Source organism: Taudactylus pleione, unplaced genomic scaffold, assembly GCF_031769625.1.
Source record: "Taudactylus pleione unplaced genomic scaffold, aTauple2 ptg000134l, whole genome shotgun sequence".
In the NCBI taxonomy this organism is placed as follows: Eukaryota; Metazoa; Chordata; class Amphibia; order Anura; family Myobatrachidae; genus Taudactylus; species Taudactylus pleione.
Genome location: NW_028284536.1, coordinates 757,314 through 829,402, shown reverse-complemented (window position 1 = coordinate 829,402; position 72,089 = coordinate 757,314).

Sequence of the window (72,089 nt, the reverse complement as noted above, 5' to 3'; positions counted from 1 at the left end):
CCAGGCTGGGGTAATATGCCTTGGGGGCTACTGGCTTACCATGTCCGTCCCTCCAGAGCCCAGAGGACTCTGGCCCACATCCCTTGGACTTCCAAATGGATTTTTCCTGAATTGAACACAAATTTTGCATCTCAATAAATTTCAGCATATCAATGGTTTGGAATTACATAATTGTTTCAATTGGAGAAGACATTTTTAACCCTGCTGCCCATTTTGCAGCTTCATCAGCTCTGTTGTTGCCCAGTGACACTGGGTCATCCTCACATGTGTGGGCTTTGCATTTAATTACTGCCATTGCTTTGGGAAGTTGGATTGCTTCTAAGAGGTATTTTATGTGTCGGGAATGTGCAACTGGTGTGCCTGATGCTGTCATAAAATTTTGCAGACGCCATAGAGCCCCAAAATCGTGCACCACCCCGAACGCGTACCTCGAGTCAGTGAAAATGTTAGCAGTTCACATGCTCTAGTCAGTGCTACTAACTCTGCCACCTGGGCTGAGTGAGGAGGACCGAGAGGTTTAGCTTCCATGATGTCTGTGTCATTTACAACAGCATAACCTGTACATAATTTACCTGTGTCTGTTTGTCTATGACAACTCCAATCCGTATAGAAAGTTACATCCACATTCTCTAAAGGTGTGTCATGTATGTCAGGTCTAGCAGTAAAGGTCTGATTCAGATATGTCATACAATCATGAGTATCATCATGTCTGCCGAACTCACCTCCCTCCAGCAACTCCTCTCCTTCCACCCTTTGTACATCATGTTGTACATATGGTAGGTATGTTGCTGGATTCAGCATACTGCAACGTTTGACAGTAATATTTGCAGGAGTGATTAGAGCTAGTTCCCATTTGGAGAACCTAGCCGAGGAGACGTGTCTGGTTTGAGCTGAGTTCAACAGAGCAGATACAGCATGGGGAGTGTAGACAATCATATCATGGCCCAATACTACGTCCTCACTTTTACTCACCAATAAAGTGGTAGCTGCTACACTTCTCAAACAGGTGGGGAGTGATCTTGCTACCGTGTCCAATTGGGCACTGTAGTATGCTACGGGCCTACTGGCATCACCATGTTTTTGTGTAAGGACACCTGCAGCACAACCATCGGCTTCCGTACAATATAAATCAAAAGGTTTTTTAAAATCGGGTATTCCCAATGCAGGAGCTTTTGTCAGACTATCCTTAAGATTAAGAAAAGCTTGTTCTGATTCCTCTGTGTGTATGACACGATTGGGCTTTGAGGAAGAGACTAATTGCTTTAAAGGTAAGGCCAGAATAGAAAAACCTGGGATCCACATTCGGCAATATCCACACATTCCCAAGGTACGAATTTGCTGTTGATTCTGCGGCAGTGTCATGTTTTGTATGGCCTGGATTCTATCATTTGTAAGATGTCGTAACCCCTGGGTTAGGCAGTGTCCCAAATTTTTTACTCTGGATTGGCACGGCTGTAACTTGTCCTTAGCCACCTTGTGTCCTGTATGCGAGAGATGAAGTAATAAAAGTTTAGTATCATTCACACATGACATAAACGAGTCAGAACATAGCAATAAATCATCCACATATTGAATTAGAACCAATCCATTGGCAGGTTGAAAAGCTTGTAAATAGTCATGCAATGCCTGGGAGAAGATACTGGGGCTGTCTATGAAACCTTGGGGCAATCGTGTCCATGTATATTGCACACCTCTGTATGTGAATGCGAATAGGTACTGACTGTCAGGGTGGAGAGGCACAGAGAAGAAAGCAGAATAGAGGTCAATGACAGTGAAATGGGTTGCATTTGGTGGGATCTGCATCAGGATGACAGCTGGATTTGGCACTACAGGGAATTGGCTCTCTACTACCTTATTAACACCTCTAAGGTCTTGCACCAGTCTATAACCCCTCCCACCACTCTTCTTTACTGGAAAAATGGGACTGTTGGCTACACTAGCTGTACGAACTAAAATTCCCTGTTGCAATAATCGCTCAATTATTGGAAACACCCCTAATTCTACTTCCTGTTTTAGTGGGTACTGGGGAATTTTTGGAGCTTGCCTACCGCTTTTAAGTTTACCATTACTGGGCTTACATTTGCCATTAATATAGTGTCCTGTCCATCTTTAGTCCAAAAGGAATCTGGAATTTGGGACAACATTTCATCTACTTGTGATGGATTTTCTTTTAAAACTGTAGAGTGATACATTATCCTTTGAGGAGTGTCTAACATATCCCGCACCTCGTATACCATTCTCTCTGGGATATCTAAATATACACCATCAGGGGTGCAATATATAACACATCCCATTTTACATTTCAAGTCTCTGCCAAGCAGGTTAGTAGGAGCCACGGCAGCCAGGAGAAAAGAATGTCTGGTATGCAACGGCCCAATGCTAACCTCTGCGGACTTTGTTAAAGGATAACGTTCCACTTTACCTGTTACACCCATTGTTGGTATTATCTCATTGGTCACCTGTAAATTAACAGGAGATTTCATCACTGACTTGGTCGCCCCTGTGTCTACAAGAAAAGGATATTCAGTACCAGCTACATCAACCGTCAAGACCGGTGCTTCTCTAGTACTTTCCGTTAACCTGACTATCTGTAGACTACAGGTATGACCTGACCCCTAGCGTTGGCTACCATTCTCCAATAATGCAATTACGGCTACAATTCGAGCTGGTGCTTGCTGGACATATTCTGGCCTCTGTGCATATCTCTTAGGGGGTATCCAGGTCTCCCCTCATGTGGGGTCAATACTCTTTTTACTGTACAGTTTCTACTTAAATGTCCTGTTTGTTTACAATTAAAACATGTCCGTGATTCAGGTGAAAGCATGTGTTGTTGTGAAGTTTGAGAAGAGGGTAAAGGTGGTGGATATGGGTAAGGATAGGGAGGGTAAGGGTATTGTGGGGGATAACAAGTAGGTGGATAGCATGGGACCTGTGGTTGCATTGAGTTAGTGGGATAGAGTTGTGTTTGTTGTTGAGTGGGGTTAGTGAGAGCACATACTTGTTCTGACATGAGTGTGTGTGCAAGTGCAAGCGTGTCTGTTGGCTGTGATGTTACCGTCATACCCTCCAGAGCTTGTATACTGACAGCCATTAATTTTTCGCTATGGATCTCCCTCTTTTTTGAGATGTTTTTGTCATGTTCTATGGCAGACTCTATGAGGTTATCTATTGTAAGTCCCCTCCAGCCAGGCTGTGAGGTCTGAACCCGAGTTTTTAAATTCTCTTTTAAACCGTCCATCAATATCGTGACTATCATTCCCCTGTGGTGAATGCTATCTTTAATATCTTCTTTCCCAGTGTACTGGGTGATAGCCTGCAGAGCCCGGTCGCAATATTCTTCTGCAGTTTTGCTCTCCTTTTGTTTGATTGTGAAGATTTTGTTCCAGTTAACTACTACTGGAAAATATACACCCAATTGAGTCAAAATGCGGGAAATGTTACCTTGGTTCACTTGGTCTGTTAAGGGAACGTCGCCATCCAATACACATTCCATGATAAATTTTGTCACATCGGTATTGCGTGGTAGACAGGCCCTTAACACCACATGCCAATCTTTATTAGTGGGCTCATGAGAACTACCCAAATTTCTCAAAAATCTTTGACATTTGGCTAGTTCCTTATTGGGATTGGGGAAATCATTTATGATGGAATTTAGTTCTGCTCTTGTCCATGGACAATGCATTGCCACTTCCCTCGTGGGCATTACACCATTTGCATCCGCATTTCCATTCGGAACAGTTATTGTCCGAATGGGATGCAGACCAGCAGCGTTGCTACCTCTGACCTGGTTACCTGGCTGGGGGTTTAATCTGCTGCTGCTACGTATGGTATTAACAACTTCCTCTATGGGTGCAGAGTGTGTTAACACTGCCCTTGCTGTTACCGATGGAGATGGCGGCACCACCCGTGCTTGTGGTGATGCAGCATCTATCATTTGCACAGCATGGGAAATCGCAGACATTACAATAGACTCATCATCCACATCATAAACATTTTCTTTATGGTTACTTAAGAGGGGGTACAAATTGCTTGTTACATTTTTATGGGTATTTTTGGTAACTGTACTTGCACCTCCATCCACATAAGGTGGGGGAGGTGAGCGTGAACTGCTGGCAATACTCTCCACGATGCTACCTTGCCGCACGTGCGCACCAATTTACGGCTCGCTCGTATTGCAACTTAGCATCGTGGATGTATTTTCTGGCAATGTGCTCGCAATGCTAGTTTGCGTCGTTTGCACATTTTTAAGCCAAGCATCCCCTTCATGCTGCCATAGTTTTAAACATTCAAAATACTTAATATTTTTCTCTCGGGATTGCACCATACTGATGTGATCGTGGACATTGTCTAGCACATTTTTGTCAAAACTACCAATTCTGGGAAATGGTCTAACACTCTTCCTCGTCATATTAAACTATAAATCACAATACCTTATTGCATAAGTACCGTACTTGGTATGCATGATACGAAGGGCCGATCCAATCGGCGCCTCCATTAGCAGCACATCATTGCCTAACATCTCTACTGTTTGCATGGCTCCCATTCTGAGACAACTCCTACGCTTTTCAATAAAAATTTAAACTGGTGAAAGACAATCAAGATACTTTCACTTACCTGTGGATGATTTAAGTCGGCGGCGCCCACACACCTGGATAAGATTTAGTAAGGCAACTTCCACACCTGGATAAGATTTGAAAATGGCAACTTCAACACCCGGATAAGATTTAGTAAGGAAACTTCCAGGCCTATGAGTGTTTATATGTTGGCTACTCTCACGCACCTCTATACAACAAAGACAACATGTACACCTGCTACTGTGTATAGAACGGTAAAGCTGCTTACCGAGCGGCTAGGCTAACCCTTGCACTTAGCCCTTAAGGACCATACAATACCCTTAACTTTGTTCAACAAGTATTCACTGTTACACACTTTTTTCCTGCGCAGAAAAATACACGTTTAAACCAGATATTGGTAATAGAATAAAATGTTTTTAAACCTCAATGGCTTTGTTCAAACACGTGGCAACAGAACCGGAAGTGCGTATACGCTATTGTGCGACCAGCCGCATACACAATAATGCGACTACCACACAACCGTATAATGACTTTTTAACTGTGTATGCAAAAATGCGTTTCAGCCGCGAACGCAATACTGCGGCACCCCTCTAAACACAAGGTTCTATCAACAGAGGAAAACAAACTTTTTCCTCTCTTGTCCCTGGATTCTAGTCAGCTTCCTTAATTCACACTGAGACGGATAGCGATCTTTCAGCACAAAGCGTTTGCAGGCAAACCCTGCATGTGGCCACTCCACCCTTTGCTGAAATATCGATGACCGTATGTACCGTGTGAGCAGGTAATTGACTTCTTTATGAGCCCCCAACTAACAAAACTGGATCAGAACCTATATATACCCCTGCCTATACCTTCTAAAATCCTTCCTATAAACCTCTAAGAATAACGCTAATTTGCGTACGCAGTCTGACCGCAAAAAAAGACAGGAGTGGAATCTGTGGTTCCAAAGCACAAGTATTATTCAGGTAAAAGTTCAGTCAGTTACACGCAATTGATACATACACAATTTAGGCGTAAAAGGAAGTAATACAGACCCAAGTACAGTATACATACGCAGTGCTTCCGGACACAGAGATAGGCATCAGTAAGAGACCCTCAGTCATACAGCATTCAGCACGAAGACTAAAAAAACAGTATTCGGGCACACATATTTATCCCCCCCAGACTAAAACAGGACAATGGGGAAGTTTCTTGCTGATGTCATTGGTTCCCAGAGGAGAAGCATATGTTACAGCACATTTAACAGGCTGGTTCAAATATACTCTCCCTGCCTCTAACAGCTGGGGATCTTTCTAGTAACGCCCTCTGTAACATTCTAACATTTAAACATTTTGTTGCTTGTAAGTTCTGCGATCCATAACTTGAGTTTGCATGATGCGATCTCTCCACCGATAACACCGGAATGCTGTAAAAAGCGTACGCATCAGAACAAAACCAAACACAACTTGCTTATCATGTATAATACCTTAGTTATCAAATACCTTTATTTCTCAGCATTTAAACTAACTAAACCAACCTAAATCATACATTTTGATGCTTATTGAACCTTATGTGTGAATATGAAATGTGTGGGTATTCACGGTTTGATATAAGGACGCTAGTTAACTTGGGGCAGATGCGTGCGCATAAAGCTAATTTTACAGCGGTTTCATACAAAGTGCTATGCATTCGCTATTATGCGACTAGTTAACAGCGCTCTTGTGAGTATTATTGTGTGTATGAAAAATTATGAAAGATGCGATCGCATGGTGCTAATAGTATTATCGCCACATGTACTAAAATGTGAGTTTACCTAAATTGGCACTTAGGCTGCCATTCGCAAAATGGCATCTTGCGATCTCATTTCTAAAATAGAGTCTTGCGGCCATTCGCAAGATGGCGTCGCTGCGATTAAATTTTAAACTGAACTTGTCTCAGCCAATTATTCAGCTTCGACAGTAGCCACGACCTTTGAATATTGTGCATATGGTCAGTCTATAGCAGTACACATACTACACCAAGACTTTGAAGTTCTTGCGCATGTGCTCAAAACTCGTGAGGATGCTGTATTTTTGGCGGGAAATGGCAGATGCATGCGTGAAAATCCAATTGCTATAACTAGGGTTCAAGTGCAAGGTTTCTCTATTGCTAATCTCCTGAAGAAGTTCCCAAAGAATGTAGTGGAACGAAACACATTGGGAGTTCCGGCTGTCACCTCTTCTACTTAATGGATAAGCTGATTATTTTGGGGGTCTTTATTTTTATTTATTTTTTCTAAAGTGTGTGGTTATCATAATACCATATGATTGGAGGCTGTTTCTTTTTATCACACTACATATTTATGTACCTCTAGAATGAGGAAACCATCTGTTGGACTTGCAGTATTGTACCCGATTATGATCTGCCTAATGTTGGTACGAGCATTACAATTTCTTTGAAAATTCACAATTGTTGCGGGTCACAAAAAAACGTGTTGTGTGCTGCATTACACTAACAGTGGTGTACAAAACAAACTCTTTCTTTAAAGAATTTTTTTTATTGGTAATTTTTCACCTTTTCTCCTGCTTGATATATAGATATAGTGACACAGTCAGGTTAGGAGACCCTCTCCTTGTGTATATGGACTCCCTCTTTACACACACAGCAACCGTAGGAACAGGATACAAGTCTCGGGTTCTCATACAAACTGGTCGGCGCCAGTCTTTATTGTGCCAAATGAATATAAACATAAAAAAACTTAAACATAAGTTGTAGCCCGGCTGGGCACTAGCTACACAGCAGTTTCCCTCTCTATAATAATGGTAGGGCCTATTGCCCTCATCATCAACAAAACATGGGCACTGTACTTACAAGGAAAGTAACCAAGTGTCTTGGAACAGGCTAGTCTGCCTGCTCTCCCAAGTGTGAGACATTCAGCCACAAACAAACCCAGCTTATATTAGCCATTTTCAGCTGTAAGTCCTAATGAGCCTGTTACCAGGCTGAAAGGCCCAAAACCTGGAGTGGCCTGTGGATGGAGCCCTCCCTCTCCTCACATCCACACCCCCAGGACCCAAACCAGCTTTTCTCTAAAGCCAACATTTTGAGTCTGTTTTTCCCAAACAGACTTCTCCTGGGGGTTTCAGAACACATATGACAGGAACCTAGGACATACATAGAAGCTATTCCACACTTCTCCAATGCTTCTTTCACATATCCCCCCCCTTTGTTTCAACCTGTGGGGTATAACAACTGCAGCCTCCAAACAATGGACACGTGACAAAGCATCTGCATTGGCCAGCTGGCTTCCTGGCCTGTGTTCTACTGTAACTTTAAAGGTTTGTGATGCCAAGAACCATCTTGTTATTCTTGCATTACTGTCCTTGTTTACTGATATCCACTTCAGAGGGGTATGGTAAGTGATCAATCTAAACTTTCTCCCCACCAAGTAGTACCTGAGAGTCTCTAATGCCCACTTTATGGCCAATGCTTCTTTCTCGACAGTAGCATAGTTTCTTTCATGTACATTTAATTTCCGGCTTAAGAAGAAAATCAGGTGTCCTTCACCCTCTTTTCTTTGGGACAGGACTGCTCCGATGCCTACATCTGATGCATCGGTTTGTACAACAAACTCTCTGTCAAAATCAGGGGACATCAGAACTGGTTGGGTACACAATGCTATTATTAACTCCTGGAAAGCCTTCTCTGCTTCAGGACCCCATTCCACCATGACTTTCTCTTTGCTTTTGGTAAGGTCAGTCAGTGGGACTGCAATGGTGGCAAAATTGGGTATAAACCTTTTATAATACCCAGTGATCCCTAAGAAGACTCTCACCTGCTTTTTATTCAGGGGTTGTGGCCAGTTTTGGATTGCCTCAATCTTATTGAGCTGTGGCTTTATCAAACCTCTGCCAGTGGTGTACCCAAGATATTTTACTTCTTCCATCCCCAAACAACACTTTTTTGGTTTGGCTGTCAAACCTGCCTTATAGATGGACTCCAACTATAACTTGTTGTTTGGGCAAGTGAGACTGCCAATCAGGACTATGAATGACCACATCATCCAGATAAGCAGCAGCATACTGTCTATGGGGCATTAGAATCCTATCCATCATTCTTTGAAAGGTAGCAGGTGCCCCATGTAGCCCAAAGGGCAACATCTTGTATTGAAACAACCCCTCTGGTGCAGAAAAAGCTGTCTTTTCTTTGGCATTCACAGTTAACGGCACTTGCCAATACCCTTTGGTTAAGTCAAGAGAAGTTAAATATATGGCTGTCCCCAGCCTTTCAATTAGTTCGTCCACCCTAGACATAGGGTAGGCATCGAACTTTGACACACTGTTCAATTTCTGGAAGTCATTGCAGAATCGCACACTCCCATCGGGTTTTGGAATGAGCACAATGGGACTTGACCACTCACTATGCGATTCTTCAATTACACCCTACTCTAATATTTTTTTAATTTCCTTCGACACTGATTCTCTTTGGGCTTCTGGTAACCTATAGGGTTTTAGGTTAACCTTAACCCCTGGTTCAGTGATTATGTAATGTTTGATGACCGTGGTTTTCCCTGGTAGGTCAGAAAATAGCATCCTATTTCTGATCAGAAATTCCTTAAGTTCCTGCTGTTGACTGGCTGACAGGGTTTTTGCCACTGTCACTTCAGGTACCATGGACCTTGGGTTTACTGGAGGGTCTCAGACGGCTGATGGTGCTGCTCTATCCTTCCAGGGTTTTATAAAATTTACATGGTATATCTGTTCTGGCTTTCTTTTCCCCAGCTGGTAAACTTTATAATTGACCTGCGCCACTTTTTCTAAAATTTCAAAGGGTCCTTGCCATTTAGCCAGAAGTTTACTTTCTACTGTGGGAACCAACACCAACACTCTGTCCCCAGGAGCAAAGTTGTGTAAGCAAGCATTGCAGTTGTATACCCTCTACTGTGCCTTTTGGGCCTGTTCCAAGTGCTATCTTACTAATGGCACCACAACAGCAATTCTTTCTTGCATTTGAGAAACATGCTCAATAACTGATTTATACTGACTGGACTGCCCCTCCCATGTCTCTTTGGCCATGTCAAGTAACCACCTTGGATATCTCCCGTACAACAAATCAAAAGGGCAAAACCCTGTGGAGGATTGGGGAACCTCTCTTATGGCCAACAGCAAATAAGGTACCAAGTAATCCCAATCTCTACCATCTTTGTCCACTACTTTCCTTAGCAACTGTTTCAAAGTTTTATTAAACCTCTCCACTAACCCATCGGTCTGGGGATGGTACACAGAAGTTCTTCATTGATCAATTTTAAACAGACATCATAACTCCCTCATGATTTTTTACATAAATGGGGTACCTTGGTCAGTCACGATATCCTTAGGTATTCCCAATCTGCTAAAGACATGGACTAATTCTCTAGCAATGGTCTTGGTTGACATATTGCATAATGGTATCGCTTATGGGTACCTGGTAGTGTAATCCATTATCACCACAATATATTGATGGTCCTGGGCAGATTTCATTAATGGCCCAACCAAATCCATAGCTATTCTTTCAAACGGAACCTCAATAATGGGTAACAAAACAAAGGGAACTTTGGAAATGTGGCCTTGGAGCATGATACTGATATTCATGGCAGGAAGCACAATAGTCAGACACCTCTTTATGGACCCTGGTCCAAAAAAAACTTAGCACAATTCACTCAGTAGTTTTATCTACCCCTAGGTGGCCTGCCATTAAATGACCATGGGCCAGATCTAATACTGTTTTTCTGTAGGCTTTGGGAACTATTAATTGTTTCACAAAATTGTCCCCCATCTTAGTCACCTGATACAACAAATCCTGACATACTGCCATGTGAGGATATGACAAAGGACTATCAGGGTCTATGACATTCTCCCTGGCTTTTACCGGAGTAGGGTCATTCAACTGCTCCACGGCAAAGACCTTTCTCCTGACTTCAAGATCAGGCACACCACTTGGTGAGCCACCATCACCCTCTGCATTCTCTAGTTTGTCAATCATACTAGAAAAAGGGAACATCTCTGACTCTGCTACTATGTCAGTAACCCTCTCAAATGAGTCAGGGTGATTTTCCTCTGTGCAAAATAAGCTTTCCCACAACTTCCAGAAGTGAGCGAATCATACATCATACATTAAGCCCTGTACCAAACCCACAGAGACTATCGCAGAAACACATGGTGTTTCTATGTTCACTTCTGCAGCAACAAAATACCGGGTATCCCCATGTATGCAGGTTACACCAACAGTTTTCCCCTTACACTTCAAGGGGTTCACCAATTCAGCTTTCATAAGTGTAACCAGGCTACCAGAATCAAACAGAGCATCTACTTGGTTGCCTTCTACAGTGAGTATACACATGTGCTTATCTGTCTCAACCTGCCGGTCAGCAGTACAGGCTGGTTGTGCAAAGAAAGACATCCTGCGGTTGACATGAGCAGTATCACATTGCATAGGTTGAGAGGTAAGTGAACAATTAGCCGTAATATTGCCAAAACCACCACATAAAAAAACACTGAATCAAACTATTATTTTTTCTGTATGGGGTAGGAACCTTCCTGGCCTCGCTGGCCTGTCTCCAGGTTCCACACCCCCAGTCTTGAGTAAACTCCACCACCCAGCACCCTTCTCCCCTGGAACAGTCTTACCAGTGTCAATGAGAGTTCGCCGATGTGCCATCGGGGCTCCGTGGGGCAGAATCATTAGCTTCTCAGCTGCCACATACCTCTCCACCAGTTAAACTAGCTGGTCTGCGGACTTAGGGTCTGCATGGCTCACTCACTTGCGCAGAGATGCAGGTAGCGATCACAGATACCGGTCCATCACAACTCTTTCCACGATCTGTGGTCTTGTCAGGCATCTCGGGCTGCATCCATTTTGTGGTTAGATGTAGGATCTGTGAGCATGGAGGTTTTTCCATATGGAACTCCCAGCGGTGGACTCGTTGGGTCCGAACAATGAGGTGACTCCCATGTGGGTTAGGATCTCCCATTTTAACTTTGCATAGTCCTTGGCATCATCCATGCATAAATCATAGTAGGCCTTTTGTGGCTATCCAGACAGGAAAGGTGCCACAAGACTTGCCTACTGCTCTTTAGGCCACTTCTCTCTTTTGGCAGTTCTTTCAAAGGCCGTAAGGTACACCTCCACATCATCACTCTGGGTCATCTGTTGCAGAAAGTGACTGGCCCATATGGTGTGAGTGTTAGTTAGAAGAGCAGAGGAATCATCTCCAGACCGGAATAGAAGCTGTTGTACCACCTCTTTTATGGCCTGGCTGTTTTCCGCTATGGCCTGGCGGGTTTCCTCAATGGTGACTTGTTGTTGCCTCTGGGCTGCCTCCAAGGCCAATAGTTGCAACTGGGTGGATTCTTGCTGAGCCTTGGTAGCTTTTTGCTGAATTTTGTTTGTTTCCTGCTGAGTTGCCGTAGCTTGGAACAAGGCTTTAACAATGTCCTCCATTTTGTCCTGGGGTGTAGGTTGGAAGCAATATCTGGCTTCCCTAAGCATGGATGCCACCTCTATGGACTTCAAAGGACACAACTTTATAACCACACTGGTGTCTGTCCCTTTAAATTTTAAACAAAAATGTTTCCTTGCTGCAATTTCAGTGTGTGATTGCCTGCATTCTCCACCAAATGTGGCACAGTCAGCGTAGGGGTCCCTCTCCTGGGGTAGATGGACTCCCTCTTTATACGCACAGCAGCTGTAGAAACAGGATACAAGTCTGGGGTTCTCGTACAAACTGGTCGTGCCAGTCTATATTGTGTCAAATGAATATAAACATAAACAAAACATAAGCATAAGTCCTAGCCCGGCCGGGCACTAGCTACACGGCAGATTCCCTCTCTATAGTAATGGTAGGGCCTATTGCCCTCACCATCAACAAAACATGGGCACAGTATTTACAAGTAAAGCAACCAAGTGTCTCTGAGCAGGCTAGTCTTCCTGCTCTCCCAGGTGTGAGACACTAAGGCACAAACAAACCCAGCTTATATTAGCCATTTCCAGCTGCAAGCCCTAAAGAGCCTGTTACCAGGCTGAGAGGCCAAAACCTGGAGTGGCCTGTAGATGGAGCCCTCCCTCTCCTCACATCCACACCCCGATGACCCAAACCGGCTTTTCTCTAAAGCCGACATTTCTAGTCTGTCTTTCCCAAAGAGACTTCCCCTGAGGGTTTCAGAACACACATGACAGGAACCTAGGACATACATAGAAGCCATTCCACACTTCTCCAGTGCTTCTATCACAATATATATATATATATATATATATATATATATATATATAAAACATAAAAACTTTTGCTATCGGAGCTAACAATAATATACTGCATGGGATTTTGTCATGATTTGATCACAGCTTTTTAGCCTGCAGCCCAGCATCAAGGGAACCCATTATTCTGCAGGTCCCTAACACTAGCATATATCCCCAGCATATCATTACATTGCAGTTAAATGTACTCACCTCCTAGATACAGAGGGGCACATCTATACAGGGGCTGGCTGTTAGCCACACCCAACTATATATATATATATATATAGAGAGAGAGAGATATGTAGGTATTACACTGTTTTCTTCCTTTCTCCTGCTTACCCATATAGCCCTATATGAAGACTTCTAGAGATTCATACAGAGAAAGTGGAAACCTTTAAAATGTGCAATGTACTTGTCACTAAAGTTTTTGTATCTATAATTGAATTATTTTTTGCACTGAAGGCGCTCACTCCACCACTTTTTCACAATTTTTGTTGATGATCTTTGAATATATAATTTCCCTGAAAGAACTTTTGCAGCCATCTCAAAGATTAGAGGGAGAGCAGCACATGTTTGATTTATTTTCTTTTGACACTATATGGTTAGTTGCGCCACTTACAATCTTGTATACATTTCTATATAAATATGATTTTAAATACTACATGCTGTGTCAGCTGTTACAAGGAGATATGAGTGAGTGTGGTTTTCAGAAAACCAAACCCTCATGAATTTTACACATCCGACCAGATCCTTGTCCTGGCTCTGTTCTTCCTGCCTGACTCAGGGTCTCATTCAGACCTGCTCACGAGCACTGTACACTCGCAAGTGGATCGATGTTACTCAAATGCGCCTCCGTCGTGCACCTGCGCGAGACCCGGCGAGCGACGGGGAAGCTGTCGCTCGTGGTCTCACACAAAAGGGGGCGTGCTGTCGATGGTGATTTACAGCACGCCCCCTTTGGTGGGCATGCTGGGGGCGTGGCTGCCCAGATGAAGTCGTTCCCATGGCAATACCTACCGTCTGAGCCAAAAGCACTCCCACTGACATCATTTGTGATGTCAGTGGGGCCGGCCCCAGACAGTAAGCATTCCAATGGGAACGCCTCCATCTGGGCAGCCACGCCCCCGGCACGCCCACCAAAGGGGGCGTGCTGTCATTCAACATTGACAGCACGCCCCCTTTGTAGCGAGACCCATAGCGATGGCTTGCGATGGCTTGCCCATCGCTATGCGAGTATCGCGCATGCGCACGACGGAGCCGTCTCCCTCGTGCGCATGCGCACTTGGCCAACATCGACCCGCTTGCGAGCGCTCAGCACTCTTGAGCGGGTCTGAATCAGGCCCTTTGTCTGTAATTGGAAAAAGGGTTATTTCCTCCAAATTTCAAAAAGAGGATTTTCATCAAAATGAACTACAAATTCCATGAGGAAAATCATTACCGGCAATTACATTAAAGTACAGAGACTACTGTAATGGTGGATTTCAGTGGGGATGAATTGATATTGTGTGAAAGTGATGTAAACATTGATGAGCATTAGGATGCCAATGGCATCTTTCCACTTTAGAGATCATTGACATCACAGTTAGCTTAGCTGTCTTAAGTTCATCATTAACAACACTGTAAGATGCCTTAAATCCACCAGTAACAGCACTGATAGCTGCCTTAAGCCTATTTTACAAACACTGTTAGGTGCCTTAAACTCATTGGTAGCTTGTGTTATGGGAGACCAACTAACCAAGCACTTAAGCCACAAAAGTGGCAGTCCATGTTGCTGAAGTTCTGGGTTTATTAAACTGTGCACGTCCTTTTTAACAACTTAACTGAATATCTTTTTAAAAAACTTGTTAAAAATTTTGGGTTTTTTATGTGTGAATTAGGTAAAAAACATATATTTCAATTTATACAAAATGACCACTAAAAAAATATATAATTTTTTATATGTGTAAAAAAAATATTTTCTCAAACATCAGATCACCACCATCGGAACATTGTGACCATTGTGAATTTCTTTTCACAGTGGCTCCAGCCAAAAATACACATTAGGGGCTGAGGGGGGGCTAATTTACTTTTCCCCAGATGCTGCTAATCTCTGCAGCTGCTGGGTGGGGTGTCCTGCTGTGTGGACTAAACAGTAGTGATCTGCAGCACAGCAGACACTTGGGAGGTTCCAGGGAAGCAGAGGGACCAGAAGGTCTCTCTAAGAGCAGCAGCAGACTGTGTATCTGTCTGGTCACATTGTTTGTGACCAAGCCAGATAGCAGACAGCCTGGTGTGGACGCAAATGATGTGGCCATGCCAGCACAAGGTGAGCATACAACATAAGGGTGGTTGGGAGGGCCCTAGGACAAATCCATCTTACAATGCTTTACTTTTTGTTATGAGTTGTTTAAGGGCCATTGGTGATGGTCTATTTTACAGAGAGTGAGCTGAAGCGCCAGCTGGTTGAGTGCAGACTTTAAGAGGCAAAATACTGTATTTGCTCCAATTAATCAAAAGGCGAGAACACAGTCCAAACATATCTACCCTGCTCAGCAAATTTTGCAAAGAGTCATCAACATCAGCCAAAAACAGAAACATATAATCTGTGTACAAAGTTATGGTATCCACCATAGCCCCAAATTGGTCTATAATCTTTACTTATTTGCAATACATTTTTAATTAGAAATAATGTGGTGCCTCACACATCTTAAATTTAATTAATCAACTTCTCAATCAATCGATGTCTAATGCTCTACTTAAATGTGTGTGAGTTGGAAAGTTGATAGTTCAAAAACCCTGCTGCAGTTCAGGTCTGCCACTTGATTGCACCTTCAAGCTGCGGCTACTCTTCTGGTCAACAGTCCTGAGAGTGGATGATCATCATTGGCACTTTTGGCCTTAGATTGGTTACAGCTACATGCCAAGCACATGGTGTAACTGAGACAGAAACACCAGAGGGGAAAGGGGTAGGGATGACAATGGCCAGAAAGTCCCCTTGATGGACACATATTTTAATTAATTAATTAAAATCAATCATTTTGGTATTCCTTATTAGGTTAAGGGTGGGCTGTATTTTTTGGGAGGATTGGTGGGTTTTGGAATATTTGCAGCTCTGCAGTTCAGCTATTGATTTACTTGGCTTCATTAACCTTTTCAGAATCCTAGGCTTTTAAAGACTTTTTATTTTTTGGTTAGAATATGTTGCAAATCAGTAAAAGAATAGAGCAATAATAACCAATAAAAATGTTGGTCTATGGAAAAAAAAACATCCCCAATGCCCCAATGATAAATTTAAAGTTTCATAATTAAACAACTAAATTAAATTAACTTATGAATCAATCTTTCCTTCATTTACCTGCCTTCCGATACAAACATACTCCACCTCCCTCTGGCCTCTGATCTAGTAATTGATTTAAAAAAACATTCTTGGTTTCAACTTTATATGGCATCATGCAGTTAGTAAACTGCCATTCTGTCTGCCACTGCAGTGCCACTCTCTTCCCCAGATGTTCCATGTTTGAAGTTGAACTGCCATGTGTTTGTGCCACCACTGCTGTCACTTAGAGTAGTTAGCCAGCTAGCTATGTGCAAACAATTGGCCTTAACTGGATAAAAAACATAATTGTAATCATTGAGGTGATCAAGAGGCTAATAATACTGTAGGAACAAAATATATGCCCAAATTGTGTGATTTTAGCTGTTTTTATAAAAAAAACAAAAAACAAATACAGAACCAAAACCCTGGGGTCAGTGTACATATCCAGTTACAAGGGGTGGGTGGATGTTTGACCACTATGTTCAGCAGTCTAATTAACAAAACAGGTGTTTCATTGTAGTGATCACAGTTTTAGACAGACAAACTGCCTTTGGGTGTGAAAAATGTAGCCAGACAAAAATGAAAATATCAGATATATAAGGTGAATTTGGGTTTTACCCATGAAGATGGAATTTAAACTCCATTTATATGAAGCTGTGGGCTTTTCCTTTTACAGGAGAACACACAGAAAGAGGTATATGGTAACCCTGAGGTGTATAACAGAGTAGGCACAATTGCCAAAGGTACAGCTGAGTACACAAAGTGTGGGGTTTTGGTAGCATACCACAAGATACAGGGAAGTGATGGCACTGTTTGTACAGCATGTATCATGCAACAAGGTACATAGAGGGGTTGGTACTGGTTGAGCAGTGTGTAGTGCATAATTAGGTAGATGGAAGTGGTAACACTGCTCGTACTAAGGCACTTCAGAAGCATTGATTATTCCAAGGCAACAGAATGAGAACATTTAGAGCAAAAGTCCTGACCACTGGTCTATATCCACCTTACTATATACTTACTGTAGATGTATAAGTTCCAGGGAAAATTTCTTCATGATTATTACTCAGCCTCTACCAAAGAGTGTTGTGATGACTAATAGTGGTGATATTTATCAATCTGTGCCTTTTTCTCTGCATTCAGAAAGGGTGACCAAGTGATAACAGTAGTATAACTCTTTTTTCTCTAAATTAATTCAATGCAATCCCTTTAAAAATCATTGCTGGGAACTGTATATGTTTCATTAAAAATGTTTTCTTTGTACAAAATACATTAAGAATCAAAGTAGTTATGTGTCACATATTTCCAACATAATATAGCTAGTGACAGCCTCATAATTATTAGCTGTATTTCTGGATATACAGGTACTGATGCTGAGGTCAGAGCAAAGCAAAAAAGCAGGTAATTTTGTATCTGGAAAAAGCAAGGGATACTGTGAGGATACGGGGTTCTCTCAATCACCCAGACACCGAGCAGATGAAACCAACGTGATGGTTTATTTTTCCACAGCACACAGCAACAGATAATATGTCAGGACAAGAGGTAAATACAGCAGACAGGCAATAAACAGGTAGCAGTCCAGACAGAGGCAGTCCCAGTAGAGTATAACGTCCCAGAACAATTCCATGAAACAGCTAGAGACCCTCAGTCCCCACAGTAGAAACTATCACTGATCACACATGCAGTGAATAGGGCATAAGTCCACTCAATCATTTCCAGGACCCCACACATAGAAACTATCAGAGATCACACAGCAGTGATAGTCCCTGGGTCCAACCAAGCATTTCCAGGACCCCACACATAGAAACTATCAGAGATCACACAGCAGTGATAGTCCCTAGGTCCAACCAAGAATTTTTAGGATCCCATACAGTAGAAGCTAATCACAGAACACACAGCAGTGAACAGCGTATAGGTCCTTGCAGAATTTCCAAAGTATAAATCAACATAGAACTGGTGATGCATTCCACTAGCACCTTGGCAGAGCGAGGTCTCTAAGCCAAAGTCAGCAACTAACAAGTGGAGTTGCCTTCGGTGACCTCTTTTGAAACCTTCCAATTTCCCACAATATTGAGACCACCCACCCACCGTGTCCTGATTGGTGCGCATCCCTTATTTCCTACCTCCCCCAGATATTACTTCCCTGATGAATACCTGCTGGGTTGGTTCAGTTCAGTCTACCAGATTCAAGTGAGACACAAAACAGGCAAAAGGAAGGAGGAGTAAATCCTGAGCATCCCCTGGGGAGGTGGGAATTAACTTAGGGGGCCTTTTATTCTGGGAGGTGTTACCTTGCTCTAGTAGTTATGAATAACACAGACATATGGACCAGACTAACATCAAGGGCTAGACAGTATTAAACATTACATTTCCTGCCATTCTTACTGTAAATAGTATACCTGATAATGGAAATGTGTGTCCAGAGAATGATCACACATACACTAGGATACGGGAAGGGGAACACAAAAAGGCTAAAAAGTTAATTAATCACTGCAAGGAATGGAATGCTGCAAATACATTTTTACCACAAATCTCATTTTGTTACAGATGCAAATACATTTATTGTTTTAGCATGCAGGGTAAATACTGGCTGCTTTTGCAAGTAGCCCACACATGCTGGATAGTATCACTGTTCATTGTAATTTAGATCTGTGCTAGGAAATGCCCCTCCCAAACTGAACTCTCTCTGTACATGTTCCATCTCCCCCACCAGCAGGGCAGCATGGTTTTATGAAGGTGCAGGGTTGCTGGTAATTTTATACTTTGTTCCCACCCCAGAATCAGCCCAACTGTATCAACTTTGTAACCATGCTGCAAGGTACAAATAATTGAACCACCCAGTTTAGTTACAGAATATCTCACCGGAAATAAAAAGCTCAACAAAGCATGGTAATAAATACGTGTGTACATATCAACCGGGTGCCTGACAGATATAATCAAAATCTTTTCCCATATTCAACACATTTCAAGCAAAGTCTTGTAGAGACGAGGTTCTGGCAGTAACTGTCAGCAGGAAATAACTATACCCATTCATTTCTTTCTAGGGATCATGGAATTAATATTTAGCAGAAATGAGTTCTACTGTAGTAGCCAATTTGTTTTCAATTGTCTGGTTGTGTGACGAGGTCCAATGTGACCCCAATGCTCTTATGTTGCTGATTGAAAAATAATTGTTCTTTATCAACCAGATAATTTGCAGATAAAATACAGGATAAATTACTTCTAATCTGCATTCAACTCATGTAAGCAAGATGATCACTCTCTTTAGGAAATTGCATATTTACTTTAATGTAGTTGCTCCATCAAATATTGGCAATAACCTAATTTATTTTATGACAGATGTAGGATGGATAAAGAGCACAAGGTTTCCCTACACCAATCACCAAAACCTAGGATAGCAGTGTGGGAACATCTGACTGTGGCCTTTGCCTTCAATGATACTGTAATGGATTTTACTAAAGAACTTAGGGCTCGATTCAGACCCTCTCGCTAGATGCGTATGCAAATTCAGCAAGGCAGGCGGTTGCACGGCATTAGCACACCCACTATGTCATAGCGTGCGATCGCATTGTGTATGTAGATGCCCACCAGCCTGTCTTAAGATGCCCACTTGCGCACGTCATCTCCAGGAAGTGTATGCAACCTTCGCTACCATCGGATGCGATCGCAGCACTTGTGGTTGATCATACCCTGCCGCAAGCACTGAGAGCGCTTCAGTGTAGATTTCAGCCAAATGACGTGTACTATGACGGTGCCTCTTAATTATGCATGCCTGCGTTCACACCTCCTCTCCCCCCCTTTCTAGTGGCCAGCCCCTGTCACCACCCACAAATGGCTTCTCCTGTCACTCATTCAGCCATGCTGTCTATGCGCTGCAAGCAAACGCTTCCCAATTGCTCACACTGGTTCATGAATGCGCAGTGCGATGCGTATGCATGCGCAGAAAGCAAACAATCAGCTGACTGTGTGCGACCGCTTCCTAGCGAGCTGGTCTGATCCCTGACTCTGATTCTGATTTTGCAGGGATGGGAAGATGTGTAAGCGAATCTTTGGCTGAGTGGAGGAACGTGAAAGGAGCAGGAGATGTGGGAAAATGTAACAAGTGCAATATTATAGGCAACAGACCTTTTGTATCAAAAGGGTTAGGAAAGCCACAAGGAGAAAGAAGCCAGTGTGGTCTGGGAAAGAGGTAGAGAGTATTGTGAAAGCAAAAAAGATGGCCTTTAGGAAATACAAGCAGATGCAAAGTAATGAGGACAAAGAGGTGTATCTAGTAAAACAGAAGGAGGCTAAGAAAGTAATCAGATCTGCAAAGGCAAAAGCTGAGGAGTAAATGTCACAGTCAGTGGGTAAAGGGGGCAATTTTTTTTAAAGTATATAAGCGAAAGGAGAAATATAAAAGGTGGAATAAAAAGACTAAAGACAGAAAGAGGGAGTGTTGTTGAGGGAGACCATGTAATAGCTGGCCATCTTAATAATTATTCACTACTGAAAGAGAGGGCAAGGGGCCACAGTTAAGTTGCAGGTGTAATCAGAAAAATGAGGTAGGAACAAGCACTTTTACAGAGGAGAAGGTCCTAACAGAACTCTCAAAACTGAAAGTGGATAAATCAGATGGGATACATCCAAAGATACTAAAAGAGCTTTAAGGGGTGCTGGTAACACCAATAACAGAATTATTCAACCAGTCACTAGCTACTGGAGTAATTCCAGAGGACTGGAAAAGAGCAAATGTTGTCCCACTGCACAAAAGTGGAAGCAAGGAAGAGACAAGCAAATACCAACCAGTGAACCTCAGAGCATTAGCGCCCCCCTAATTTTTCAAAGGGACATAATGCACCCAAAAAAAGGAATTGACTCATGGGGAAGGCTCAGGGAAAAGATAGGAGATGCCAGGAGATGCTGGGGATGATATAAGAGGAAGCTACAAGTGAGAATGATAATAAACAGAAATTTAACAGGCCCAAACAGCGCCCCCTGACCTGTGGTGCCCTGTGCGATGGCACTGGCCGCACTACCCTAGCTACGGCCCTGGTGAGCCTTATATCAGTAGTAGGGAAATTGATGGAAACACTCTTAAAAGAAAGAGTAATAGATTATCTCAAATAAGCATTTGTAGGACCCCAAACAGCATGGATTTACTGGGGGGAGATCATGTCAAACAAATCTTATTGACTTTTTTTACTGGGTGACTAAGGAAATAGATAAAAGGGGGGCATAGATATAGTTTATCTAGACTTAATAAGGCTTTTGACACTGTTCTGCATCACAGACTGTTAAATAAACTGGAAAGCATGGTATTGGATACAAAGATAGTTAAATGGATAAGTTCATAAATGGAGTGCAGTCTAGAGAGGGAAATGTTACCAGTGGAGCACCTCAGGGATCTGTACTTGGACCAGTGCATTTTGATATATTTATTTGTGACATTGCAAATGGTTTGATGGGAAACTATGCCTTTTTACAGATGACACAAAGGTATGTAACAGGGTAGACACACAAGGAGAAATAAAACAAATGATTGATGATCTAGATAGACCAGAGGAATGGTCTAGAACATGGCATCTACAGTTCATTGCCAAAAAATGCAAGATCATGCTCTTGGGTCTCAAAAAATCCAAAGGCTAAATATAGTACTAAAGGCACTATACTGGAAACTACTGAAACTACTGAAGAGGAAAGTGATCTAGGAGTCACTATTTTAGGTGATTTAAAGGCAAGCAAACATTGTAACAAAGCAATGAGGAAGGCGAGTCAGATACTTGATAGCATAGGGAGAGGAATCAGTAGCAGAAAGAAAGAAGTGATAATACCACTGTATAGGTCATTGGTACGTCCTCATCTCCAATACTGTGCTCAGTTCAGGAGGCCATATCTCCAGAAGGATATTAATACATTAGAGACTGTACAAAGAAGGGCAACTAAAATGGTGCAAGGTCTACACCACAAAACGTACCAGGAAAGACTAAATGATCTTAATACGTATAGTTTGGAGCAGAGAAGGGAAAGTGGGGACATGATAGAAACGTTCAAATATATAAAGGGTTTTAACAAGGTAAAGGAAGGAGACATTCTTCAAATAAAGAGAAATATTAGAACAAAAGGACATGTTCTGAGAATGGAGGGTGGTAGGTTCAGGGGAAGTTTGAAGAAAAATTACTTCACAGAAAGGGTGTCACAAGCAGATCAGGTACTTGCAGGAATGAACCCAGGGTGGATCCAGGAGAGGTTATGAGGGCAGACATTTGGTACTAAGAGGAAACTGGTCTGAGAGGAGTGTTGCTCATGGATGACCCACTAGCGGAGGAGTGATACTGGTGAGGTATATACTCAGAATGGAGTGTGGATACACACAACAGGTAACAGAGTAGTCAGAGAGGATCACCATCTGTCAGAATGTAGAAGAAAGGCTCCCTCTAGGGGTGGTAGCAACGAGTAGCACTGCTGGTCCACAGGGTGACTAGGAGGCTGGAACCTGGAACAGTGGATATATGAAACACAGCAGAGACAGAATACTTGCAAGGAGCTCAGAGAACTAGCACCCAGAGTGCCAGAGTGTGCTATGCTCATACCAGGTACCAGAACACTATGCCTCCAGACCCCTGTAACATGCAGCGCAGATCTCCATATGCCCATGCCCCCACCAGAGGGACCCTGCCAGAGCATTCGGACAAGTAAATGCCACTGACCCTTACCCCTCACAGCCCTGGTTGTGACAGTATCCTCTCCTTTATGAGTGACCTCTGGGCACCTCTTGGGTTTCTCTGGGTTTTCAGAATGAAATTTGTTTACTAGACGAGATGCACTGACATCCTCACTCTTCACCCAACATCTCTCTTCCAGTCCATAACCCTTCCAGTCTAAGAGATATTGGAGTTGACCATAACGGACTCATGAATCCAGAATTTGTTTTATCTCAAACTACTCCCCTCTTTTGGTGTGGACTTTGGGAGGTGATGGCAGAACTTGAAGGAATCGATTGAGGACCAAAGGCTTGAGCAAGGAGATATGGAAGGTGTGGCCGGAGGCCGGGCCCACGTGTATAATGGGGGCCGCAGCACTGGAGGAGTTAACCCCCGTTCTATGGTGCCATTTTTAAAAGGACAAAAGGCACCAGGGACCCATTGTAAATGTGTACTCTGCACTAGGCGCTGAGTGTTAATAAGTGAGCTTTTAATGTTTTATATGCCACGGCCTGGACCTGCTGCACTACGGGAGTGTGGCTGCATGCTGGTAGACAGGGAGAGCCAGCTCCCACTGCAACCAGCGCTGAAACAGATAAAAGTCACAGGACACAGTGTAAAAGCACACTGCACGTGGTTTATAATAAACTGTATTAAAGTATATATATAAATATATTTATATATATATATATATATATATATATATATATATATTGCTGTAATGCACTTCAGCTGATCTGCAATGCATTAGTGCATGAAGCAGAGTATATTTAATATGCTACGAACTTAAAGGAATATGGTTCAAGAGTATATTAGTGTAATGGGGATTGTCCTCCTGACATAGGAAGTGAAATGTTAATTATCCTGACCTATGGTAGTGGTCAAACCGTTTGTGTAACAAAGCTTTCTTTGAAGTGCATTCCAGATTAGACCAGGATAGAAGCTTTCTGTGGGAAGGTGTGAAGAGAGTCAACTGGCCAAAGCATCCTTTGATATGGCCCTGAGACTGTCTCTTGTGTGTCTGCACTTCTGGGGAAAAAGTATTTGTTTTTCCTGATTTCCTGAATATTGCAGGAAGACGAAAGCGAATACTATTGCTGATTATTCTACATAGATATGTTGTCACTGTGTGATAAATGTATCAAATGATGTATGTAATTTACCAGTTCTTGTGGGATGTTATATCAACATGTTAGGAGACAGTTATCCTGTATGGTAAATCAGTTTATGTTTACGAAGCAACTGCTTTTAGGTGGTAGATTAGAAATAAGGAAATTGGGTGACTCCTTTGAAATGTAATATGTTGTTAAATTATACTATGTGAGGAATCGTGATTGGTTGAGTGGAACCAAGGGCGGATTTAGCCCCCTGTGATATTGTGTGTAAAAATGATATAAAAAGAGGGTCTGTGAGCCCTGTATGTGGTACAACCCTGTTTATCCTTTGTGGAGAAGAAATGCTGATTGATAAGAATCATGTATGCTGATCATTCCTTCATTCAGAAGGTTGAGTCTTCTAAAAGTCTTTGAGCAATAAAACATCATTTTCCTTTACTTCAATTGCCTCAATCCTGTGACCAACAGAATTGCACAAAATGCTATTCTGTTCTCTGGCTGTTCTGGGTAAGAGCTCAGCGTCTCCAAATTCAAGCCCTCTGCCAAGCTACCGTGCAGACCTGGTCCATTGCGTGGGATCAGGAGGATTCAGCCGACACCAATCAGGGGGTGTGGCCACAGCTAATCAAATGCATACGCAGCAGAAGCAGTTCCAGGTGCCGAGGTAGGAGCCTGATTGTACATAAAAAGCATTTCCAAGCGCCGCTAAAAGTAGCTTGGTGGTGGCAGCTTCAGTAAATGCCCACGGCACAATGGGCGGAGTCAGTGACAGGCAGTCACTGATGGTGAGTGGGCGTCTGAAAGCACTAACCCATGACCAGGGCTGGCCTAGACGAAAGGCGTCCGGTAACAGAAGGAGTTTGGGATTTTGAGAAAAGTGGGTAGTTTTAATTTGTAGGCTACAGGATTGTTTATCTCTGTAATGGCAAAAGGATCGATGAAGCAAGGGGCAAACTTCATTGAGGGTACCCAAAGTCATAGGTTACGTGTGGAAAGCCAAACTTGATCTGCTATTTCCATTTTGTGAATGAACTTTCTTCTCCTGTCAGCCCCTATTTTGTAACGATTGGATGTCTTCTTGAGAGAAGAGTGGATTTGAGACCAGATTCAGGAGAATTGTTGTAATGAGGACCTGACAGCTGGAACATCAAAAACTGGAAGACTCTGGAATCCAGGAATTCAGGGATAACCATGAGAAATGGGGTTTGTCCAGTAGAGGAATGATAGGAGTTGTTATTTGCAAATTCTGCCCAGCATAAGGAATCTGCCCAATTATCCTGGGAAGAGGACATATAAATTCTTAGGAATTTCTCAAGTCTCTGTTTACTCTCTCCATGCACCCATTGGTATGGGGGTGATAGGCCGTGGAGAACTTTAGCTTGACCTGTAGCACTGGACACAAGGACCTCCAGAATCTAGCCACAAACTGGACCCCTCAGTCAGTAACAATTTTATTTGGTCACCCATGCAGATGAAATATGTGAGAAATAAAAAGTTGAGCCAGTTCAGGAGCAGAAGGCAGCTTCTTGAGTGTACCATTTTCACATTTTCAAAATCAGTCGATCACTACCCAGATGGTAGTATATCAATAAGAGACAGGCAGATTGGTTATGAATTCCATGGATAAATGAGTCCAGGGATGAGTAGGTATGGGCAGAGGTTGAAGCTTTCCTGCAGGAGCTTGGTGGGACATCTTGTGCTGTGTGCATTGTGTACAAGAAGAAATTAATTCAGAGATTTCACTTTTAATGGCGGGTCACCAATAGAACCTTTGGATAAATTCTAAGGTTTTGCAAACCCCTGTGTGGCCAAAAAAGGGAGATTTATGGGCCCATGTCAATAGCAGTTTCCTGAGTTTGAGAGCCATGAGCACTGTCCTCAGAGGGGGTTGGATATTGATGGTAGCAAATATTTTGGGTTCCAAGACTGTAGACACTGCAGAGTCTTCTGTAGGGTTCTTGGATGAGAGAGATTGTGATAGGGCATCAGCCTTCTGGTTTTGTGAACCTGGATGGAAAGTTAAGGAGAAATTAAATTGGGAGAAGAAAATTGCCCAGTGAGCCAAACGGGGACTGACACAGTGGATGTTCTTCAGAAAAAGTAAGTTCCGATGATCTGTAAAAACTTTGATGGGATGCTTGGCACCTTCAAGCAAATATCACCACTCCTCCAAGGTGATATTTGCTTTATATCTGATTGCCTCGGAAGAAGTGTTCACCACCAAAAAGAAAGGATTTTCAGTGTCAGGTTGCCTCAGGATGGGTACAGAGATAAAGGCTTGTTTAAGCAACTGGAATGCTGACTAGAGGGTAGGGCTACTTTCGGAGTCAGAGCGAATATAGGTGCCACTAGGGTAGAGAAACATTTAATGAATCATCTGTAGTAATTGGTGAACCCTAGGAATCTCTGGACAGCTTTTAGGGAAGTGGGACGGGACCAATCCAGAATAGCTTGCAACTTCTTAGGATCCATTTCCAACCGAGATCCGGAGATTATGTATCCCAAAAAAGAAATGGAAGGAACCTCAAAAATGCATTTTTCAATCTTGCAAAACAGGTGGTTCTTCCTAAGATGAGATAAGACTTCTTTTTTACGTGCATCCGTTGCGCCTCTAGAGAGGGAGAAAAAATGAAGATGTCATCAAGGTACACCACAACTGAAGAATAGAGCAAGTCCCTGAAAATCTCATTGATGAACCCTTGGAAGACTGCTGGAGCTTTGCATAAGAAAAGGGCATAACTAGATATTCAAAGTGTCCATGTCTAGTGTTAAAAGCGGTCTTCCATTCATCTCCAGGGCATATTCGGATGAGGTTATAAGCTGCTCTTAAATCCAGTTTTGTAAAAATGGCAGACCCCTTGACCCTATCAAATAATTCATTGAAGAAAGGCAAAGGGTAATGATTCTTCACTATAATATCATTCAGTCCATGATAGTCAATACAAGGACGGAAGCCTCCCTCCTTCTTGGACACAAAGAAAAAGCCTGCACCTGCTGGAGAGGTGGAAGGTCTGATGAAGCCTTTTTGCATATTCTCTTGACTGTATTCAGACATGGCATTGGTTTCTGGCAGGGAAAACGGGTAGGTGTGGCCATGTGGTGGGATCTTGCCCGGTAACAACTCAATAGGGCAATCCCAGTCTCAGTGTGGCAGTAAGGAGTCCACCCCGGCTTTACAAAACACATCATGAAAATAATTATACTGACACGGAAGCTGTGAATACTCAGATATCTATATCTTTTTTACAGGTTTGATAGAAGGCAAGCAATACTCATGACTCATTTCCCCCAAAGCCAGAATCTGCATGGAGTTCCAATCAATCTTTGGATTGTGTTTATTCAACAAGGGATAGCCTAGAATAAGTCCATGAGAGCATTGGGGAAGACTAAAAATTGGATAGAATCAGTATGAAGAGCCCCAACCCGGACTCACACTGGCTGAGTTAATGAGGTTAGAGTCCCATTAAGGATACGGCTGCCATCTACTGAGTGTTGTGATGGGAATTGAGAACTCCTGGACAAGTTCAGATGTGATAAAGCTCTCCGCTGCTTCTGAATCAAGGAGAGAGTGTACTGGTTTAGAATTCTGTTCAAATTCCAGCAAGAGAAGCAAAGTTGACTCTTTTAGATGGAGACAGAAACATAACTCCTAACCTGGTGTCCCCGATGCCAGTTAGAAGTAGGAGTTTCCCGGAGGAAAAGGGCAGGATGCCACCAGATGACCAGTCCCTCCGCAATACAGGCACAAATTATCATGGCGACGTCTTTGCCACTCCTCAGTGGATAGACAAGCTCTATTGATTTGCATGGGCTCTTCAATGCATGATTCAGGTACAGGAGCATTAGGAAGAGTGACCGGGCGGAAACAATACTGATCTCCCTTGGACTTCTCGACTTGGCATTCTTGGTATCTGAGGTCTACCTTATTGCAGAGAGATGATCCCATTTAGCAAACAAGGAAGATCCCTTGTAGCGAGATCGTTCTTTACTCAGTCTGAGACTCCACTTCAGAATGCTGCTATCAAGGCTTCCTCATTCTACTTCAGCTATGAAGCCAGCGTCTGGAACTGGACTACATACTGACTCACAGGGTGGTTGAATTGGCGTAGTCGCAGAATCTCAGTGACAGCTGAAGTCGTTTTTCTAGGCTCGACGAAGATTCTAGATAATTGTCCAGCAATGGATCATATCTTTCCCACGATGGTATTACCCAATCCATGGTGGGTCCAGAAAGAAGGGACATGATGTAGGCCACTTTAGAATTGGAGATTTGGGGGAAGGAAAATTTGCTGGCTGGAGTGTGACATGTACATCCCACTGGTTGAGAAAACCTCAGCATGACAGGGTTCCCTTCGAATTTATTGGGTGTCGGCAGATGCAGGTCTGATGGAGTGGCTGGAGCAGGGATGACTGGTGCGGCCTGTAGATTTGAGGCATTTGGCGAGTTCACAGTAACTAGCGATGCCTGAAGATTATCCTGGTGGAGAGACATCTACTGAATAAACTAGGCCAACTGTTGTTGCGTCGCTTCTAATCCCTCTAGGCAGTTGGCAATGCCTTGTAGAAGGTCTGTCCTGGGATCCTGACCACCGGCCAAATTCATGTGGCCTGTGCAAACTGTTACAAGCGGATTGGGTACTTGCATGAATGAACCCAGGGTGGATCCAGGAAAGGTTATAAGAGCAGACATTTGGTACTGAAAGGATGCTGGTCTGAGAGGAGTGTTGCTCAAGGATGACCCACTAGTGGAGGAGTGATACTGGTGGAGGTGTATTCTCAGAATGGAGCATGTATACACACAACAGGTAACTGGGTAGTCAGAGAGGATCACAGTCTGTCAGAAAGTAGAAGCAAGACTCCCTCTAGGGGTGGTAGCAGGGAGTAGCACTGCTGGTTCACAGGGTGACTATGAGGCTGGAACCTGGAACAGTGGATATATGAAACAGTAGAGACAGGATACTTGCAAGGAGCTCAGAGAACTAGCACCCAGCTACGCTAGGAATAATGTTGCACTGGCAATGAAAGGACTGCAGTTCAGCCCTTAAATACCCAGAGGAAGTGCAGGATTGGTTTCTAGGACTCCCGGAATGCTCTGCCTGTATTGGTTGAGAAGGGTCACCTGACCAAATCCAAGATGACGGCGCCCATGCTCACACCAGGAATCAGGACACATTGCCTCCAGACCCTGTAGCATGCAGTGCAGACCTCCATATGCCCACATCCCCACCAGAGGGACCCTGCCAGAGGATTCAGACAGGTAAGTACCACTGACCCTGACCCATCACAGCCCTGATCTTGACAAAGGGTGATGAACAAGTGGAATAGCCTCCTAGGTGGTAGAAGCTGACAGTAGAGCAATTTAAACATGCATGGGATAGACATAAGGATATCCTTCAGAAGAAGTAAGGATCAATAAGGGTTGAGGTAATAATATGTTTAAAAATATGGCAGAATAGATGGGCCAAGTGGTTCTTACAGCCATCACATTCTATGTTTTTTGTGCATTATGTTTTTATTGAAGGTTCCAAGAAGAAAACATACAGATACAGAGAATCATGAAAAAAAGTAGTAAATCCATTTCAAAATGTACACAAATTGGAAACCAGTATGAAAGTTATATGAAAACACAATAACTATATTGAATTACAAAAAGACAAAAGAATAGTGAAAGAAAAGTACAGAAGGACTATCAGATGGGGGGGATAGGGGAGGGTCATCTTATATTAAAAGAGTAAATATAGCTCAGAATAGGGATAATTATTATATTCCACCGAGGTTTTATATTCTAACCATGGAAGGCAGATACTAGAAGAAGGCATACTGATGGAGATGGGTAAAAGATCCTCCATGGACAAATAATAATCAAGTCTCTGGAACCAATCTTTACGGGTGGATGAGTTACATTAATTCCAAAAAGTTGGGATGACAGGCCTTGCTGCATTACTTAAATGGCACAGTAGGGGCTTCTTATAGCATCCCAGTGAGGAATGTGAATAATTCAGTAGCCAGAATGCTGGATCAGTAGGGACAGGGGCACCTAAAATTTCTTGTGAGAAGGAGATAATCTCTGACCAGAAATTATATAACAGAGGGCAATCCCACCAAATATGACATAGTGATCCTGGGGCTGTGAGACATCTCCAGCAAGAGTTGGGTTTCATTGGGAACATGGCATGGAGTAGAGTGGGGTGTATATAGCATCTCATTAAAATCTTATATTTAGTTTCCTTGATAGTTGAGCAAACTGAACTACAGTGAGTTTTGAGGAATATAGTTTGCCACTCTTGCTCTGTGAGGGAGATGCCCAAGCCTAATTCCCATTTTTTAGCCCAAGGAGGAATGGAAGAGGTTGGGTTGGTTTGGAGTATCTGGTAGATGGCAGAAATTGTGTGGGAGGGAGGAGTTGGTGAGATACATAGTTTTTCACATTAAGTAAGATCTCTTTTAGAAATGTTTAGTCTATCCACGGAGGTCAGAAAGTGGCGTACCTGTAGATATTTCCAGAAGACAGAGTGTGGAATTGACCAGTTTTCCTGGAGTTCAATTAATGCTTTAACACCTGACGGAGTCACCAGTTGGCCAGTCCTAAAAAGGCCTTCTCGCACCCAGTTATGAAAATAAATCAGATTAGTACCCAGGGGGAATCAGGGTTAGCTAGAAACGAAGTAAGAGGGCCAAGCATGAATAAATGTGAGGTAAATTTCTTAAAGATTTCCAAATAGAAAGAGAGGGGGAGATCGTTGAATGAGGGATGTCTAATTTAGTAATAGCAGGTAGCCAAGGTGTAATTTCAGGGGGGAGTTCCATGAAGAACCTTTTGTGAGTGACCCATTGCTTAACCTCTCTATATCTGGTCCATTCAAGAATTCTATTAAGATGAATAGTGTGGTAGTATGGTTTAATGTCTGGAAGTTGGAGACTGCCAAATTGTTTTGGCCATATCAAAATATCCCATTTAATCAGGGGTTTGTTCCTGGACCAGATAACCAGATAAATGGATTAAGACATTTAGTGAACGAAACTGCAAATCTGGAATCTGAATGGGGAGACACTGAAAGAGGTAAAGCAACTTGGGAAATGTATTCATCTTTCCCACATTAATTCTCCCTAACCATGAAAGGTGCTTCAAGTACCAATGGGAATAGTCTGCTCAAATGGAGGAAAGGAGGGGGGAGAAGTTGGTGGCAAAAGTTGTGATTTGTTTTTAGTGATTTTAACCCCGATATAGGTGATATGGGAGGGGTGCTAATGGAAAGGGAATGATGCGGACTGTAGACCTGAGACTATGGAGGTGTGAGCATACAAATTTAAAGCCCAGGTTTTGGAAAAATTAATCTTGAAATTGGACAGCTGTCCAAAACTTTTAAATTCAAGCATCAAGTGAGGCAAAGATGTCACTGGATGTGAAACAATGTCTAGTAGGTCATCCGCGAATAGGGCCAGCCTTGTGTTCCTGATCACCCACTAGAATCCTAGAAATATCAGGGTTAGATCGTATAGATCTTGCTTATGCCTCCATGCAAAGGATGAAAATCGACGGCGATAAAGGGCAACCTTGTCATTTGTCTTTGTGTATGGAAAAAGAACCAAATAATTCACCATTGACTTTCACTCTCGCCAAAGGACAGGAATAAAGGGTCAAGATCCTACGAAGGGCTAGAGTCCCAGTCCCATGTGTACAAGCACAGACCTCATAAAAGACCAATTGATTCTATCAAATGCTTTTTCTGCATCAGTGGAAAGTAAGATAATTGGGGTCTTTGACTGAGAAGTAGCAAAATGCACCAGGTTGAAGACTTTCGTGGTATTATCACGTGCCTCATGACCCTTGTTATATCCAACTTGGTCATTGTGGATCAGCCTAGGGACAAGGGAATTTAGCCTGTTGGCTATTAATTTAGCATATAATTTAAGTTCCACATTCAATAACGACATGGGTTTGTAGCTTGAGCACAGGGAGGGGTCCTTACCTGCTTTGGGAATAACTGAGATTTGTACTTCCAAGTACTGGTTAGAGAATTGAGATTCCACTGAAACATTGTTCAAAGCATTTAACATCATAGTGGGCTAGTTTGTCTTGATAAATTTTGTAATAGCCTATGGTTAGGCCATCAGGTCCAGGGCTTTTACCCGCAGGAGAAGAAGCTATAGCTATATCTGATTCCTGTATGAAAAATGGAGTTTCCAAAGCAAGTTTATCTGAAGAAGACATAAAAGGGAAGGAAATAGATGAAAGATAGTCTAGGATGTTTTGTGAGGTAAGGGGATCAGACGAGACAGGTTTAATGTCAGGCAGGTCATAGAGGCTAGAGTAGTATTGTTGGAAGCAAGATGCAAGTTTGGAGGTCTCAACATGGGATGTCCACTTATTATCCTTAAGTGTGTGTATAAATCCGGATGCTTGCTGGGCTCTCAGCACTCTAGCCAAAAGTCTTCCCAAATTGTTTCCCCATTGGTAAAAGTGACTTCTACAGTTTTTTAAAGAGGATTCTATATTGCCCGAAAGTAATTTATCTAGAGCATTGCGAGTTTCCACAAGCTTGTGATAGTCATCTTTGGACATGGTCAGCTTATGAGACACCTCTAATGACTTAATATGTTGTAGAAGGACCGCAATCCATGCAGATTTTAGATTTTTAACATATGAGCCCAATTGAATAAGCTTGCCTCGGATGACACATTTGTGCGCTTCCCAAACTGAAATTGGAGAAATTTCTGAGATGACATTATGGGCAATGTAGTCGGAAAGAGTGGTATCAAGTTCGATTTTACAATATGCGACTTGTAGAAGTTACTCATTGTCCATTGCTTAGAGGAAAGATGTGGGAGAATCAAAGTCAGGGAGACTGGGGTGTGGTCCGACCATTTTATTGGTCCAATGTCAGCATCCGCAAACATGTGGAATTGTCTATGGCTGAGAATTAGATAGTCTAAGTGAGAGTAAGTGTTGTGGGGATGAGAGTAAAAGGAATAGTCACGACCCGAGGGCTATAAAGTCCTCCAGCAGTCAGCTAACTGGTAATTGTGGAACAATGTCTTGACTTGTTTATGTTTCTTGGGAATATATCTAGGTGTACTATTAGATGTGACTAGTGAAGGGTCAAATGTCCAGTTGAGATCTCCACCTAAAAGTATGATACCTTTAAGTAAGGGATCAAGCAATTCCATGGCAGATTGAAGGAAATTATATAAACTTTGGTTGGGGGCTTTGGGGCATATATATTTATGAATGTGAAGACTTGATTATATATGTGGCATGTAAGCAAGAGGAGTCTGCCTGGTATCAATCTATGTACAGATACATTAGAGAGGAGGAGTTTCGTAAGAAAAGGATTGCAACCCCATTTGATTTTCCATTGGGATTATTATAGAAGGCAGTAGGATAATACCTATCACACAGGGACTGAGATTGCGCAGATATTTGAAAATGGGTTTCCTTAACCAGAGCTACATCTATCCGGGTAGCCCATAGGGAGTGTAAGATTTGAGATAATTTTTCAGGGGAATTTAGTCCCCGGGCATTTATGGAGGAGACAAAACGTTTCGTAGGTAGTGACATTAGGTAGGGCAAAAGAATAGTAGCAATTGTAGACCCTAGGAGGGAAAGGGGGAAGAAAAGGGAAGGAAAAAGGGATAGAGAAACAGTAAAGTACAAACATTAACAAGATATGTAAGATAGACAATGATGAAAAACCCGCGACTGAGATCATGGAACAAAAATTATGATACGAGGTCTTAGTAGAAATATTCCAGGAGCGGGTGTGGGGGCACAGGGGGGTAGCATAAACTTAAACCTCAAATAGCAAGATATAAAATCTAGTTATGAACATCAAAAAACAGTAGAATTAGCAATAAATACATTATGGAAAAATGCAATAATAGTAATGGTAAATATAGCGTAGCTCAATATAGCGAACAATATCCTAGAATGAAAAGAGAGAGACATGCAATCAGGTAACAGCTGGGGATGACCTGGGTTGATGTTGAGGATTCTGGACTGTCTGCCAAGAGGAAGGATGAGGTGCAGTCGAGGGCAAGTCCCTTAGTGCTAAAGGTTCTTTCCAGTCAGGCGTCTCAATTTTTGGGAGGCCCAGAGAAGAGCAGAAGGAGGGCAGGTCAGCTGAGTTATAGAGTGAGTGCATTTTGCCTGATAAAGTTACTTGCAAGTGAAAGGGGAAACCCCATCTGTATTTTATTTGACGTTTTTGCAATTCATCAGTCAGAGGACGTAGAGCTCGGCATTGTTGCATAGTGTGCCAAAGATAAATCCTGGTAAATATGGATGACATCACCATTAAAATCTACTCTGTCTAGTTGCCTAACTTTCTGCATTATTTCTTCTTTTTGAGCAAAATAGTGTAGTCGGCAGATTACATCTCTCAGGCGATCGGAAGAGGAACCACGAGGCTGCAGAGCTCTATGGGCTCAGTCAAATTGTAGCTTTTCATTCGGATCATTGACAAGAACTTTGTTGAAAATTTTTGTTAGAGTATCAATTAAATTCACAGGAAAGACATCCTTGGGCAGACCCATTATGCATATGTTGTTTGGTCGGCCACGATTGTCCAAGTCTTCCACCCTAGCTTTAAGTGTAAGTAATTCCATAGACTGTTGGGATATTTTAGTTGTCAACTTAGACAAAGTGGTATTCGTGTGTTCATGACTATCTTCCAAGGACGTGAGGTGGTCTGAAAGTAAGGCGAGATCTTGTTTAACAGAAGCCAGTTCCTGTCGAAGAGTATTTTGAATACCAGATTTTGTTGGTAGAGTCTTAACGTTTGCCAGGATTTCTTGCATGTCGTTGGCTGACTTCACAGAGGATTGAAAAGTTGGGGTCTCCATTGACAAAGGGCTAGGAGGATTCGATTGGTCTGGTGAGGAAGCTACAGAATTAGGTATAGAATCTTGAGTAGAAGGAGTTGACAGAAGGAAAGGATTGAGATGACTCTGTTCTAGGATGAGGAGTGTCTTTAATATGAGCAGATTTCCCGGTCTTGCCCATGGCATGAAGGTATTAGCAAAAGTAGGTTAATGATGGGCCAGATATGAATGAAGAAGTGTTACGATGTCATAGAAAGAACTGAGGCAGTCGAGCACCAACCCCCAGAGGCCAGAAATTGATTATGCAGCCATTATGGTCATATGATGCCTAGTTCCATGGGAGCATGGTAGGGATACTCGATGCAGTTATAAGCAACTCTTACATGAATATCATGCAAAAAATGTTGCCAACAAATGAGAATGAGAAATAAAATTCAAATACCTTTATAACCTAAAATATGTGGCTATGACCACAGGGGGGAGTCCCAGAATAACTGAGATGTATGACCAATTCAGAACTGTTGAATATTTATAACTGTTGGATGCAGCATAGATAAACTTCTATAAAAAATAGAAATATGCTACAGGTGACTATGCAGTGAAATGGTTACAAAAGACTCCTATTGATAACTGTGAGATACACAGGAAGTGTCAGACAGAATATCCTTTGCAACACAATCATAAATATAGGGCTGGTTTCCTCAGAGTGGCCACAGAGGTAAGGGCTGAGTATCTGTAATTGTGCAGGGTATAATGGGAGTTAGAGGCTGTATGATTGGTGACACAGCGGTGGATGTCCGCGATTCACATCACCCTATAGAGCCACTTTCAGGGGGCCCAAGGATGCAGTAGGGGAGTTTCCACCAGGAGTAACTCCACAAGGTGAGGAAGCGTCACCTCCCGTGCTAACCAGTGGTGGCAGCTGCGATGGGAGTGCCACCCACTATGAAGGCACCTCCAAATTTATCAAGGCAGTTGTCAGGTGGATTATAGCAACTCAACTCAAGGCCGTGGCCCCAGCGGGTGTGGTCGGCCAAAGGTAGGATGGGCTCAGGGATTAACTCAGAAGGCCAAAAGCCCAGACCGCAGTGGCCTCAGACAATCAGAGGACCCCATGGAGGGTCAAAACAAGATGCCACTGAGCAGGCTGGACTCGGAAAAAGGCAGGTAAGGAATGAGCTGCAGGCATCCACGTCCATCCACAATGCCGACCAGGCCATGCCCCCACCCAAATTCTATGTTTTAATATTTCTAGGTCTGAATCAGGCCCTTAGCTCTAAAAATCCTGTGAGAACTTGAAGTCAGCATACGTTTACCTACATCTTTAGTAACATAGGCTCAGTAGGCTAAGTGAGAATGTTACATACTGACTAACCATAGTACTCCTCCCATATATCATCAGTCAGACTTACCGTAGTGCTCCTTCCATATATCATATACATACTGACTTATCATAGTGCTCCTCCCATATATCATATACATACTGACTTACCGTAGTGCTCCCCCATATATCAAATACATACTGACTTGCCCTAGTGCTCCTCCAATATATCATATACATACCAACTTACCGTAGTGCTCCTCCCATATATCATATACATACTGACTTACCATAGTGCTCCTCCCATATATCATATACAGTACATACTGACTTATCATAGTGCTCCTCCCATATATCATATACATACTGACTTACCGCAGAGTTCCCCCATATATCATATACATACTGACTTACCGTAGTGCTCCTCCCATATATCATTTACATACTGACTTACCATAGTGCTCTTCACATATATGATACACATACTGACTTACCATAGTGCTCCTCCCATATATCATATACATACTGACTTACCATAGTGCTCCTCCCATATATCATATACATACTGACTTACCATAGTGTTTCTCCCATATATCATATACATACTGACTTACCATTGTACTCTTAACATATATCATACACATACTGATTTACCATAGTACTCCTCCCATATATCATATACATACTGACTTACCGTAGTGCTCCTCCCATATATCATATCCATACTGACTTACCGTAGTGCTCCTCCCATATATCATATACATACTGACTTACCATAGTGCTCCTCCCATATATCATATACAGTACATACTGACTTATCATAGTGCTCCTCCCATATATCATATACATACTGACTTACCGCAGTGTTCCCCCATATATCATATACATACTAACTTACCGTAGTGCTCCTCCCATATATCATTTACATACTGACTTACCATAGTGCTCTTCACATATATGATACACATACTGACTTACCATAGTGCTCCTCCCATATATCATATACATACTGACTTACCATAGTGTTTCTCCCATATATCATATACATACTGACTTACCATTGTACTCCTAACATATATCATACACATACTGATTTACCATAGTACTCCTCCCATATATCATATACATACTGACTTACCGTAGTGCTCCTCCCATATATCGTATCCATACTGACTTACCGTAGTGCTCCTCCCATATATCATATACATACTGACTTACCATAGTGCTCCTCCCATATATCATATACATACTGACTTACCGTAATGCTCCTCCAATATATCATATACACACTGACTTACCGTAGTGCTCCTCCCATATATCATATACAGTACATACTGAATTATCATAGTGCTCCTTCCATATATCAAATACATAATGACTTACCGTAGTGCTCCTCCCATATATCATATACAGTACATACTGAATTATGATAGTGCTCCTCCCCTATATCATATACATACTGACTTACCATAGTGCTCCTCCCTTATATCATATCCATACTGGGGATTTCAATGCATGGGTTGATGATGAGCTCTCACACATTGGACAAGATCTCCTGTGCACAATGAATGCTATGGTCCTCACACAAGTCATCCCTTCGGCTACTCATATAAGTGGTCACACTCTTGATCTTGTCTTCCAGATTGGATTAGATGTCTCTGACCTAAATATAAACCCAGTCACGTGGTAAGACCACCACTCAATTCACTTCACAGTTGTAACCCCTCAAAATAGAACTTTACAAATGGAGTTGACAAGGTATCGTCCAAGGAGGGGCATGACTCTCCAGGCTCTTGCAGCAAACCTGGATCTTTCTGCGGTAATGGGGGCCTGTGAAAATCCTTGTTCCCTTGTCCATTACTATAACAGGGATGTGACAGCTGCAATGGATATAATTGCCCCTGTGCGTATTCGACCCCTCATACCACACCGTCAAGCCCCTTGGTTTGACAATAGTGTTAGTGAACTCAAGAAAAGGGGGTGTAGACTTGAAAGATGATGGAGGAAGACGAAACTGGTAGAGGATAAGTTAACACTAATCAAACATATAAGAGAATATCAATCAACAATCACCCGTAAGAAAACAGAGTTCCTTTCAAATGAGATCAAGGCAGCAAACAATAGGCCAGCTCAGCTTTTCCATACAGTGGAGATGCTTTGCAAACCAGCATGCCTGCAGCATGATGAAACCCTCTCCCAGTCAAGATGCAATGAGTTTGAAAAATTCTTTGCAGATAAAGTATTCTCCATCCGGGCTGGAATCCCCACAGTGCCATCAAAGGAGTGCCAAACTACCAAGCCTGCCAAGGTAAGCCACCAGTCTCCCTGGAACAGCTTTGACATAATGGATGCAAAAGACATTGCTAAAATTATCAAAATATTGCGACCCACCACCTGTGATCTGGACCCTGCCTCAACCAAGCTTCTCATAGGGTGTATAGATATTATTGGCCCTGTAATTGCAAAAATAGTTCAATGCTCTTTGCAAACAGCCATTTTTCCAGAACTACTAAAGGAAGCAATTGTTAGACCACTTCTTAAAAAACCTAATTTAGACCCCGACTGCATGACCAACTATAGACCAGTATCAAACCTTCCTTTTCTGGGAAAGGTCATTGAGAAAGTGGTGGCATTGCAACTGGAAACCCACCTGTCTACCCATGATATTTATGATCCATTCCAGTCAGGATTCAGGAGAAGACATAGCACTGAAACAGCCCTGGTATGTGTGCTTAATGATCTTCTGATGGCAAGAGACAGAGGTGATTGTTCAATCTTAATCCTTCTGGATCTCTCAGCAGCATTCGATACAGTGGACCATGGGATTCTAATTGAGCGCCTGGATAATTTCTGTGGACAGGATGGCACAGTCCTTAGATGGTTCAAATCATTTCTCACTGGCAGGTCACAGAGAGTTTCTTCTGGTGTAAACTCTTCATCACCAGTGTCACTTCCATGCGGTGTCCCACAGGGTTCTATACTATCTCCCATGCTTTTTGCAGTATACCTGCTGCCACTGGGTGAAATAATCAGACGTCATGGCCTGGTTTACCACTGCTATGCAGATGATACACAACTGTACCTGTCCTTTGCTCCAGGTACAAATGACCCAATAACAACCCTAAATGGCTGCCTAGCTGAGCTTCAGGAGTGGAAGAGTGCCAGTTGGCTGCGACTGAACCCTGATAAAACAGTGGTTCTTATGATAGGTCACAGAACAGGGCTACAGCACAGCCAACCAACAGGACTTATGCTTGGGGGTTCAGAATTACAAAACACTAAACAGGTGCGGAATCTTGGTGTTGTCCTGGATAGTGGCTTGACACTTAAACATCTAGTATCAGCCACAATCAAATCCTCATTCTTTCATCTGAGGAACATGGCCAGAATCAAGCACTTAATTCCCTCAGAAGATCTGCCTAAAGTCATACATGCATTTATATCATCATGCCTAGACTACTGCAATGCCCTCTACCTCGGTCTCCCAGCAAAAGAATTACACCGCTTGCAGAAGGTACAAAACGCAGCTGCCAGGCTATTAACCAACCTGCCCCGTTCCAGCCACATAACACCCATTCTTTACTCCCTTCACTGGCTGCCTGTCAGATGGCGAATTGCTTTCAAGATTGGATTAATAACTTACAAAGCCCTTCATGACCATGGCCCAGGGTACCTGAAGCAGCTTCTGATTCCCTACTGTCCACTCGATTACTGCGATCCGTTGACAAAGGACTATTAACAGTACCTAGAATCTCACGGAATTCGTCTGGGGGTCGAGCTTTCAGTTTTGTGGCTCCAACCTTATGGAACTCACTTCCCCGCACAGTTCGAGAGGCCTCCACTCTAGAATCCTTCAAAAATAGACTCAAGACCTATTCACCCAAGCATTTCACTAATATCCCTTGTTTTAGTTTGTTTTGTATTTTGTAATGTAAATGTAAAGCACTTTGAGTCCTTTAGGAGAAAAGCGCTATATAAATAACATTATTATTAATATTATTATTATTATTATTATTATTATTATTATTATTATTATTATACTGACTTACCGTAGTGGTCCTCCCATATATCATATACATACTGACTTACCGTAGAGCTGCTCCCCTATATCATATACATATTGACTTACCAAAGTCCTCCTCCCACATATCATATACATACTGACTTACCATAGTGCTCCTCCCATATATCATATACATATTGACTTACCGTAGTGCTAACTCCTTTATATCATATACATACTGACTTACCGTAGTGCTCCTCCCATATATCATATACATATTGACTTACCGTAGTGCTCCTCCCTTATATCATATACATACTGACTTACCATAGTACTCCTCCCATATATCATATACATACTGACTTACCATAGTGCTCCTCCCATATATCATATACATACTGACTTACCGTAGTACTCCTCCCATATATCATATACATACTAACTTACCATAGTGCTCCTCCCATATATCAAATACATACTGACTTACCGTAGTGCTCCTCCCATATATCATATACATACTGACTTACCGTAGTTGCTCTCCCATATATCATATACATACTGACTTACCGTACTGCTCCTCCCTTATATCATATACATACTGACTTACCATAGTGCTCCTCCCATATATCATATACATACTGACTTACCGTAGTACTCCTCCTTTATATCATATACATACTGACTTACCGTGGTGCTCCTCCCATATATCATATACATATTGACTTACCGTAGTGCTCCTCCCTTATATCATATACATACTGACTTACAATAGTACTCCTCCCATATATCATATACATACTGACTTACCATAGTGCTCCTCCCATATATCATATACATACTAACTTACCGTAGTGCTCCTCCCATATATCAAATACATACTGACTTACCGTAGTGCTCCTCCCATATATCATATACATACTGACTTACCGTAGTGCTCCTCCCATATATCATATACATACTGACTTACCGTAGTGCTCCTCCCTTATATCATATACATACTGACTTACCATAGTACTCCTCCCATATATCATATACATACTGACTTACCATAGTGGTCCTCCCATATATCATATACATACTGACTTACCGTAGTACTCCTCCCATATATGATATACATACTAACATACCGTAGTGCTCCTCCCATATATCAAATACATACTGACTTACCGTAGTGCTCCTCCCATATATCATATACATACTGACTTACCGTAGTGCTCCTCCCATATATCATATACATACTGACTTACCGTAGTGCTCATCCCATATATCATATACATACTGATTTACCATAGTACTCCTCCCATATATCATATACGTACTGACTTACTGTAGTGCTCCACCCATAGTGCTCATATACATACTGATATACCGTAGTACTCCTCCCATATATCATATACATACTGACTTACTGTAGTGCTCCTGCCATATCTCAAATACATACTGACTTACCGTAGTACTCCTCCCATATATCATATGCATTCTGACTTACCGTAGTGCTCCTCCCATATATCAAATACATACTGACATACCGTAGTGCTCCTCCCATATATCATATACATACTGACTTAACGTAGTGCTCCTCCCATATATCATATACATACTGACTTACCGTAGTGCTCCTCCCATATATCATATACATACTGACTTACCGTTGTGCTCCTCCCATATATCATATACATACTGACTTACCGTAGTTCTCCTCCTATATATCAAATACATACTGATTTACCGTAGTGCTCCTCCCATATAACATATACATACTGACTTACCATAGTGCTCCTCCCATATATCATATACATACTGGCTTACCATAGTGCTCCTCCCATATATCATATACATACTGACTTACGGTAGTGCTCCTCCTATAAATCATATACATACTGACTTACCATAGCGTTCCTCCTATAGATCATACACATACTGACATACCATAGTGCTCCTACTATATATCAAATACATACTGACTTACCGTAGTGCTCCTACCATATATCATATACATACTGACTTACCATAGTGCTCCTCCCATATATCATATACATACTGACTTACCATAGTGCTCCTCACATATATCATATACATACTGACTTACGGTAGTACTCCTCCTATATATCATATACATACTGACTTACCATAGTGCTCCTCCCATATATCATATACATACTGACTTACCATAGTGCTCCTCCTATATATCATATACATACTGACTTACCATAGTGCTCCTCCTATATATCAAATACATACTGACTTACCATAGTGCTCCTCCAATATACATACTGACTTACCGTAGTGCTCCACCCATATATCATATACATACTGTCTTACCATAGTCCTCCTCCCATTTATCATATACATACTGACTTACCGTAGTGCTCCTCCTATATATCAAATACATACTGACTTACCATAGTGCTCATCCCATATATAATATACATACTGTCTTACCATAGTGCTCCACCCATATATCATATACATACTGTCTTACCATAGTCCTCCTCCCATTTATCATATACATACTGACTTACCGTAGTGCTCCTCCTATATATCAAATACATTCTGACTTACCATAGTGCTCCTCCTATATATCAAATACATACTGACTTACCATAGTGCTCCTCCAATATACATACTGACTTACCGTAGTGCTCCACCCATATATCATATACATACTGTCTTACCATAGTCCTCCTCCCATTTATCATATACATACTGACTTACCGTAGTGCTCCTCCTATATATCATATACATACTGTCTTACCATAGTGCTCATCCCATATATCATATACATTCTGACTTACCGTAGTGCTCCTCCCATATATCATATACATACTGACTTACCATAGTGCTCCCCCCATATATCATATACATACTGACTTACCATAGTGCTCCTCCCATATATCATATACATACTGAATTATCATAGTGCTCCTCCCATATATCATATATATACTGACTTACCGCAGTGCTCCTCCCTTATATCATATACATACTGACTTACCGTAGTGCTCCTCCCATATATCATATACATACTGACTTACCATAGTGCTCCCCCAAATATATCATATACATACTGACTTACCATAGTGCTCCTCCCATATATCATATACATACTGAATTATCATAGTGCTCTTTCCATATATCATATATATACTGACTTACCGTAGTGCTCCTCCCTTATATCATATAAATACTGATTTACCACAGTACTCCTCCCATATATCATATACATACTGACTTACCAGAGTGCTCCTCCCATATATCATATACATATTGACTTACCGTAGTGCTCCTCCTTTATATCATATACATACTGACTTACCGTAGTGCTCCTCCAATATATCACATACATATTGACTTACCGTAGTGCTCCTCCCTTATATCATATACATACTGACTTACCATAGTGCTCCTCCCATATATCAAATACATACTGACTTAACATAGTGCTCCTCCCATATCATATACATACTGACTTAGCGTAGAACTCCTCCCATATATCATATACTTACTGACTTACCGTAGAGCTCCTCCCATATATCATATACATACTGACTTACCATAGTGCTCCTCCCATATATCATATACAGTACATACTGACTTATCATAGTGCTCCTCCCATATATCATATACATACTGACTTACCGCAGAGTTCCCCCATATATCATATACATACTGACTTACCGTAGTGCTCCTCCCATATATCATTTACATACTGACTTACCATAGTGCTCTTCACATATATGATACACATACTGACTTACCATAGTGCTCCTCCCATATATCATATACATACTGACTTACCATAGTGCTCCTCCCATATATCATATACATACTGACTTACCATAGTGTTTCTCCCATATATCATATACATACTGACTTACCATTGTACTCTTAACATATATCATACACATACTGATTTACCATAGTACTCCTCCCATATATCATATACATACTGACTTACCGTAGTGCTCCTCCCATATATCATATCCATACTGACTTACCGTAGTGCTCCTCCCATATATCATATACATACTGACTTACCATAGTGCTCCTCCCATATATCATATACAGTACATACTGACTTATCATAGTGCTCCTCCCATATATCATATACATACTGACTTACCGCAGTGTTCCCCCATATATCATATACATACTAACTTACCGTAGTGCTCCTCCCATATATCATTTACATACTGACTTACCATAGTGCTCTTCACATATATGATACACATACTGACTTACCATAGTGCTCCTCCCATATATCATATACATACTGACTTACCATAGTGTTTCTCCCATATATCATATACATACTGACTTACCATTGTACTCCTAACATATATCATACACATACTGATTTACCATAGTACTCCTCCCATATATCATATACATACTGACTTACCGTAGTGCTCCTCCCATATATCGTATCCATACTGACTTACCGTAGTGCTCCTCCCATATATCATATACATACTGACTTACCATAGTGCTCCTCCCATATATCATATACATACTGACTTACCGTAATGCTCCTCCAATATATCATATACACACTGACTTACCGTAGTGCTCCTCCCATATATCATATACAGTACATACTGAATTATCATAGTGCTCCTTCCATATATCAAATACATAATGACTTACCGTAGTGCTCCTCCCATATATCATATACAGTACATACTGAATTATGATAGTGCTCCTCCCCTATATCATATACATACTGACTTACCATAGTGCTCCTCCCTTATATCATATCCATACTGGGGATTTCAATGCATGGGTTGATGATGAGCTCTCACACATTGGACAAGATCTCCTGTGCACAATGAATGCTATGGTCCTCACACAAGTCATCCCTTCGGCTACTCATATAAGTGGTCACACTCTTGATCTTGTCTTCCAGATTGGATTAGATGTCTCTGACCTAAATATAAACCCAGTCACGTGGTAAGACCACCACTCAATTCACTTCACAGTTGTAACCCCTCAAAATAGAACTTTACAAATGGAGTTGACAAGGTATCGTCCAAGGAGGGGCATGACTCTCCAGGCTCTTGCAGCAAACCTGGATCTTTCTGCGGTAATGGGGGCCTGTGAAAATCCTTGTTCCCTTGTCCATTACTATAACAGGGATGTGACAGCTGCAATGGATATAATTGCCCCTGTGCGTATTCGACCCCTCATACCACACCGTCAAGCCCCTTGGTTTGACAATAGTGTTAGTGAACTCAAGAAAAGGGGGTGTAGACTTGAAAGATGATGGAGGAAGACGAAACTGGTAGAGGATAAGTTAACACTAATCAAACATATAAGAGAATATCAATCAACAATCACCCGTAAGAAAACAGAGTTCCTTTCAAATGAGATCAAGGCAGCAAACAATAGGCCAGCTCAGCTTTTCCATACAGTGGAGATGCTTTGCAAACCAGCATGCCTGCAGCATGATGAAACCCTCTCCCAGTCAAGATGCAATGAGTTTGAAAAATTCTTTGCAGATAAAGTATTCTCCATCCGGGCTGGAATCCCCACAGTGCCATCAAAGGAGTGCCAAACTACCAAGCCTGCCAAGGTAAGCCACCAGTCTCCCTGGAACAGCTTTGACATAATGGATGCAAAAGACATTGCTAAAATTATCAAAATATTGCGACCCACCACCTGTGATCTGGTCCCTGCCTCAACCAAGCTTCTCATAGGGTGTATAGATATTATTGGCCCTGTAATTGCAAAAATAGTTCAATGCTCTTTGCAAACAGCCATTTTTCCAGAACTACTAAAGGAAGCAATTGTTAGACCACTTCTTAAAAAACCTAATTTAGACCCCGACTGCATGACCAACTATAGACCAGTATCAAACCTTCCTTTTCTGGGAAAGGTCATTGAGAAAGTGGTGGCATTGCAACTGGAAACCCACCTGTCTACCCATGATATTTATGATCCATTCCAGTCAGGATTCAGGAGAAGACATAGCACTGAAACAGCCCTGGTATGTGTGCTTAATGATCTTCTGATGGCAAGAGACAGAGGTGATTGTTCAATCTTAATCCTTCTGGATCTCTCAGCAGCATTCGATACAGTGGACCATGGGATTCTAATTGAGCGCCTGGATAATTTCTGTGGACAGGATGGCACAGTCCTTAGATGGTTCAAATCATTTCTCACTGGCAGGTCACAGAGAGTTTCTTCTGGTGTAAACTCTTCATCACCAGTGTCACTTCCATGCGGTGTCCCACAGGGTTCTATACTATCTCCCATGCTTTTTGCAGTATACCTGCTGCCACTGGGTGAAATAATCAGACGTCATGGCCTGGTTTACCACTGCTATGCAGATGATACACAACTGTACCTGTCCTTTGCTCCAGGTACAAATGACCCAATAACAACCCTAAATGGCTGCCTAGCTGAGCTTCAGGAGTGGAAGAGTGCCAGTTGGCTGCGACTGAACCCTGATAAAACAGTGGTTCTTATGATAGGTCACAGAACAGGGCTACAGCACAGCCAACCAACAGGACTTATGCTTGGGGGTTCAGAATTACAAAACACTAAACAGGTGCGGAATCTTGGTGTTGTCCTGGATAGTGGCTTGACACTTAAACATCTAGTATCAGCCACAATCAAATCCTCATTCTTTCATCTGAGGAACATGGCCAGAATCAAGCACTTAATTCCCTCAGAAGATCTGCCTAAAGTCATACATGCATTTATATCATCATGCCTAGACTACTGCAATGCCCTCTACCTCGGTCTCCCAGCAAAAGAATTACACCGCTTGCAGAAGGTACAAAACGCAGCTGCCAGGCTATTAACCAACCTGCCCCGTTCCAGCCACATAACACCCATTCTTTACTCCCTTCACTGGCTGCCTGTCAGATGGCGAATTGCTTTCAAGATTGGATTAATAACTTACAAAGCCCTTCATGACCATGGCCCAGGGTACCTGAAGCAGCTTCTGATTCCCTACTGTCCACTCGATTACTGCGATCCGTTGACAAAGGACTATTAACAGTACCTAGAATCTCACGGAATTCGTCTGGGGGTCGAGCTTTCAGTTTTGTGGCTCCAACCTTATGGAACTCACTTCCCCGCACAGTTCGAGAGGCCTCCACTCTAGAATCCTTCAAAAATAGACTCAAGACCTATTCACCCAAGCATTTCACTAATATCCCTTGTTTTAGTTTGTTTTGTATTTTGTAATGTAAATGTAAAGCACTTTGAGTCCTTTAGGAGAAAAGCGCTATATAAATAACATTATTATTAATATTATTATTATTATTATTATTATTATTATTATTATTATTATTATTATTATTATACTGACTTACCGTAGTGGTCCTCCCATATATCATATACATACTGACTTACCGTAGAGCTGCTCCCCTATATCATATACATATTGACTTACCAAAGTCCTCCTCCCACATATCATATACATACTGACTTACCATAGTGCTCCTCCCATATATCATATACATATTGACTTACCGTAGTGCTAACTCCTTTATATCATATACATACTGACTTACCGTAGTGCTCCTCCCATATATCATATACATATTGACTTACCGTAGTGCTCCTCCCTTATATCATATACATACTGACTTACCATAGTACTCCTCCCATATATCATATACATACTGACTTACCATAGTGCTCCTCCCATATATCATATACATACTGACTTACCGTAGTACTCCTCCCATATATCATATACATACTAACTTACCATAGTGCTCCTCCCATATATCAAATACATACTGACTTACCGTAGTGCTCCTCCCATATATCATATACATACTGACTTACCGTAGTTGCTCTCCCATATATCATATACATACTGACTTACCGTACTGCTCCTCCCTTATATCATATACATACTGACTTACCATAGTGCTCCTCCCATATATCATATACATACTGACTTACCGTAGTACTCCTCCTTTATATCATATACATACTGACTTACCGTGGTGCTCCTCCCATATATCATATACATATTGACTTACCGTAGTGCTCCTCCCTTATATCATATACATACTGACTTACAATAGTACTCCTCCCATATATCATATACATACTGACTTACCATAGTGCTCCTCCCATATATCATATACATACTAACTTACCGTAGTGCTCCTCCCATATATCAAATACATACTGACTTACCGTAGTGCTCCTCCCATATATCATATACATACTGACTTACCGTAGTGCTCCTCCCATATATCATATACATACTGACTTACCGTAGTGCTCCTCCCTTATATCATATACATACTGACTTACCATAGTACTCCTCCCATATATCATATACATACTGACTTACCATAGTGGTCCTCCCATATATCATATACATACTGACTTACCGTAGTACTCCTCCCATATATGATATACATACTAACATACCGTAGTGCTCCTCCCATATATCAAATACATACTGACTTACCGTAGTGCTCCTCCCATATATCATATACATACTGACTTACCGTAGTGCTCCTCCCATATATCATATACATACTGACTTACCGTAGTGCTCATCCCATATATCATATACATACTGATTTACCATAGTACTCCTCCCATATATCATATACGTACTGACTTACTGTAGTGCTCCACCCATAGTGCTCATATACATACTGATATACCGTAGTACTCCTCCCATATATCATATACATACTGACTTACTGTAGTGCTCCTGCCATATCTCAAATACATACTGACTTACCGTAGTACTCCTCCCATATATCATATGCATTCTGACTTACCGTAGTGCTCCTCCCATATATCAAATACATACTGACATACCGTAGTGCTCCTCCCATATATCATATACATACTGACTTAACGTAGTGCTCCTCCCATATATCATATACATACTGACTTACCGTAGTGCTCCTCCCATATATCATATACATACTGACTTACCGTTGTGCTCCTCCCATATATCATATACATACTGACTTACCGTAGTTCTCCTCCTATATATCAAATACATACTGATTTACCGTAGTGCTCCTCCCATATAACATATACATACTGACTTACCATAGTGCTCCTCCCATATATCATATACATACTGGCTTACCATAGTGCTCCTCCCATATATCATATACATACTGACTTACGGTAGTGCTCCTCCTATAAATCATATACATACTGACTTACCATAGCGTTCCTCCTATAGATCATACACATACTGACATACCATAGTGCTCCTACTATATATCAAATACATACTGACTTACCGTAGTGCTCCTACCATATATCATATACATACTGACTTACCATAGTGCTCCTCCCATATATCATATACATACTGACTTACCATAGTGCTCCTCACATATATCATATACATACTGACTTACGGTAGTACTCCTCCTATATATCATATACATACTGACTTACCATAGTGCTCCTCCCATATATCATATACATACTGACTTACCATAGTGCTCCTCCTATATATCATATACATACTGACTTACCATAGTGCTCCTCCTATATATCAAATACATACTGACTTACCATAGTGCTCCTCCAATATACATACTGACTTACCGTAGTGCTCCACCCATATATCATATACATACTGTCTTACCATAGTCCTCCTCCCATTTATCATATACATACTGACTTACCGTAGTGCTCCTCCTATATATCAAATACATACTGACTTACCATAGTGCTCATCCCATATATAATATACATACTGTCTTACCATAGTGCTCCACCCATATATCATATACATACTGTCTTACCATAGTCCTCCTCCCATTTATCATATACATACTGACTTACCGTAGTGCTCCTCCTATATATCAAATACATTCTGACTTACCATAGTGCTCCTCCTATATATCAAATACATACTGACTTACCATAGTGCTCCTCCAATATACATACTGACTTACCGTAGTGCTCCACCCATATATCATATACATACTGTCTTACCATAGTCCTCCTCCCATTTATCATATACATACTGACTTACCGTAGTGCTCCTCCTATATATCATATACATACTGTCTTACCATAGTGCTCATCCCATATATCATATACATTCTGACTTACCGTAGTGCTCCTCCCATATATCATATACATACTGACTTATCATAGTGCTCCCCCCATATATCATATACATACTGACTTACCATAGTGCTCCTCCCATATATCATATACATACTGAATTATCATAGTGCTCCTCCCATATATCATATATATACTGACTTACCGCAGTGCTCCTCCCTTATATCATATACATACTGACTTACCGTAGTGCTCCTCCCATATATCATATACATACTGACTTACCATAGTGCTCCCCCAAATATATCATATACATACTGACTTACCATAGTGCTCCTCCCATATATCATATACATACTGAATTATCATAGTGCTCTTTCCATATATCATATATATACTGACTTACCGTAGTGCTCCTCCCTTATATCATATAAATACTGATTTACCACAGTACTCCTCCCATATATCATATACATACTGACTTACCAGAGTGCTCCTCCCATATATCATATACATATTGACTTACCGTAGTGCTCCTCCTTTATATCATATACATACTGACTTACCGTAGTGCTCCTCCAATATATCACATACATATTGACTTACCGTAGTGCTCCTCCCTTATATCATATACATACTGACTTACCATAGTGCTCCTCCCATATATCAAATACATACTGACTTAACATAGTGCTCCTCCCATATCATATACATACTGACTTAGCGTAGAACTCCTCCCATATATCATATACTTACTGACTTACCGTAGAGCTCCTCCCATATATCATATACATACTGACTTACCATAGTGATCCCCCCATATATCATATACATACTGACTTACCATAGTGCTCCTCCAATATATCATATACATACTGACTTATGGTAGTGCTCCTCCCATATATCATATACATACTGACTTACCGTAGTGCTCCTCCCATATATCATATTCAGTACATACTGAATTATCATAGTGCTCCTTCCATATATCATATACATACTGACTTCCGTAGTGCTCCTCCCATATATCATATACAGTACAACCTGAATTATCATAGTGCTCCTCCAATATATCATATACATACTGACTTACGGTTGTGCTCCTCCCATATATCATATACATACTGACTTACCGTAGTGCTCCTCCCATATATCATATTCAGTACATACTGAATTATCATAGTGCTCCTCACCCAATATCATATACATACTGACTTACCAAAGTGCTCCTCCCATATATTATATACATACTGACTTACCGTAGTGCTCCTCCCATATATCATATACATACTGACTTACCATAGTGCTCCTCCCATATATCATATACAGTTCATACTGATTTACCATAGTGCTCCTCCCATATATCATACACATACTGACTTACCATAGTGCTCCTCCCATATATCATACACATTCTGACTTACCGTAGTGCTCCTCCCATATATCATATACATATTGACTGACCATAGTACACTTCCCATATATCATATACAGAATGACTTACCATAGTACTCTTCCCATATATCATACACATACTGACTTACCGTAGTGCTCCTCCCTTATATCATAAACATAATGACTTACCATAGTACTCTTCCCATATATCATATACATATTGACTTACCGTAGTGCTCCTCTCATATATCATATCCATACTGACTTACCTTTGTGCTCCCCCCATTTATCATATACATACTGACTTACCATAGTGCTCCCCCCATATATCATATACATACTGATTTACCGTAGTGCTTCTCTCATATATCATATCCATACTGACTTACCTTAGTGCTCCCCCAATATATCATATACGTACTAGGGGTGTGCACCGGCCACTTTTCGTGTTTTGTGTTTTGGTTTTGGATCTGGATCTTTCTTCGTGTTTTGGATCTGGATTGGTTTTGCCAAAACCACCCTTCCGTGTTTAGGGTTCTGGGTTTTGTGTTTTGGATCTGTATTTTTTTTTAAAAAAGCATAAAAACAGCTAAAATCACAGAATTTGTAGGTTTTTCTGCTCCTATGCTATTATTAACCTCAATAACCTTAATTTCCACTCATTTCCAGTCTATTCTGAACACCTCACACCTCACAATAGTGTTTTTATGTTCAAAAGGTTGCACCGAGGTAGCTGGATGACTATGCTAAGCGACACGAGTGGGCGGCACAAACACGTGACCCATCTAGGCGTGATACTGCAGTGGCAGACAGGATGGCAGTTTGAAAAACTAGGCCCCAAACAGTACATAATGCAAAGAAAAAAAAGAGGTGCAAGATGGAATTGTCCTTGGGCCCTCCCACCCACCCTTATGTTGTATAAACAGGACATGCACACTTTAACAAACCAATCATTTCAGCGCCAGGGTCTCCCACACAACTGTGGCTGAAATGATTGGTTCGTTTGGGCCCCCACAAAACAAGCTGGCAATTAATGTGTCCCTGCACAAACTGGCTCTTCGGAGGCAAGATGTCATCCTCATCCTCCTCATCCACCGATTCCTCACCCTCTTCAGTGTGTACATCCTCATCCTCACAAAGTATTAACTCGTCCCCACTTGAATCCACCACCACAGGTCCCTCTGGAGGCTGGTCTCCCTGGAAGAGCTGATAATTCATTTTGATGAACATCATCTTCTCCACATTCTGTGGAAGCAACCTCCTACGCCTTTCGCTGACAAGGTTCCCGGCTGCACTAAACACTCTTTCGGAGTACACACTGGAGGGGGGGCAACTCAGGTAAAATAGAGCCAGTTTGTACAGGGGCCTCCAAATTGCCTCTTTTTCCTGCCAGTACAGGTATGGACTGTCTGACATGCCTACATGGATGCTGTCACCGATGTAATCCTCCACCATTCTGTCAATGGTGACAGTATCATATGCAGTGACAGTAGACATGTCAGAAATTGTTGCCAGGTCCTTCAGTCTGGACCAGATGTCCAAACTTGGTCCTGCCTGCCCTGCATCACCGCCAGCGGGTTGCTTAGGATACCTAAGTTTTTTCCTGGCAGCCCCAGTTGCGGGAGAAAATGAAGAAGGAGCTGTTGACGTGTCACGTTCCGCTTCAGCTGACAGTGTGTTCACCAGCAGGTCTTTGCACCTCTGCAGGCTTGTGTTGGCCGGAAAGAGAGACACCACATAGGCTTTAAACCTAGGATCGAGCACGGTGGCCAAAATGTAGTGGTCTGATTTCAACAGATTGACCACCCTGGAATCGAAGGGCTGGAGAACCTTGCACAGCACGGAAATCATTCTCCACTGCGCTTGAGTCAGGTGCATACCCCCTCCTTTGCCTATGTCATAGGTGGATGTATAGGCTTGAATGGCCTTTTGCTGCTCCTCCATCCTCTGAAGCATATAGAGGGTTGAGTTCCACCGCGTCACAACCTCTTGCTTCAGGTGATGGCGGGGCAGGTTCAAGAGTGTTTGCTGGCGCTCCAGTCTTCGGCACACAGTCGCTGAATGGCGAAAGTGGCCTGAAATTTTTCGGGCCACCCAAAGCGTCTCCTGCACGCCCCTGTCGCTTTTCAGAAAATTCTGCACCACCAAGTTTATTGTGTGAGCAAAACATGGGACGTGCTGGAATTTGCCAAGATGTAATGCCCGCACAATATTGGTAGCGTTGTCAGATATCACAAATCCCCAGGAGAGTCTAAGTGGGGTAAGCCACTGGGCGATGATTTCCCTCAGTTTCTCTAAGAGGTTGTCGGCGGTGTGCCTCTTACTGAAACCGGTGATACACAGCATAGCCTACCTTGGATCGAGCTGGCATTTCTGAGATGCTGCGACTGGTGATGCTGCTGCTGTTGCTGCGTAAGGTGATACATCTACCCAGTGGGCTGTCACAGTCATATAGTCCTTAGTCTGCCCTGTTCCACTTGTCCACATGTCCGTGGTTAAGTGGACATTGGGTACAACGGCATTTTTCAGGGCACTGAGGACACTTTTTCTGACGTTTCTGTACAGTCTCGGTATCGCCTGCCTAGTGAAGTGGAATCTAGACGGGATTTGGAACCGGGGACACACTATCTCCAGCAATTGTCTAAATCCCACTGCACTAATGGCAGATACCGGACGCACGTCTAACACCAACATAGCAGTCAAGGCCTCTGTTATACGTTTTGCTTCAGGATGACTGCTGTCGTACATCATCCTTCTCGCTAAGGACTGTTGGAGGGTCAATTGTTTAGTAAAAGTAGTGGTGTTCCTACTTCCTCTCTGGGATGATTAACGACTCCCAGCAGAAGCAACAGCAGCAGCGGCAGCAGGAGGCGTAGCAATGCAGGATCCTCCCGAGGAATCCGGGATAGGAGAGCCAGTCATGCCAGTGACATGGCCTGCAGGACTACTTCCGATCCTGACTAAGGAGGAAATTGACGAGGAGGGAGTTGACAGTGTGGTTTGCAGGCGCTTGGATACAACAGGACAACGGGATTTAGGTGTCCCTGGACTGCTTACGGTCTTAGCCAAAGTTTCTGAACTTGACAGTAAATTATTATGAACGCGCTGCAGGTGCCGTATAAGGGAGGATGTTCCTAGGTGGTTAACGTCCCTACCCCTACTTATTCCACCTTTACATAAGGTACATATGGCAAGACAGTTGTTGTCCGGATTTGGATAGAAATATTGCCAGACCAAAGAGGTGGAATGTTTGGTCTTCTGCCTAGGCATGACCGTGATGGGCTTTTTCATCCCACGGACAACAACTGTCTCCCCCGGAGCCTGATTTAAACAAACCACATCACCATCAGAATCCTCCTTGCCAACTTCCTCCTCAGCGCCAGCTACACCAGTATCCTCATCCTGTTGTACTTCAACAGTGACATCTTCAATTTGCATATCAGCAAGTGGACTGTGGGTGCTCCTTTCAGCACTTGCAGGGGGTGTGCAAATGGTGGAAAGAGCCACCTCTTCCTGTCCAGTGCTGGGAAGGTCAGGCATCGCAACCACCACCACACTTGGACTCTCCTTGGGGATTTGTGATATCTTCGTAGAAAGCACAGTTCTTCGCTGTGCTTTTGCCAGCTTAACTATTTTTTATTTTTTTAGTGGGAGGAGCGCTTCCATCGTCATGTGAAGCTGAACCACTAGTCATGAACATACTAGGGATCGACCTTAGCCATTCCTTGCCACTCTGTGTCGTAAATGGCATATTGGCAAGATTACGTTTATCTTCAGCTGATTTTAATATTTTTTTTTTAAGGTCATTTTCCTGAACTTTGTCATTTGGGATTGTATGTGCCCTCTATTATGACATTGGGCATCGGCCTTGGCAGACGACGTTGATGGCATGTTATCGTCTATGTCATGACTAGTGGCAGCAGCTTCAGCACTAGGAGGAAGTGGTTCTTGATCTTTCTCTATTTTTTTTTTATCGGAGAAAGTTTGGTCCTCCATTTATGTTATATCGATTTGATATATACGTGCGGCTAAACACAGAAAATATTTCTTTATTTTTGCTGGAGAGTAGTGCACTTTGTGGGTTACACCAGCCTTTAAGAAATGAGCCAGCCGGCTCTTTACTTATGGGACACAGGCGCACGCTTGGCGCTGCTCCTTTGTTGATGCACGTGCGGCTACTGCGCACACAATTCACAAACACAGAAAATATATATATTTTTGGTTTGGACTGGAGTGTACTTTGGGGGTTACAGCACCCTTTAATGGTCAAGCCAGCCGGCCCTTTACTTATGACACAGGCGCACGCTTGACACTAATTTGTTGATGCACGTGCGGCTACTGCGCACACAATTCACAAACACAGAAAATATATTTTTTTTTGGTTTGGACTGGAGTGTACTTTGGGGGTTACAGCACCCTTTAATGGTCAAGTCAGCTGGCCCTTTGCTTATGACACAGGCGCACGCTTGGCACTACTTTGTAGATGTACGTGCGGCTACTGCGCACACAATTCACAAACACAGAAAAAATATTTTGTTATTTGGCTTGGAGTTTAATTTGGGGGTTACAGCACCCTTTAACGGTCAAGCCAGCCGGCCCTTTACTTATGACACAGGCGCATGCTTGGCACTACTTTGTTGATGCTCGTGTGGCTACTGCGCACACAATTCACAAACACAGAAAATATTTTTATATTTGGTTTGGAGTGTACTTTGGGGGTTACAGCACCCTTTAACGGTCAAGCCAGCCTGCCCTTTACATATGACACAGGCGCACGCTTGGCACTACTTTGTTGATGCACGTGCGGCTACTGCGCACACAATTCACAAACACAGAAAATATATATTTTTTTGGTTTGGAGTGTACTTTGGGGGTTACAGCACCCTTTAACGGTCAAGCCAGCCGGCCCTTTACTTATGACACAGGTGCACGCTTGGCACTACTTTGTTGATGCACGTGCGGCTACTGCGCACACTATTCACAAACACAGAAAAAATATTTTGTTATTTGGTTTGGAGTGTACTTTGGGGGTTACAGCACCCTTTAATGGTCAAGTCAGCCGGCCCTTTACTTATGACACAGGCGCACGCTTGGCACTACTTTGTTGATGCACGTGCGGCTACTGCGCACACAATTCACAAACACAGAAAAAATATTTTGTTATTTGGTTTGGAGTTTACTTTGGGGGTTACAGCACCCTTTAACGGTCAAGCCAGCCGGCCCTTTACTTATGACACAGTCGCACGCTTGGCACTACTTTGTTGATGCACGTGCGGCTACTGCGCACATAATTCACAAACACAGAAAATATTTTTATATTTGGTTTGGAGTGTACTTTGGGGGTTACAGTACCCTTTAACGGTCAAGCCAGCCGGCCCTTTACATATGACACTGGCGCACGCTTGGCACTACTTTGTTGATGCACGTGCGGCTACTGCGCACACAATTCACAAACACAGAAAATATATATTTTTTTGGTTTGGAGTGTACTTTGGGGGTTACAGCACCCTTTAATGGTCAAGCCAGCCGGCCCTTTACTTATGACACAGGCGCACGCTTGGCACTACTTTGTTGATGCACGTGCGGCTACTGCGCACACTATTCACAAACACAGAAAAAATATTTTGTTATTTGGTTTGGAGTGTACTTTGGGGGTTACAGCATCCTTTAACGGTCAAGCCAGCTGGCCCTTTACTTATGACACAGGCGCACGCTTGGCACTACTTTGTTGATGCACGTGCGGCTACTGCGCACACATTTCACAAACACAGAAAATATATATTTTTTTGGTTTGGACTGGAGTGTACTTTGGGGGTTACAGCATCCTTTAACGGTCAAACCAGCCGGCCCTTTACTTAGGTTAATTAAGCCACACAAACCAGTATCTTGAAAAAAGATCTAATTTATTACAACAGATAACAAGATATGAAGAATAATAGTTACTTAGCTTTGGAATATAAGATGGTTACACGATCCAGGAGCCTCCTCTCAGAATAGAGATGGAACTAACAATATCCTAGCCACCAGCTGCAGTCTCTGGTCCAGGCATAGGGCAGGCCACTGGAATCTCCTTTGTTCTTCGTTTATATAGTATCCTACTTGTCATACCCATCTAACTCTACTAATATGGGCATAACCCTACTTCAAACTACTTTATTGGTTAACTACTGATAAGGACTTTCTTAAACTTAACGCAAGCGTACATCGCAGTAGACAACGCCTTGTGGATTTATGGCTTGTCTGCTTTCCACATTCCTGTACCATTTCATGTCTGATACACACATAAGATCCATAAATAGAAATGGCAGGCCTGTCAGTAGCCATTTTGCTATCCCAATACAATCCACTCTTGGGCTTATGGTGTGGAAGACATGTATATCATGTTCTCATAGGAATCTTTCCTCCTAAACGGCATCAATGTAGCAAAATCCAGCATGTTAAAACATTTCCCTGCACAAAGAAATAATACCTTGATCCCATGATACATACATATTATGATCATAATTCCATAAATAAGCATATGCTGTAAACCAGTGAAGCAACTCCCTATTTCTGAACAGGGTTGAACCACTGTAACCAACTTTCCTCATAATACTGTTTTAAAGGCCGCACTGCTCTCTTGGTTAACAAATGATGTGGAATCTGCTTGGTATAACTTGATTCCCATCTGTAAAGAATGTGGTGGGTATCAAACGTCCCAATGTACAATTACCAAATCCCCCCTAGGGAAACCATTTGTAGGCCTTTCTTAAACAAAGGTAATACACATCATCTGGATGAATATATGGAATATTAGCCAACACAGTGTATACAATGGCCAAAAGATCTCTGCTCTTATCAGGATCAAGTGTTAATTGCATCATGTCTGGGGTATCACTACAATTACGTGTAATGTTTAACAGAGCCCACCATTCCCTGGCAGTATTAACTAATTGAGCTTCTACATCCCATATTTGTAATACCATCCTACCCACCATATACTCAAACATAAACAATCTCCATTTATATGTGAATACTCTAATAAAACTGAATAATACATATGATTATATCAAATATATCAGTTACTTATAAGATAATATCAGTAAAGTAAAACTCAGTTCAGTTCAGTGAAATCTTGAAAAAGTCTTGTGAATATTGGTGAGTGTGGATCCAACCAATATAGGCACAAGTTCAGTCTTGCACAATACACATAAATGTATGTAATGGTTGTGCTGTCAGATATTGTAACTCTATTGTCCTCCTGGACTCTCTCTCTCCTGTATAAGAAATCACTCTCTGGCCATCGTCATCTCAGGCACGCCTCCAGCGACGTTCTCTCATCTCCTGCTCCAACCAGCAACCTGTTGGCTTAAACAAATAAACAGTGTGAGATAAACCATAACAACGAAATAAAATAAGCATTTACTTATCCTGCTGCAATTATCTCTTACACCTGTCTCTATTCTCTTCCTACGAAACATTTCTTAACAACAACCTTATCATAAGTGTTTGTGTCTGTGCAGCAGGTATCGTACTTTAAAAAAGGTTCAACATTTTACCACCCTCTGGTTATCAAAATATATATGTACTGTATACAGTCTGCTCTAAAAACCCAACATTGTATATATATATATATATATATATATATAAACTTTCCTGTTTCCTAAACAACACATTCACTTATTCAATCATACTGATGTCAGTTTTGTGAATGGTATGAAGCATAGAAAACCCAATATACTCCATATTGTGTCTGTAAAATGGTTGTCTGTCTGGTTGAATGCTCTTGGACATCCCATAATATCAACAAGTCAGTCTGTGTCACATCTTCAGGAAAGTCTCTTATCTTGTATCACTCTGCTTGAGACAACTTCACTCCTGAATGACAGTGTTCTGTAGCTGATCAGTACAGCACTCGTCCTCCATCTTCTTGGTGGCAAACAATGAATTCAAATTGCCAGTCTTGTACAGTCATTTCACAGTATATGAGGCCTGTATCAGTAACAAGCAAGGTAGGCCCCATTTCCTTCTGTTGGCAAACACAACAGGTTTTTGCAAAGTCTCTGACCATGGTTTGGATATAGCGAATCCCTTTGATTTGAGCTTGCTCGAAAGCAGTGTCAGCTCCGTCATGGTATAACAGTTCTAGCACCATCAGTGCTGTCTTTGCGGTGAATTGCACACCATGTTCTGTGCTCAGTTCACTTGTGCACACACCATTGAAGCTGTAGGTGTGTGTATCAGCATGTCCCACGTCGATCTTCCAGCTTTGGACAGCAGCGCATATAGACTTTGTATCAAATGTCCATTCCTCAGCGTGAAGACTTACAGGGCATCCAGTCTTGTCAGTGACTTGGAAAACAGTCATAGATTCCACAAGTTCTCTAGCCCCTTCTTCTGTCTTTTGGCTGTCAGCTTGTAAAGATAGCTGCTTTGCTTCAGCAATTGTCCACAACAGTCCTGTATTGGTGCAGATAGCACCATAGTCCATGAACCAATAATGCTCTCTGTCTTGGAAATCTTCCCACCACTGTGGAGCTGTGATCATAAAGAAATCCAGTATGGACAGTTCAAACATTGGTTTAAATTTCACTCGGCCAGCAAGTAGTGCTTTAATCTCCTTAATCAGCATCAGAGTTTCTTCCATTGTCATTAGCAACTGTGTGTCTTTCAGCTGCTTCAAAACCTTTGGCTGGTAAGGCTTTGTAAGGAAATACACTGGGATGCGAATTTCATTACCAAACACAAAATCTGCAACTTTGTCACAAAACAAACCCACAATCAGTGTGTCTGTACTGCATGTAAGCCCCTTGTCATTAGTCAGTGTGTACCCACCAACCCCTCCTTCACAATGAGCAAGTAAACCATGAACATCATTTGCAATGGATGTTTCATCAGAAAACACATCTTGTTCACTTTTTGCATTGTTAAACTCAACAATGACACGTTGATCATGCCATGTAAAAGTAGTGTCACAGGGGGAGTCTTCAGTCTCAGGGTCATGGTCATTTACTGAAATCTCTTCTATCTTCCACTCCTTGCATTTTGTCTCATTGGGCAAGGCAAAAGGCATCATCACCACCCCTTCACTTAGCAACACCCCTTTGAATGGCCATGAACATGCATCCTGTTCTGCATTCATATCACAATGGTTGGCAAGCTGGACAGTTCTGGACAATTCAGACATATCATCATTAATTTTAAGAGTATCACTAACCAATGGCATGTTATCAGAAACCTCATCTGCATTCAATATTGACTCTGATTTCTGGACATATTCTTTGCATTCATGGGTTTCAACATTTTGTTCACATGTTGTCAAATCATAAGACATTTCCATCACACAACTCCTCTGATCAAACAAATTTATTGTAGTGTGAATACATTGCTTAATTTCGGTTTCAAGTTCTTTCTGCGTAACTTCACACACTTCTCTTTGCATCTCTAGCTCACTAATTGCTACACTTTCTGTGTGTAATAAATCAGCACTTATTTCTGCGCTAGCTGACATCTCAGCTCTTACTTTCAAGGATTCACTCCCCCTCCCTATGGAATTTCTGGGACAATGTGAATTCAGGCTTACTCTCTCTGTCTGTGAGACAGGCTTTCTTATCACTGCATTCTTCTCAACAGATTTTACACTTCTTTCAACATATATTGGTCTACGCAAAATGTCACTATTTTTACACTTATCAGTACCAAGCAGTGAAAAACCAACATTATGCTTTTTCTGGAAATCAGCCAGCTGAAATTCATTTTTCAACATATTTGCAAATTTCTTAAAAATCTTAAAATGCATTATTGTTGTTTGTTTAAACAACACAAACACAAAGACAGTGAAAACAGACAACATACAGATATACTGTGATGTACAGTATACACTCTGTGACTGATCAGGTCACACCTCCCTCATTCACTTATGAGACAGAGGATTTTTTACATGGGTTTGCACAGCAATGCTAAAACAATTGCCTACACATTCCAAGCAGATTTATGACTATTAACTCTCTGCATCCCACTTCTGACACCACTTTAATGTTCCCGGTGGAACGAGATAAGGTTCTTGGATACAGAAGGTTAATTAAGCCACACAAACCAGTATCTTGAAAAAAGATCTAATTTATTACAACAGATAACAAGATATGGAAGAATAATAGTTACTTAGCTTCGGAATAAAAGATGGTTACACGATCCAGGAGCCTCCTCTCAGAATAGAGCTGGAACTAACAATATCCTAGCCACCAGCTGCAGTCTCTGGTCCAGGCATAGGGCAGGCCACTGGAATCTCCTTTGTTCTTCGTCTATATAGTATCCTACTTGTCATACCCATCTAACTCTACTAATATGGGCATAACCCTACTTCAAACTACTTTATTGGTTAACTACTGATAAGGACTTTCTTAAACTTAACGCAAGCATACATCGCAGTAGACAACGCCTTTTGGATTTATGGCTTGTCTGCTTTCCACATTCCAGTACCATTTCATGCCTGATACACCACTTCATGTCTGATACACACATAAGAACCATGAATAGAAATGGTTGTCCTGTCAGTAGCCATTTTGCTATCCCAATACACTAATGACACAGGCGCACGCTTGGCACTACTTTGTTGATGCACGTGCGGCTACTGCGCACACAATTCACAAACACAGAAAATATTTTTTTTTTGGGTTTGGATTGGAGTGTACTTTGGGGGTTACAGCACCCTTTAACGGTCAAGCCATTTACTTATGACACAGGCGCACGCTTGGCACTACTTTGTTGATGCACATGCGGCTACTGCGCACACAATTCACAAACACAGAAAAAAAATTATTTTTTTAGCACTTGGGGGGAGCACCCCTGATGGACAGAGCACCCCCTGGACAACACTACAGCACCCCTTTAGGACTGGGACACTGCACAGGACTTTGGAGTGGACACAGCCCCTATGGAGAACTGACTGCACAACACAGTCCAGCCAGCCCCTATGGACTTTGAAGTAGTGGACACAGCCCCTATTAACAACAGCAGCACAGCACAACACAGCCAGCCCCTATGGACTTTGAAGTAGTGGACAACAGCAGCACAGCACAGCACAACACAACACTACTCTGCACTACACTACACTACACTACACTACACACCCCAGCCAGCCCTAACTCCCACCCTCCCTCTTCACTGTCCACAGCCGAGTGAGAAAATGGCGCCGACGCGGGTACTTTATATAGGATCCAAAACCCGCGAGACTCGGAAGGCGGGATGATGACGTTTTGCCTCGATTTCAGATCCGAGTCAGGCGGGAAAAGTCGAGCCTTACTCGGATCGGCCTCAGATCGGGAGGGCTCGGGGGGGTTCGGATTTCAGAAATCCAAACCCGCTCACCCCTAATACATACTGACTTACCTTAGTGCTCCTCCCATATATCATATACAAATTAACACCATACGTTTGTTAGAACCTGTGTAATACACAATCATAGGACAAAAATGAGTTAACCACAAACTCAGTCTCCAGGCGCTATTAAATTAATCAGATGATGTTAGATTGTTAATAATATCATAATCTATAGTACGCTGCTCCCCAATAAAGTAGATCTGTTACTACTTAATGGGTAGAGATTATATATATACAAGAGGAATAGAAAATACTATTCCACTTGAGGGTGCGTGATATCATAGATTAACTAAGACACAGATGTAAAAAATCATTAATATTTAATAATATAATATAAAAGTACCTAGTTCTTGGCTAGGCTTGCATAAAATCATACACCACACAATTCCAATAATACATATATATATATAATTATAATGGAACCATATCCTGATATATCCCCACTTAACTACTGATAAACAATAACGTGCCTAGAATCCACTAGAGCAAGCAGCCGATCATATTCTTTCACAATCTCACTCTAGGTAGCAATGCTACAATGCTGCAAGGATTGTTCATACATCTTATCCAATATCAATTGATTATCTCTTATTCATTTATGGAGAAAATATGAAAGGTCCTTTATCAAATGAGTAATAGAACCTCTTAAATGGCTTCTTCTTGTGGAAAAAAACAAAAAGCAGTTGGGTATAATGGTATCAACTACTCGGATGTAATAGAGCTCTCACTGGCCGTATCCCGTTTTCAATCCGACAGTTACTGACCTTCTGAAGAGACTGCAGGCAGAGAAACGCGTCAAGGACATTTATAGGGACATTGTTTGGGCCAGTCCTGACCCCTGACATATCTGTGGATACTTACCGGATGGTATTCGTGGAGACTCGGATGCTGGATGCAATTCCCTTTATACACTCTATACGCTAAAAAGATTAAACACCGGAGCGAGCCAGGAGTGTTTGATACAAGACTGTGAGTACGCCCATTATTATTCCATATGGGGCGATACATGACTTATGAATGATAGTAAATATCGATGACTCCTTGGCAAAATACGGCAGGTGTTGCGCTAACAGCGGTGAAGACTGATGTCGGATTGAAAATGGGATACGGCCAGTGAGAGCTCTATTACATCGGAGTAGTTGATACCACTATACCCAACTGCTTTTTGTTTTTTTCCACAAGAAGAAGCCACTTAAGAGGTTCTATTCCTCATTTGATAAAGGACCTTTCATATTTTCTCCATAAATGAATAAGAGATAATCAATTGATATTGGATAAGATGTATGAACAATCCTTGCAGCATTGTAGCATTGCTACCTAGAGTGAGATTGTGAAAGAATATAATCGGCTGCTTGCTCTAGTGGATTCTAGGCACGTTATTGTTTATCAGTAGTTAAGTGGGGATATATCAGGATATGGTTCCATTATACTTATATATATATATGTATTATTGGAATTGTGTGGTGTATGATTTTATGCAAGCCTAGCCAAGAACTAGGTACTTTTATATTATATTATTAAATATTAATGATTTTTTACATCTGTGTCTTAGTTAATCTATAATATCGCGCACCCTCAAGTGGAATAGTTTTTTCTATTCCTCTTGTATATACACAATCATAGGAGTCGATTAAGACCAGCTCGCTAGATGCATTTGCACGCAGCAAAAGTATCCAAATCCATGATCGTATGGCAAGGCAATAGCACGCCCACGATGTCTTAGCATGTGATCGCTCTTTGTATGTAGACGCCTACCAGCCTGTCTTAAGATGCCCACTTTCCCATGTCATGTCCAGGAAGTGTATGCAACCATCGGTAACATTGAGTACCATCGGAAGCAATCGCAGCACTTGTTGCTGACCCAACCCTACCGCAAGCACTGCAAGTGACTTTCAACCATGTGATATGTACTATGACGCTGCGTCTTAATTATGCATGCCTCTGAAATGGCATTGAGGCCCTCAGCCACACCTCATTAGCACCACCACTCCCCCGTTTTCATGGACCAGCCCCTGTCACCACCCACAAACAGCTTGTACTGTCACTCTAGCTAGCAAGCTGTCTATGCGCAGCGAGCAAATGCTTCCCGAATGCATGGTCTAGTTTGCGCATGCAAATTGTAAAAATCAGCTGGCGGCATGCGAACACAGCCTAGCGAGCGGGTCTGAATTGGGCCCATAGTTCCTTCACACAGATTACATTTATTTTCTGCAAATATATAGAACACATACTTGCTATTTAAAAATGTAAAATAACTTAACTTCAAAAATAGAAAGTTGTGTACAGTATGTAGTGTATAGTATGTAGTGTATAGTATGTACTGTATAGTATGTAGTGTACCATGTGTAGTGTATAGTATGTAGTGTACAGTATGTAGTGTATAGTATGTAGTGTATAGTATGTAGTGTATAGTATGTAGAGTACAGTATGCAGTGTATAGTATGTAGTGTACCATGTGTAGTGTATAGCATGTAGTGTACAGTATGTAGTGTATAGTATGTAGTGTATAGTATGTAGTGTACCGTATGTAGTGTACAGTATGTACTGTATAGTATGTAGTGTACCATGTGTAGTGTATAGTATGTAGTGTACAGTATGTAGTGTATAGTATGTAGTGTATAGTATGTAGTGTACCGTATGTAGTGTACAGTATGTAGTGTATAGTATGTAGTGTATAGTATGTAGTGTACAGTATGCAGTGTATAGTATGTAGTGTACAGTATGTAGTGTATAGTATGTAGTGTATAGTATGTAGTGTACCGTATGTAGTGTACAGTATGTAGTGTATAGTATGTAGTGTATAGTATGTAGTGTACCGTATGTAGTGTACAGTATGTAGAGTAAAGTATGTAGTGTACAGTATGTAGTGTTAGGTATGTACTGTATAGTATGTAGTGTACCATGTGTAGTGTATAGTATGTAGTGTATAGTATGTAGTGTACCATATGTAGTGTATAGTATGTAGAGTATAGTATGTAGTGTACAGTATGTAGTGTATAGTATGTAGTGTACCGTATGTAGTGTATAGTATGTAGAGTATAGTATGTAGTGTACAGTATGTAGTGTATAGTATGTAGTGTACAGTATGCAGTGTATAGTATGTAGTGTACAGTATGTAGTGTATAGTATGTAGTGTACAGTATGCAGTGTATAGTATGTAGTGTATAGTATGTAGAGTATAGTATGTAGTGTACAGTATGCAGTGTATAGTATGTAGAGTATAGTATGTAGTGTACCGTATGTAGTGTATAGTATGTAGTGTATAGTATGTAGAGTATAGTATGTAGTGTACAGTATGTAGTGTATAGTATGTAGAGTATAGTATGTAGTGTACAGTATGCAGTGTATAGTATGTAGAGTATAGTATGTAGTGTACAGTATGTAGTTTACAGTATGTAGTGTATAGTATGTAGTATCAGATTGTAGTATAATTTTGACAAGGATTTAAATGTAGTTTTAGTCATGTATTTAAATTAAACACCTATTTTGATGTAATTTTCGTCATTAAAAGAAATATATAATCGTTATTGTTACAATTTAGGCCCTGATTCAGACCCGCTCACTGCCGGAGGCAGCTTACAGGTCTGAAGGGCGTTTTTTTTTGTTGTTGGTGTCTGGCCTTCTTGCCGCTCGCTAAGCTGTGGGTGACCAGGTGATGGTCACGACGGTGGTGACCATCGGGCTTGCGAGGAGACCCTTATGGTAGGGTCTCGTCTGCCGCAAGCCCCAGTGAGCTTCCGGCTCTAATAGAGCCGGAAGCTCACTACTAACATCATGTGTGATGTCAGTAGGGCCGCCCTCACAAGGCAGGCGTTCCTTTGGGAACGCCTCCATTTGGCCAATCACCCCCCCTTGCCACCTACAAAATGGGGTGAGCTGTCGATCATCATCAACAGCCGCCCAGTTTTGTTGCGAGCCCAGGAGCGAGTGATTTTTTGCTCGCTCCTGGGGCTCGCACACATGGTGCGTGCGCACTGCCCAGCCATCGACCCGCTTGCAAGCGCATAGCACTTGCGAGCGGGTCTGAATCAGGCCCTTAGTCCTCAAAAAAATTTAGTCAATGATTACTTTTATTTAAAATTTTCGGCGTTATATTTGCAGCTGCAACATGATAATCTAATAAAATAACATATTATTATTATTTTTATTATTATTATTACGATAGATTCAATGGAAATGTGAGGCAGGTTTGAGAGAAAATTATATCATTTATAAACCTTTTCACTCAAACCAAATCTTTCTCCTCCGCTGGTAAAAACTCGGCTGGATTGCTATTTGTTACAATCGTGTGATTTCTGTTATTGTTAATTTAACAATTGTTACATGTCGTATTCCAGTATAATAACGTCTATAAAATGTTTCATTTGACTGAAATCTGACAGGGTTTTAAATGGTGCATACACATGGGCAGATTTTGCTTCTGATCTTAACGATAACGATTTTAAAAATCGTTCAATCGTTCATATCTGAAAGAAAAATCGGACTTGTGGGCAACAATGAACGATGAACGATGTGCGTGGCCGTATATCAGATAATGAGATCTGACATCTGATGTGTATGCAGTCAGATTTGTCAGATTTCGTTCATCGTTCATCATTCAAATCGTTCACATTAAAATCGTCCAACGATATTGCTCATCTGACAAATCTGACCGTGTGTATGCACCAAAAGCCAATGTCACTGCTTTTCTAAGGTTTATTATCCACATATAACAGAATTATCAGTGAACTACACCTAATAACCAGGTAATGAGGATTATTTTTATTTTTATTTTTTCACCCAGGTGATAAACCAGGAAGATGTCAGGTGACCCCAACATTAATTGCATGTAAAAAAGACCCTAATCCGGAGTGTGGAAGTGACTGGGACTGTAAGGGCAGCAAGAAGTGCTGTATCTACGCCTGTCACATAAAGTGCATGGATCCTATAGGTAAGTGGAGCTCAGTGTCCTGGTCACACACAGACATGAGGATGAGCTGGAGAATTATTAGCTACATAATATATTATATACACACACAAGATACACACATTACTACATAATATATTATATACACACACAAGATACACACATTACTACATAATATATTATACACACACAAGATACATACATTACTACATAATATATTATATACACACACAAGATACACACATTACTACATAATATATTATATACACACACAAGATACACACATTACTACATAATATATTATATACACACACAAGATACACACATTACTACATAATATATTATATACACACACAAGATACAAACATTTCTACATAATATATTATACACACACAAGATACACACATTACTACATAATATATTATATACACACACAAAATACACACATTACTACATAATATATTATACACACACAAGATACACACATTACTACATAATATATTATACACACACAATATACACACATTACTACATAATATATTATACACACACAAGATACACACATTACTACATAATATATTATATACACACACAAGATACACACATTACTACATAATATATTATATACACACACAAGATACACACATTACTACATAATATATTATACACACACAATATACACACATTACTACATAATATATTATACACACACAAGATACACACATTACTACATAATATATTATATACACACACAAGATACACACATTACTACATAATATATTATACACACACAAGATACACACATTACTACATAATATATTATACACACACAAGATACACACATTACTACATAATATATTATATACACACACAAGATACACACATTACTACATAATATATTATATACACACACAAGATACACACATTACTACATAATATATTATACACACACAAGATACACACATTACTACATAATATATTATATACACACACAAGATACAAACATTTCTACATAATATATTATACACACACAAGATACACACATTACTACATAATATATTATATACACACACAAGATACACACATTACTACATAATATATTATACACACACAAGATACACACATTACTACATAATATATTATACACACACAATATACACACATTACTACATAATATATTATACACACACAAGATACACACATTACTACATAATATATTATATACACACACAAGATACACACATTACTACATAATATATTATATACACACACAAGATACACACATTACTACATAATATATTATACACACACAATATACACACATTACTACATAATATATTATACACACACAAGATACACACATTACTACAAAATATATTATATACACACACAAGATACACACATTACTACATAATATATTATACACACACAAGATACACACATTACTACATAATATATTATACACACACAAGATACACACATTACTACATAATATATTATACACACACAAGATACACACATTACTACATAATATATTATACACACACAAGATACACACATTACTACATAATATATTATATACACACACAATATACACACATTACTACATAATATATTATATACACACACAAGATACACACATTACTACATAATATATTATACACACACAAGATACACACATTACTACATAATATATTATATACACACACAAGATACAAACATTTCTACATAATATATTATACACACACAAGATACACACATTACTACATAATATATTATATACACACACAAGATACACACATTACTACATAATATATTATACACACACAAGATACACACATTACTACATAATATATTATACACACACAATATACACACATTACTACATAATATATTATACACACACAAGATACACACATTACTACATAATATATTATATACACACACAAGATACACACATTACTACATAATATATTATATACACACACAAGATACACACATTACTACATAATATATTATACACACACAATATACACACATTACTACATAATATATTATACACACACAAGATACACACATTACTACATAATATATTATATACACACACAAGATACACACATTACTACATAATATATTATACACACACAAGATACACACATTACTACATAATATATTATACACACACAAGATGCACACATTACTACATAATATATTATACACACACAATATACACACATTACTACATAATATATTATACACACACAAAATACACACATTACTACATAATATATTATACACACACAAGATACACACATTACTACATAATATATTATACACACACAATATACACACATTACTACATAATATATTATACACACACAAGATACACACATTACTACATAATATATTATACACACACAAGATACAAACATTTCTACATAATATATTATACACACACAAGATACACACATTACTACATAATATATTATATACACACACAAGATACACACATTACTACATAATATATTATACACACACAAGATACACACATTACTACATAATATATTATATACACACACAAGATACAAACATTTCTACATAATATATTATACACACACAAGATACACACATTACTACATAATATATTATATACACACACAAGATACACACATTACTACATAATATATTATACACACACAAGATACACACATTACTACATAATATATTATACACACACAATATACACACATTACTACATAATATATTATACACACACAAGATACACACATTACTACATAATATATTATATACACACACAAGATACACACATTACTACATAATATATTATATACACACACAAGATACACACATTACTACATAATATATTATACACACACAATATACACACATTACTACATAATATATTATACACACACAAGATGCACACATTACTACAAAATATATTATATACACACACAAGATACACACATTACTACATAATATATTATACACACACAAGATACACACATTACTACATAATATATTATACACACACAAGATACACACATTACTACATAATATATTATACACACACAATATACACACATTACTACATAATATATTATACACACACAATATACACACATTACTACATAATATATTATACACACACAAGATACACACATTACTACATAATATATTATACACACACCATATACACACATTACTACATAATATATTATACACACACAAGATACACACATTACTACATAATATATTATACACACACAAGATACACACATTACTACATAATATATTATACACACACAAGATACACACATTACTACATAATATATTATACACACACAAGATACACACATTACTACATAATATATTATACACACACAAGATACACACATTACTACATAATATATTATATACACACACAAGATACACACATTACTACATGGATAGACAGGCTGCAGCCCTGGTTACTTAGCTGAGACTTGTTACATTTAAATAAACAAGACCATTGCCAAGATATAAATGACTCTATATAAATGTTTATCATCTGTCATGTGATCATTACGCACCTTCCATCACAATAATAAGGCCAGGTATTGTCTACAAAAAAAGTTGAACTGTTCAATAAACTGTAACAAGTATTACATATATCTTATCCAACATCCCAAAATTACACTTATAAAATACACTCAAACCTTCGCACTGATAAGTACGTGTCTATAAGGGGAAATGTCAAAATATTTATTCAACCTGCAAATTCTCGGTATAGTATAAGTCTAGCACTGCCTAAACTTCTGCATTACTGTGAAGGCCACACTCCCCTCTGTACTATAACTGACCCCAATAACCCTGAATCATAGAGAGCAAAGGAGATGTGAGACCGGTGCCAGACAAGATGCAGCGATGATGTAAGATCCATCTATACTCCATCATTACCTCCCTCATGGGTCTCAGTGATATGAGGAAGGAGGAAGGTGCATTGTAGGACCAGATGTATTATATCACCCACTGCAGCCTATGTCCTCCATCATTACCTCCCTCATGGGTCTCAGTGATATGAGGAAGGAGGAAGGTGCATTGTAGGACCAGATGTATTATATCACCCACTGCAGCCTATGTCCTCCATCATTACCTCCCACATGGTTCACAGTGATGTGAGGAAGGGGGAAGGTGCATTGTAGGACCAGATGTATTATATCACCCAGTGTAGCCTATTTCCTCCATCATTACCTCCCACATGTGTCACAGTGATGTGAGGAAGGAGGAAGGTGCATTGTAGGACCAGATGTATTATATCACCAACTGCAGCCACTTTCCTCCATCATTACCTCCCACATGG